Raw genomic sequence first — 72,089 nt, 5'->3', positions numbered from 1 at the left:
TGTACATGAGGAAATGAGATCATACAATTTATAGTCTTTTGTGTCTGGCTTCTTTCATTTAGCATAATGTTTTTTTTTTTTAAAAGATTTTATTTATTTATTTGAGAGAGAGAGAATGAGAGAGAGCAAGCACATGAGAGGGGGGAGGGTCAGAGGGAGAAGCAGACTCCCCGCCGAGCAGGGAGCCCGATGCAGGACTTGATCCAGGGACTCCAGGATCATGACCTGAGCTGAAGGCAGTCGCTTAACCAACTGAACCACCCAGGCGCCCTAGCATAATGTTTTTACTTTTCATCTATGTTGTAGCATGAATCTGTACTTCATTCCTTTTTATGGCTGAATAATATTTCATGGCATAGATGTACCACAATGTGTTGAATTCATGCATTAGTTGATGGATATTTGACTGTTTTTACTTTTTTGACTAGTATGAATAATGCTGCTGTGAACCATTCATGTACAAGTTAATGTGTAAACATGTGTTGTGTTTTCAAGCCTTTTGGGTATATACCTAGAAGTGGAATTGTTGGGCTAAATGGTAATTTTATGTATAACTTCTTGAGGAACTGCCAGATCAACAGAAAGTTTTAAATCACTATGTCATGACTGCCATCTAGCTGACTGTGTTTGTAAAACAGTCAATTGTAAGAAGCATTCTGATTTTGGACAGGTTAAATTTGGGGGAAAAATGTGGTTTAGGATTGATGTAAAAGGATATAAAAATTTGACTCCTGTTGGGTTTTTTTCTTTTTAAACTTTATTTAAATTCAATTAAACATATAGTGTAGCATTAGTTTCTAATGTAGAGTTCAGTTATTCATCTGTTGCATATAATACCCAGTGCTCATTATATCATGTGCTCTCCTTAATGTCCATCACCCAGTTACCCCATCCCCCAACCCTCCTCTCCTCCTGCAACCCTCAGTTTGTTTCCTATAGTTAAGAGCCTCTTATAGGGGTGCACATGCCTGGGTGGCTCAGTTGGTTAAGCATCTGCCTTCAGCTCAGGTCATGATCTCAGGGGCCTGGGATGGAGCCGCACCTTGGGCTCCCCACTCAGCGGGGAGTTTGCTTCTCCCTCTGTCCCTTCCCCTGCTTGTGTTCTCTCTCTCTTTCAAATAAATGAATAAGGCCTTTAAAAAAGAGATTTCTTATGGTTTGCGTCCCTCTCTGATTTCATCTTTTTTTGTTGATTCCTGTTGCTAATTAAGGAAAAAAGCAATAGTAAATCTTGTGGGCACAAGCATTCTGGTCCACAAAGCAGGAATAATTTCTTACTGTAAATTATGCTGTTGGAATTCCAGTTTACATATCAGAATTAATTGAATCACCATGACCCTAATTGTGGATGCTATCAACTCTGTTCTGGAAATACGATTTTTGGATGCATAAGCAAAGATCCAAATTTCAGATTGTGAGGTCTTCAAGAAATAACACATTCCCTGAGGCCATGTTTGGGTGGCTGTCCAATCAGCCTAGCCTAGACCTCACCTCTCTGTCTAGCTGTGTTCTTTGAACTGTCTTCCACTTTAAGAGGTAAAGAAGGAATGAACAATGAAGCGGAGACATGCATAGATTGCTTTTTCTAAAATTTTAGTGGTGAAGGCAAGTAGAGACATGAGAGGTTTTGTCCCTAAATTGGCTGAGTGACAACAGGTCCAGGAGGAATGGGGACCTGGAGGATTGGTAGAGGATGGATCAGGTAGTCACCAGCATTGGTGAAAGTGGGAGGTCTGCATGGGGCAGAGCAATGTTTTCCTCTGAAGAGACAATGAAGCCTGAGTGGGTGAGCCTGTGATATTTGATTTTGGAGGTACAGCAGTAGAGAATCTGTCTGGACTATTGGGTGCTTCGATAAGAGCATGTTTGAACTGTCCTCCAAAACTGAAATATCCACTGAGGTTGAATAGTGAAGTTGAGGTGGTTGGTTAGACCTTAAGGATAGAAAATATCTTTCATGCACATGTTGCGGTGATGAGTTCTGAAGAGGACCAAGATTCTGGAGTAAGTGTGGCTGGTTGACCCCTAAAGGGCAGTGAGTTGGTCCCAAAGGTATTCAGGAATCAAGATTGGAGCAGAAGAACTTTGGATGCCTGGGAATATCTTTGTAATGTAGGTGCCTCAGGTGATTATATTCTAGAAAAAATTTCTTAGATGTGGTACAACAGTGTGTGTTTGGAGGCAGGACTATTGCCCTAATTAGCATGGCTGCATAACAAAGCATCCTGACAGTTGCTGGTTTAATATCGAGTTTGCTCACAAATCTGCAATGTGTGCAGCTTGTGCCTGCTCTGTGTGATGTTGCCTGGGGCAGCTTGAAGGCTGGGGCTGAAATCCTCAGAAGGTTCTTTACTTACATGTCCATCAGTTGATACTAGGAAGACTCAAATAGGTGAGGGCATCCATATCTGGGGCTCCTTGGGCAGCTCTACTTTATAGGTCCTCTACACGAAATCTCTACAGCATTGGCAGTTTTAGGGTAGCAACTTCTTATATGTCAGCTCCCAAGGCAAGCGTCTCAAGAGCTTCTTTTGGTTTCAGAGCCTAGAGAATTTCCTCAGCTACCATTACTCCATGACTGCAAATCCTGAGGCCAAAGGCAGATTGTTTTGCATAATAATTTAATTTTATGTGGAAGTATGGGGAGGTAGTACGTGGGGAAGGAGGTAATGCTAGCTCAAGTGCCCTTGATTAGTAGGAACTGTGGTCATTCTTGATGTGGTTTTGGAAAATAGGTGAGGTTCAATGGGGTAGAGTCTGGAGCTGATGACCAAGAAAGAATTCTTGAGATGTCTTTGATGCAAAATGGTGGTTTATTAAAGCACAGGGACAGGACCTTTGGGCAGAAAGAGCTGCTGCCCCCGGGGCTTGTGAGGGGTGGCTGATTATATATAATGGGGTTGGGGGAGGTAAGGGAAAAGGGAGGTTTCAAAAGAACTTTCATATGCCAAAGAGCACCTACAAGATATGGGAGGCCTTGCCATTGTCAAGTTAAGGCTGCTTTTCCCTCTAGCAAGGCATTAACATTCAGATAGTTGGGAGATTCCTGGAAGAATGTCACACCTGTCTCACACAGATCCCACCCAGGAGTTGGAGGTTGTGGAGTGTCAGCTTCTGCTTTGTCCTCAGCTTGCCTACTGTTTCCTCATCAATTCAGAATACCACAATTTAAAGAATTTTAAAATGTCTCCAGCACGTATAACTTCCAATAAGTGGATGGGGAGGAGTCAGGAAAAAATATTTAGTGATATTATAGTGATAATTTAATACTGTTACCACATGACAATTTGTTTTTCTATTGTATCCTGTAATGAAAAAGGGATGATGAAACTGGTTTCTATCCTAGTGAAACTCCCTATATAAGTCCGTCTCCTACTATAGGGACAATACACTGGGCTTGGAGTCAAATAGATTTGGGTTCAAATGTTGGATGAACAGTGAGCAACCCTTTGACCTTGGACAGGTTGGATCTTTGAACCTGAAGTCCCTCACTAAAAATAATTTTCAAAAGGAATAAAATACTTAAGAGATAATATGGGACTTACACAAATTTGGTCTCTTGAAGATTAACAAATAGTATTTTTCCTACTTAAGAGTGCCGTATTTTGTTAGCTCACATCTATTTAGTGCTTAGAATTTTAGGGCTAAAAGGAATCTTAACAGTTTATTAATTAGGACTCAAAGTTTGGCAAGCATGGAAACCTCAGGTGGGAATGCAAGTTGCTTGAGACTTGAGCTCAGGGTCTTCCCTAATTTCCTAGCTGCAGTTTCTACTCTATGGATAGAGAGATTATCCTAGGAACTAAATATAAGGAAAATCAACATTGAAGTGAACTGAAAGAATTTTTGAGTCTTCTTAGTGCTGGTGAATGCAGTGGCACTTCAATGAGTTTCTTTCTTAGAAGATCCTCCTAACCTGACGGAGACAAAGGTATAAACTAAATCAAATCTTGTTGCAGTTGGGCTGTGCTAGCAGCTGAAATAAAAGCTTGAGACTACCAAAGGAGGGAGGTATTAATTTTGCCTATAGACAAAAGGGAAAGCTTGACTAAATCCATTATATGCATACTGAAAGTGCTCTACTATTCCAGCCATTCCTTTGGAGTCACCATTCATCAGGTCAACAAATGTTGAAGGAACAAATCTTTACCAGATACTTGTTTAATTTGGTCAGAGGAAAAGAAGGCAAATAATGTGCCGAACAGTTAACAAACAAGGGGGCTGGTGGTGAGATAAGAGGAATAATTACCACAATAGGTGATAATTTCCTCATTAGCATGTTAGCTCCAGTGGGCAGAGATTTTCATCTGTTTTGTTCATTGTGTCCCGAGGGCTCAGAACAGTTCTTGACACATGGTAAGGTCTGAATAAGTAGTTGTTGAATGAATATCCTCAAAAGAGATAGAAACAAATAAGAAAGTTACTGGCATTTGCAGAAGTCTAAACCAGGCAATCACCAAATGGTATAAAAAGGCAACCCCTCCTTATTCTCTGTGGAGGTGAGAAATCAGAAGCCAAATTTCTTCAATGATTCCGAGCTGCATGTCTTTACGGACAGCCTGACTCACGTACCTAGCTTAACATGCCATCTCCATTGTTTCTTTCTCTTAGTCTCTAGTTGATTGATTTTTTTCATGAGTAAAATCCTTTTTTAAAAAAACATTTAATTCCAGTATAGTTAACATTACAATGTTCGTTTCAGGTGCACAACATAGTGCCTCAACAATTCTATACATGACACAGTGCTCATCATGGTAAGTGTGTCCTTAATCCCCATCACCTAATTCACCCATCTCCCACCCACCTCCTCCCTAGTAGCCACCGGTTTGTTTTCTGTAGTGATGAGTCTGTTTCTTGGTTTGTCTCTTTTTGTTTCCTTTGTTCATTTGTTTTGCTTCTTAAATTCCACATAGGAATAAAATCATGTGGTATTTTTCTTTCTCTGACTTATTTTGCTTAGCACTATACTCTCTACTTGATCCATGTCATTGTAAATGTCAGGATTTCATTCTATTTATGGCTGAATAATTTTCCAGTGTGTGTGTATGTGTGTGTGTATGTGTATACACCACACCTTCTTTATCCATTCATCTATTGATGAACACGGGCTGCCTCCATAATTTGGATACTGTAAATAATGCTGCAATAAACATAGCGGTGCATATATCCTTTCAAATGAGTGTTTTTGTATTTTGGGGGTAAATACCTAGTAGTCTGACTAATGGATCATAGGGTAGTTCTATTTTTAATTTTTTGAGGAAACTCCATACTGTTTTCCACGGTGGATGCACCAGTTTGCATTCCCACCAACAGTGCCTGAGGGTTCCTTTTACTCCACATCCTTGCCAAATTGTTGTTTCTTGTGTTTTTTATTTTAGCCATTCTGACAGGTGTGAAGGGATCTCTCATTGTACTTTTGATTTGCATTTCCTTGATGATGAGTGATGTTTAGCATCTTTTCATGTATCTTTTGGCCATCTATAGGTCTTCTTTCTTTCTTTCTTTCTTTTTTTTTAAAAGATTTTATTTATTTGACAGAGAGAGAGCACAAGCAGGGGGAGCAGCAGGCAGAGGGAGAGGGAGAGGCAGGCTCCCAGCAGAGCAGGGAGTCCAATGCCGGGCTCAATCCCAGGACCCTGGGATCATGACCTGAGCTGAAGGCAGATGCTTGACCAACTGAACCACCCAGGTGCCCCCATGTGGTTATTTTCTTTGGAGAAATGTCTGTTCATGTGTTCTGCCTATTTTTTAATGGGATTATTTGATTTTTTGGTATTGAGTTATATAAGTTCTTTATATATTTTGGATACTAGCCCTTTATCAGATATGTTATTTGCAACTATCTTCTCCCATTTAGTAGGTTGCCTTTTAGTTTTGTTGATTGTTTCTGGCAGTGTGCAGAAGTTTTTTATTTTGATGTAGTCCCAATAGTTTATTTTTGCTTCTATTTCCCTTTCCTCAGGAGACCTATGTGTTGCTACGGCCAATGTCAGAAAAATTACTCATTGTGCTCTCTTCTAGATTTAAAAAAAAAAAATTATTTAAATTCAATTTAGTTAACATATACTGTAATATTAGTTTCAGGGTTAGAATTTAGTGATTCATCCATTGCATATGTAACACCCAGTGCTCATTATATCAAGTGCCCTCCTTAATGCCTGTCACCCAATTACCCCATCTTCCCACCCACCTTCCCTCCAGCAACCCTCAGTTTGTTCCCTATGGTTAAGAGTCTCTTAATGGTTTGCCTCCCTCTCTGTTTTTGTCTTATTTCATTTTTCCTTTCCTTTCCCTATGTTCATCTCTTTTGTCTCTGAAATTCCACATATGAATGAAATCATATGGCATGTCTTTCTCTGATTAATTTCACTTAGCATAATACCCTCCAGTTCCATCACATCATTGCAAATGGCAAGATTTCATTCTTTTTGATGGCCGAGTAATATTCCATTATATGTATACGTGTGTGTGTATATATACACACACACACACACACCATATCTTCTTTATCCATTCATCAGCCTATGGACATCTAGGCCCTTTACATATTTTGGCTGTTGTGGACATTGCTGCTATAAATATTGGGGTGCATGTGCCCCTTCAAATCACTATTTTTGTATCCTTTGGATAAATACCTAAGTGCAAATGCTGGGTTGTAGGATAGTTCTATTTTTAACTTTTTGAGGAACCTCCATACTATTTTCCAGAGTGGCTGCACCAGTTTGCATTCCCACCAACATTGTAGGAGGGTTCCCCTTTCTCCACATCCTCACCAACATCTGTTGTTTCCTGAGTTGTTAATTTTAGCCATTCTGAACCATGTGAGGTGGTATCTCACTGTGGTTTTGATTTGTATTTCCCTGATGACAAGTGATGAGCACTTTTTCATGTGTCTATTAGCTATTTGTGTGTCTTCTTTGGAGAAGTGTCTGTTCATGTCTTCTGCCCATTTCCTGACTAGGATTTTTGTTTTTTGAGTGTTGAGTTTGATAAGTTCTTTATAGATTTTGGACACTAGTCCTTTATCTGATGTGTCATTTGTGAATATCTTCTCCCATTCTGCAAGTTGCTTTTTAGTTTTGTTGATTGTTTCCTTTGCTGTACAAAAGCTTTTTATCCATGGGGCACCTGGGTGGCTCAGTTGTTAAGCGTCTGCCTTTGGCTCAGGTCATGATCCCAGGATCGTGGGATCGAGCCCGGCATCAGGCTCCCTGTTCGGTGGGAGGCCTGCTTCTTCTTCTCCCACTTCCCCTGCTTGTGTTCCCTCTCTTATTGTCTCTCTCTTTCTGTCAAATAAATAAATAAATAAATAAATCTTTGAAAAAGAGAAAAGCTTTTTATCCTGATGAAGTCCCAATAGTTCATTTTTGCTTTTGTTTCCCTTGCCTTTGGAGACGTGCCTAGCAAGAAATTGCTGCAGCCCAGGTCAAAGAGATTGCTGCCTATGTTCTCCTCTAGGATTTTGATGGATTCCTATTTCACATTTAGGTCTTTCATTCCTTTTGAATTTATTTTTGTGCATGGTGTAAGAAAGTGGTCCAATTTCATTCTTCATGTGGCTGTCCAATTTTCCCAACACCATTTGTTTAAGAGATATCTTTCCCATTGCATATTCTTGCCTCTTTTGTTGAAGATTAATTGACCAAATAATCGGGGGTTTGTTTGTGGGCTTTCTATTCTGTTCTATTGATCTATTTTTGTGCCAATACCATACAGTTTTGATTATTACAGCTTTGTATTATAACTGGAAATCTGGAATTATAATACCTCCAGCTTTGTTTTTCAAGATTGTTTTGGCTACTTGGAGTCTTTTATGGTTCCATACAAATTTTAGGATTATTTATTCTAGTTCTGTGAAAAATGCTGTTGGTATTTTGATAGGGATTGTATTAAATCTGTAGATTGCTTTGGGTAGTATAGACATTTTAACAATATTTGTTCTTCCAGTCAATGAGCATGGAATATCTTTCTATTTGTTTGTGTCATGTTCAATTTCTTTCATCAGTGTTTCATAGTTTTCAATGTACAGGTCTTTCACATCCTTGGTTAAGTTTATTCCTAGGTTTTTAAATTATATTTGGTGCAATTATAAGTGGGATTACTTTCTTAATTTCTCTTCCTGTTGCTTCATCACTAGTGTATGGAAATGCAATGGATTTCTGTACATTGGTTTTGCATCCTATGACCTTGCCGAATTCATTTATCAGTTCTAGCAGTTTCTTGGTGGAGTCTATAGGGTTTTCTATATATGGTATCACATCATCTGCAAATAGTGGAAGTTTTACTTCTTCCTTACAAATTTGGGTGTCTTTTCTTTCTTTTTGTTGTCTGACTGCTGTGGCTAGGACTTCCAGTACTATGTTGAATGAAAATGGTGAGTGTGGTCATCCTTGTTCCTGAGGTTGGGGGAAAGCTCTCAGTTTTTCTCCAGTGGTTATGATGTTAGCTGTGGGTTTTTCATATATAGCCTATATTACATTGAGGTATGCTCCCTCTAAACCTACTCTGTTGAGGGTTTTTATCATGAATGGATGTTGTACTTTGTCAAATGCTTTTTCTACATCTATTGAAATGATCATATGTTGTTTATCCTTTTATTGATGTGATGTATCATGTTGATTGATTTGCAAATATTGAATCATGCTTGCATTCCAGGAATAAATCCCACTTCATTGAGGTGAATGAGTTTTTGTTTTTGTTTTTAAAGATTTTATTTATTTATTTGACAGAGAGCAAGAGCGCACAAACAGGGAGAGTAGCAGGGAGAGGGAGAGGGAGAAGGAGGCTCCCCACTGAGCAAAGAGGCTGACTCGGGTCTTGATCCCAGAACCCTGGGATCATGACCTGAGTTGAAGGCAGATGCTTAACCAACTGAGCCAACACCCAGTTGTTGGAATCGGTTTGCTAGTATTTCGTTGAGGATTTTTGCATCTGTGTTCATCAGAGATATCAGCCTCTTGTTCTCTTTTTTGTAGTGTCTTTATCTGGTTTCGGTAATGTGGGCCTTGTAGAATAAATTTGGAAGTTTTCCTCCTTCTTCTCTTTTTTGGAATAGTTTGAGAAGACTAGGTATTACTCTTCTTTAAATGTTTGGTAGTATTCACCTGTGAAGCCAACTGGTCCTGGAATTTTGTTTGTTGGGAGTTTTTTGATTACTGATTCATTGGTCATTGCTGGTAATCAGTGTGTTCAAATTTTCTATTTGTTCCTGATTCAGTTTTGGGAGATTATATGTTTCTAGGAATTTATCCATTTCTTCTAGGTGGTTCAATTTGTTGATATATAGTTTTTCATAGTATTCTTATAATTGTTTATATTTCTGTGGTGTCAGTGTTATTTCTCCCCTTTCATTTCTGATTTTGTTTATTGGAGTCCTTTTTTTTTTTCTTTTTTAATGAGTCACTCTAAAGTTTATCAATTTTGTTGATCTTTTCAAAGAACCAGCTCTTGGTTTCTTTATCTGTTCCATTGTTTTATTTTCTATTTCATTTATTTCTACTCTAATCTTTATTATTGCTGCTGGTTTTGGGCTTGTTTATTGTTCTTTTTCTAGATCCTTTAGGTGTAAAGTTAGGTTGTTTATTTGAGATTTTCCTTGCTTCTTGAGGTAGGCCTGTATTGCTATAAAATTACCTCTTAGAAAAGTTTTTGCTGTATCCCAAAGATTTTAGACTGTTGTGTTTTCATTGTCTCTATGCATTTTTAAAATTTTTCTCCTTGATTTGTTGGTTGACCCATTTCTTGTTTAGTAGCATGTTACTGAATCTCCATAGAGTTGTGTTCTTTCCAGATTTGTTTGTAGTCACTTTCTAGTTTCATAGCTCTGTGGTTAGAAAAAGATGCATGGTATCACTTCAATCTTTCTGAATTTGTTGAGACTTGATTTGTGTTCTAATATGTGATCTATTCTGGAGAATGTTCCATGTGCACTTGAAAAAATTGTGCATTCTGCTGTTTTAGGATGGAATGTTCTGAATATATGTTAGATCCATCTGGTCCAATGTATCATTCAAAGCCACTATTTCCTTGTTGATTTTCAGTTTGGATGATCTACCCATTGATGTAAGTGGGGTGTTAAAGTCCCCTAGATTATAGTATTACAATTGATTACTTCCTTTATGTTTGTTAATAACTGCTTTGTTTTTTGGTGCTCCTATATTGGGTGCATAAATGTTTATAATTGTTATGTGTTCTTGTTGGATAGTTCCCTTTATGATTATGTGGTGTCCTTCTTTGTCTCTTGTTACAGTCTTTGTTTTAAAGTCTATTTTGTCTGATACAGGTATTGCTATCCTGGCTTTCTTTTCACACCCATATGTATGGTAAATGCTTCTTCATCCCTTCACTTTCAATATGCATGTGTCTTTAGGTCTGAAATAAGTCTCTTCTAGGCAGCATATGGATGGGTCTTGTTTTTGTTTTTTTTTTTCCCATCTATTCAGTCACCCTGTGTCTTTTGATGGGAGCTTTTAGTCCATTTACATTCAAAGTAATTATTGATAGGTATATACTTATTGCTATTTAGTTACTTGTTTTATCATTTTGTAGTTCTTCTCTATTTCTTTCTTCTCCTGCTCTCTTCTCTCATGGTTTGCTGGCTTTCTTCAGTGATACACTTGGATTCCCTTCTCTTTATTATTTGCGTATCTTTTACCAGTTTTTTATTTGTGATTATCATTAGGTTTACATATAACATGCATAAATCAGTCTATATTAAGTTGATGGTCACTTATGTTTGAACCCATTCTAAAAGCACTAAATTTTTAGTCCTCTCACATCCATGTTTTAGGTATATGGTGTAATGCTTTAGATCCTTTTATTTTGTGAATCTTTCCATTAATTTTTATAGATATACTTAATTTTTTTGTTATTGTACTTCCTATTTTCTTACTCCATGTTATGGTTTTTCCTTTCCACTCAAAGAGTCCCCTTTAACATTTCTTGTATGGCTGGTTTAGTGGTAATGAATTCCTTTAACTTTTTTTGGTCTGGGAAAGTCTATCTCTTTCTATTCTGAATGATAGCCTTGCTGGATAGAGTATTCTTGGCTGTAGATTTTTCCCGTTCAGCACTTTGTAAATATATCCTGCCACTCCCTCTGGCCTGCAAAGTTTCTTCTGAAAAATCAGCTGTTTGCCTGAGGGGGTTTCCCTTGTATGTAACTGTTTTCTTTTCTCATACATCCCAGACATTTTCAAACTGCTGCTTCTACTCTGTATCTCAGTGGGGCTGTTTGTTATATTGTGTCTTTAAAGGTGAGGACTCAGTTTTCTATCACCTTCAGGCTCTCCCAGAGCCAAGCCTGCTGAATTTTAAAGTTCCAGGTGTTAAGCTCCCCCAACTGTAAGAACTTGTAAAGTTAAGCCCCTCTGGTTTTCAAAGCCAAATGTAATGGACTACCCCCATTCAGGTCCCCCATGCTTAGGGTGCCTGGTGTGGGGTCTGTTCTCTCCCTTCTCTACATCTGTAGTGTGCCTCCCTCCTACAGATAGCCTCATGGGTCAGTTTGTTTCCTGATCGTGTCTCCCTTCCTATACTTTTCAATGTGGCCTCTTCTCTACATTTAGTTGTGGAGAGTCTGTAGTGCCAGACTTTGGGTCATTTCTCATGTGGATACTGTATAGGTGTACCCATGGGATGAGGTGATCTTAGCATCATCCTACTGTTCCATCTTCCAGGAAGTTTGATTGACCAACGAAACCCTAGCATTGGCTCTGTAGATCCCTTATGTTATGTTATAGTTATAGTCCATGTTTCCACCTTCATCTTCCATTTTTTAAAAAGATTTTATTTATTTATTTGACAGAGAGAGAGAAAGAGACAGCGAGAGAGGGAACACAAGCAGGGGGAGTGGGAGAGAGAGAAGCAGGCTTCCCACCGAGCAGGGAGCCCGATGCGGGGCTCGATCCCAGGACCCTGGGATCATGACCTGAGCTGAAGGCAGACGCTTAATGACTGAGCCACCCAGGCACCCACTATGTAATTCTAACAAGCACAACATTGTCAAAACTAAGAAGAAGAAAAGATCTCACTCTAACTCACTGATGGTCCTAAGGTATTCATAGGAAAATGAAATGGTGCACATGGGAACCATGAATCTGCTCAAAGAAACAAAATTTATTTGTACAGCATAATCCTAGGCCTTTGAGGACTCAGTGACTCTGAGGCCTCAGTCCACACCAACCTCAGGTGTCCAAACTCTCTGAATATCAATGTTCTAAAAATAGTTACCTTCTTACATGATCACTTGAAACCATGAACCATTAAAATATCAAGCTCTTAAGTCATCAAGCTTATTGTTTGAAATGCTGACTCAAAAACAACTTTTATAATTTGGTTTCTTGTGTGTTTTTACTACTGGGAAAGAATTCTTATCCAAAGAATAGAAATATATATATTTTTTTATTTTAAAAGCAGTATGTTGGATTCTGATTTAACTCAGGGCATTATGAGTTTGGTCACCATGAGTCTATCTATCTAGATCTGACCACTTCTGGGACACTTGGAGAACTTCACTTGTGGATGGAAAAGCTGAGGTTCAAAGCCCCGCCTGAAATGACTTTAGGAAATAAAATATCCCCATGAGATCATCTGATGGCCAGCCTGTCCACCTGCCTAGTCATCTCCCCTCTATTTTGCTATTCCCTTTAAGCTGGAAAAGACAATAAAGCATATTATAGAAGTGATACAGACTGAGGAAGTAAACACAGCATGCAAATGCTTTTCTTCCTGAAAGTTCACTGGGCAAGAACAGGAAAGACAGAAGATGGTAGCCTACTATGAGGTTATAGTCAAAGGCAGACTTATAGGAAGGACCATGTGAAAAGTGAAATTTGCTCATTATAGGGCAGAGGGGACAATGCAACAAGTACCTTTGGGGAGGGCAGATGAAGAAATAAGGTGACAGTTATAATCCAGTATTCAGGAAAAGGGGCTGATCTCCAAGAAGACAGCCCTCTGTTCTTTTAGAATAGGAAAGAAGGGGTAAGAATGGGTATAGTTATAAGTAAGCTTAGAGAGGAGTAGAAAAGAAATTGGAAGAGCTTGTACTTCAAGGATTCCATTTTCTTTTAAGAAATATGCTAAGAGTGAGAGGGTTGGGAGAAGGCCTTGCAGATATTGCTTTGGTCTGGAATAACCAAGAAAGTAAATGTGAAAAAAGAGGACTAGAGACAAGAGGTCACACAAAGGCTGGAAACTATTTTCTACTTGGCAGCCAGGATCAGAAGTGAAGTAATAAGAAGGATCAGATGACTAGTTAATACAGAATAGTTTGCAGCAAAGATAGAAGGATGAAAAGCCAAGGAAAATAAGACATTTGGTGAAAGTCATTAATATTATGGAATTTAGGTTTGGATCTGAGAAGGGAAATATGTAAATCATAAACATATTTGCAGAGAAGGAAAATATGGAGGGGCAAAAAAAAGTAGACAAATTTAAAAACTAGCAATATTGGGGGTGATAAAGTAATGAAAGTGTATAAAAATGGAAGATGGGGTGCTTGTAGTCCCAAGTTGACAAACTTGAAAAAGGCATTTTAAAGGAGACTGCCTATAAATGAAAGAAGTTATGCTATTTATCCAATAAAATGTTTAAGATCTAAAAATAATTCACATTATTTGTCTAGGGGAGTAAAAACATAAACACTCCATGAAAGAATCACAATGTTTATTACTGAGAGCAGTAGTTTAAGGAAACCTTGTGATTTTCTATCAGTCTTCCTCAATCTATTCTCTAGGTTTTCCTTAAATCTCATTTACAAATAAATCTCTCCCTCTCTGTTTTTGTTTTTGTTTTTGTTTTTGTTTTTGTTTTTGGTATCAGGGTAATGTAGGCCTCATAGAATGAATTTGGAAGTTTTCCTTCCTCTTCTATTTTTTGGAATAGTTTGAGAAGAAGAGGTATTAACTCTTGTTTAAATGTTTGGTGGAATTTACCTGTGAAGTCATCTGGTCCTGGAATTTTCTTTGTTGGGAGTTTTTTGATTACTGATACATTGTCATTGCTGGTAATCAATCTGTTCAAATTTTCTATTTTTTCCTGATTCAATTTTGGGAGGTTATATGTTTCTAGGAATTTATCCATTTCTTCTAGGTTATATAATTTGTTGGTATATAATTTTTCATAGTATTCTTTTGTAATTGTTTATATTTCTGTGGTGCCAGTTATTTCTCCTTTTAAATTTCTGATTTTGTTTATTGGAATACTTTTTTTTTCTTTTTTTTTGAATGAGGCTGCCTAAAGTTTTATCAATTTTGTTGATCTTTTCAAAGAACCGGCTCCTGGTGTCATTGATTTGTGCTATTGTTTTTTCAGTTTCTATTTCACTTATTTCTGCTCTAATCTTTATTAAATATGAGACCTGAAACCATAAAAATCCTAGAAGACAGCATAGGCAATAACTTCTTTGGTATTGGGCATAGCAACATTTTTCTAGATATGTCTCCTAAGGCAAGGGGAACAAAAGCAAAAATAAACTATTGGCACTACATCAAAATAAAAAGCTTCTGTACAGCAAAGGAAACAACCAACAAAACTAAAGGACAACCTAGTGAATGGGAGAAGATATTTGCGAATGGCATATCTGATAAAGGGTTAGTATCTAAAATATATAAAGAACTGCTACAACTCAACACCAAATCATCATCATCATCATCCAATTTAAAAGTGGGCAGAAGACATGAACAGACATTTCTCCAAAGAAGACATTCAGATGACCAACAGACATAAGAAAGGATGCTCAACATCACTTCTTATCAGGAAAATGCAGATCAAAAGTACAATGAGGTATCACCTCACACCTGTCAGAATGGCTAAAATCAACAACACACACACACACACACACATACAAAGTGAGGATGTGAAGAAAAAGGAGCCCTCATATATCATTGGTGGGAATGTAAACTGGTGCAGCCACCATGAAAAACAGTATGGAAGTTCCTCAAAAAATCACAAATAGAATTACCATATGATCCACTAATTCCACTACTGGGTATTTACCCACAGAAAATTAAAATGCTAATTTGAAAAGATATATGTACCCCTATGTTTATTGCAGCATTATTTACAATAGCCAATATATGGAAGCACCCGAGGTATCCACTGATAGATGAATGGATAAAGATTATACACAAACACACACACATATACATACAGTGGAATATTACTCAGGCATCAAAAAGAATGAAGTCTTGCCATTTGCAACAATATGGATGGATCTAGAGGGTATAACGCTAAGTGAAATAAGTCAGTCAGAGAAAGGCAAATTCCACTCATATGTGGAACTAAAGTAACAAAGCAAATGAACAAAGAAAAAAAAAAGAGACAAACCAAGAAATGGACTCTTAACTATAGAGAACAAACTGATGGTTACCAGAGGGGAGGTGGGTGGGGGGATGGGTGAAATAGGTAAAATGGGTGAAGGGAATTAAGAGTACAACTTATCATGAACACAGAGTAATGTATAGAATCGTCGAATCACTATATTGTACTATACTATATTGTACACCTGGAAGTAATGTAACACTGTATATTAACTATACTGGAATTTTTTTAAAAAAGATTTAAAAAATTAAAGAAATAAAAGCTATAGTTTTATGTAACATTTTTTAAAAAATGAATTAATGAAGGACAGTTTATTAGGGTGATCCTCAGTCTTTGACTGGTATATACTCTCTCCTTTTCTGTGGTGGAATTTTGATAAGCAAAAAGTCATATTGTAAATCTTGAGTCTGAGTCTCATTTTACACGATTTGGTGTAGCCTTGTTTGTCTGTGAAACAACAAAAACATAGGGGTTGGCTGAGGTGAAGCAAAGGACAGAGACAGTGTGAGCTCAGGGTAGGACTCCCTGATGTCTTACTCTAGGTTTTCCTTAAATCTCATTTGCAGGTCCCTCAGTAATGCCATGCATAAGCTCTACTCCTGAGGTGTATCCTGTTCAAAAAGACTTTGTTTCCCGGAGAGAATTATAAACTTAATTTGTTTAGTTACTCTTCCTGTTTCTTAAATCTTTCTTATACAATTCCTTAAAAATAGATGGCTTATTAGGATGCCTGGGTGACTCAGTCAGTTAAGCATCCAACTCTTGGTTTTGGCTCAGGTCATGATCTCAGGGTCATGAGATGGAGCCCCATGTTGGGGCTTATTTATTGATGCTCTGTCTAGTTCAGTTTTCTATCAGTCTTCCTCAATCTAAATTTTAAGAAGGCTATCCCACCCCTGCTAGGTGCATGTTAAATCATAATTATCCTTGGTCTACAGCAGCAATTCTCAAAATACAGCCTTTCAAAAGATTCTCTCAGTTATTTTATGAGGTCAAAATTGTTTCCATAATTACTAAGAAGTCATCTGACTCTTCACTCTCATTCTCTCTTGAGTGTACAGAGTATGAAAAAATCATTGATATTATTTCAGATTCTACATTACAACCAACCTTTAAGAAACTACCACTTGCCCAGTTTGGTGTAGTGTCAAAAAAGAAAAGCCACAATTATCCAAAGAAGCTACTGAAATACTCCTCTTTTTTCCAACTACACATCTCCATGGGGCTAGATTCTCTTCAGGTACTTATTCAAAACAACATATCACAACAGACTGAAAAAAGAAACAGAGGTGAGACTCCAGCTATCTTCTAAGCCAGAAATGAAAGAGAGCTTCAAAATATGTAAAGAAAAGCTCTCATCACTAATGTTGGGAAGGAAATATTATTTGTCATAAAAATAATTATGTTAAGTAAAGGATTATTTTTAAATGAATCAATGAATAAACAACTTTTAAATTTCTCAGTTCTAATTTCTTATACCCTAAATATTGATAGATATAATTTACATAAACAAAAGCTCTCCGTGGTCCTCAAGGATTTTTTTTTACAGGTGGCCTAATTAAGAAGAGGAGGAGGAAGAGAAGAAATTTAAGAATTGTTGGTCTATAGAATTTGGTTTTTGTTTTTGTTTTTAATGAAGATCCTATAATGGACAGGACAGGCAAAAAGAGAAAGATTAGTGGTTGCATAGGGTTGGTGGTGATGGAGGCATGGAGGGATGGGGGAGAAGTGGTGGTTAAAGGTGGTGCCTAAAGGGCTTTTCTTTTTGAGGTGATGAAAATATTCTAAAATTGACTATAGTGATGGTTGTATACAACTCTATGAATACACTAAAAACTATGGAATTGTATAATTTGAATGGGTGAATTTTATGGTATATAAATTATTTTTCAATAATGCTCTTATGAAGAAAAATGGAGTTGTAGTACTGGAGATTATGTGAAAATACAGCTTCTTGTCATGGTCCTGTGGCCATAATACTCCTTCCCCACGCCACTCCCCAGAAATTGTAAAAACACTTGGCATCTTTAGCCTGGAGGGCAGAAAGAATATATCCTGTGGCATCCCCATGAGACTGAATGAAGATCTCAAGGGAACATCTATGCTCCTCAGGGAGACTTAGGACAAGTAATATCAGGACTTGGGTATGCAGTGGTAAACCACCTGGCCAATACACCTGCGGAAGGACCCTCCTTCTCTGCCTCTAATCACACCCCACACCACCAAGGATTCCTGGAAATGATACTTAATAGTCATAACCCCTAGACAGATTCATAAATATATAGGTATGTATGTCTGGATTATAAACTACAAAGTCAGGGAAGTTTCTGGAGAAAATAACCCAGCTTACATAATAAAGAGAACTTCTTGTCGTATATCCTAAAAGATAAAAATCACAAGGTTTCCTTAGACTACTGCTCTCAGTAATAAACATTGTGATTCTTTCATGGAGTGTTTATGTTTTTACTCCCCTGGACAAATAATGTGAATTATTTTTAGATCTTAAACATTTTATTGGATAAATAGCATAACTTCTTTCATTTATAGGCAGTCTCCTTTAAAATGCCTTTTTCAAGTTTGTCAACTTGGGACTACAAGCTCTGCCCTCTATCAAGCCTCCCTCTACCCCATACCCCCCATATCACAAAATGCAGTTTTATCACAAGGACCAGGATTTCTACTTACAGTTGTGCATGTTGTGACAGGCAATAGACTGAAGGTAGAAAGAATATGGAAGGCTGGAAGAATATGGAAGGGTGGAAGCTAATGTAGTCTCAAATAGTTGGGTGAGTTGAGGTAGTACATTAGAGGATGCTTGTCACATCGTAATCATAGATTTATGGAGATTTATATGAATTTATATATATTTATATATGTAAAATTATAACAACTTTCTGGCATATGGCAATTTACTAAGTCATTGTTAGGTATTAAGGAGAGGGAGACAGAGGGGGGCTCCATCTACTCTAAATTGCTCTCAGCCTTCCTTCCACTCCTTCCTGCTTGTCCTGATATTTCACTGCTGTTGGGGACATTACCTCCTTTCTACAAGGACAGACCAGGTCTCCAAATGAGGCAGGGCCTCTGTTGCAGCTGTCAGGCTAACTCTACTCTAAACTATAGGCTGAGAAGAAAAAGGGTCTGAGGAAGGAAACAACAGTTGGCAGGAAGGACGAGGGGAGGGGAGAAAAGCCTGCAGCTGTGTCTTTGAGCCAAACTGTCAGGACGCAAATGAAAATCAGAGTAATAAAAATTCAGGGCCAATCCGGATCTTATTTCCAAATATCTGCCTCACCCACGACTTGGAGGTGGACTGGTATGTGGCTCTACAAAACAGGGAGCTTTTGTATTTGTTTATCTCTCTTTAGAAAATAATTATAAATTCTTATTATTATTTGACTTCCAGTCTTATTCCCTATATCCCTTAATTGTAAATTGTTTTGGCTCATTTCTTTTTCACAGATGATATCAAACACAATACCCGAAAGAGACATTTTGTTCCAGATGTATTTGTTGAATTAATGATGGGTGAGAACAGTTGGAATCACCCTTCAGGTTTCCCAAAGCTGTCCTTTTGATCCCCAGGCAAATCCTTCCTTCCTCTGTGTTCCCAAGCTCTTCTCATCTCCATTACAGTATCATTCCATCATAAATAATATTTATTATTCAGTTGTGTTGATGTCTAATACCTGGATTGTACCCTAGACCGAAAGAATTTTAAAAATCTGAATTTAAGGGGTGCCTGGGTGGCTCAGTTGTTAAGCGTCTGCCTTCGGCTTAGGTCATGATCCCAGGGTCCTGGAATCGAGTCCCACATCGGGCTCCCTGCTCTGTGGGAAGCCTGCTTCTCCCTCTCCCACTCCCCCTGCTTGTGTTCCTACTCTCGCTATGTCTCTCTCTGTCAAATAAATAAATAAATCTTAAAAAAAAATAAAAAATAAAAAAATAAAATAAATAAATAAAAAATAAAATAAATCAACCCTGGATTTGTCCCCTTCCAAGTATAGGCCAGGGCCAGTCATCATCTCTCAGATTTACCCTATAGTATATGTATACTCTTGACCTAAATAAACACATCCTGGCTCAATCCAGAAAGTATTAGTTATAATAAAGTTTTTTAAAATGTTGATATAGGGGTGCCTGGGTGGCTCAGTCGTTAAGTGTCTGCCTTTGGCTCAGGTCATGATCCCAGGGTCCTGGGATTGAGCCCCCCATCGGGCTCCCCGCTCTGCGGGGCGCCTGCTTCTCCCTCTCCCACTTCCCCTGCTTGTGTTCCCTCTCTCGCTGTGTCTCTCTCTGTCAAATAAAATAAAATAAAATAAAATAAAATAAAATAAAATAAAATGTTGATATAGTTGGTATATAGGTCTACTAAATCAATGCTTTTTTAGCCATTCCAGTTTATGGATTACTTTTCTAACATAACAAAACTATATGGATGCTTTTCAGGTATACATCATAGTAACTATTCTCTCAGTAATCATTGCTGAGAATATATATGAAAAAATGACTTCAGAATCACTTTAAAAATAAGTTCCCATTTATTGATCACAAAGGTACACAATTTTTTTTCGGAGATTCTTCAGTCTACAAACAATACTACAAGAGCATTAACTCTGCAAGTCCATGGCTCAGAGACTAGAAAACACTGAGCTGGATTCCCAACTTACATCTGAGCCCCTGGACACTGGACCACATTATGGCTTTCATGGGTCCTGAGCACTTTTGCCTTCGTGGATCCTTCCCTCTACACAAAATGTTAGGATGTATATTTTATAATTGTATTGGTATACAGAAAAATATATTATTATATGTTAAAATATTTTCTTTGACCTAAAAGTTCATTTCTTTTCCTTCTGATTTTAAAAGAAATGGAAACATTTCCATCATGGGTCCTCAGCACTTTCCCTAATAGAGAAGCCAGCGATGCCCAGGTATAAGCACCTCCAGTGTCGTGTATATAGCAAGCACTCGTTAATCATTCAATTGTTTGTTAGTCAATAATTCAAATGATAGTCCTACTTTTCTCCTATCTTCAATCCATGGTCTAAAAGGACTTCTTTTTCAGTATTTGAAATGCAGGTTTGAGCAAAGCGTTATCATTCATCCCCCACCCTGCCAGTTGTCTCCCACAATTCCTAAGTGTACTGATGGCTTCCAAACCATAACTCAATGGGATGAAAAACCAGGATGGAAAATTCAAGAAGAGAATTGCTAACTTCCAGATAGAGTATTATATGCTCACTTGCTGTCCTTTGAGACCAATTAGTACTGTACTCCTTGGTCTCACATGCATCCTGTCTAAATTCATAGAGGAACTATTGACACAGCCCATCCATAGATGCATTTTTGCCTTTAAGAAAAGTAGCTCTAGAGGTAGTGGGAAGGAGAGCTGGAATGTGAACTGCTGAGAAGTAGGAGACCAGTGAGGAGCAGGAGATGATGATTTAGCTGTGGAGCTGCCCAAACATTGCCAGGGCAGGCTCTGCAAGACGTGGTACAAGCCTGATCAGGGGGTGAGATGAGGGGCGATCAACCTGGGATGGTTCCCGAGCACCAGTTAGCCATGTAGAGCCACCTATAGCCATTCAGCTTCAAATTCACCCAAAGCCCGCTCTGTGAAATGAATGTGGTCCCTTTAAGTACATTTCCTTTGCCAGCTGGCACAAGATTCAGGTTTGTTGGTAGAGGGCACAAGAGGAAAGGTTTTTGCTTCTCGGTTCTGGTGAAGTGTGTGTGTGTGTCTCTTTCCAGCACCTGCTCCTGTGTCCCGCACAGCTTCCCCATGGCTGGTGGCCAGCAGCCAGCAGCTCCCCCACTCACCCCACTCAGAAAATTTGGCAGCAGAATGCCTCCAGTGAGACACCCCCCTGTGAACAGCTCTCCTTGGCCCCGTACAGGGCTGATTTCTGGCAAGTTCCACCATCACTGCACCATGGTGACTTCTCTGCCATCCAGGGAACTGGCTATGCCCCCTCCAACAACGTCTGGGTCTCATGCTGAAAGCGCTGGGGCCTTCCTTGTGCACTCTGCCTCAGCCCTGGGGACAGTGGCTGCTTCTGATATCTGCTACCCTGGATTCATAGCAATTCTTTCTTCTCCCAAGCCTATCTCTCAGTACATCTATCCCCTTTCATAGTTAATAGCTTTTGTATTAAACTTTTCCATCATTGTATGGTTTCTCTTTCCTGACTAGATTAATACACTTTGTTCCTAAATTCATAAGGATTGTGATATTATTAACAAATAGGAAAAGAAGAAGAGGAAGAGGTTTGGAAGGAAAATATTTTGCTCTGTTTTGTACATGTTAAAGTAAGTCTCTTGACAAACATTCAGGACATAGTGAAGAACAGGGTATTACATTATTTGCTGCTTTCAAAAATAAGTATGTCCTAAGATACCTGAGATGTCTATTGGGATGTAGCACTAACTTAGGGCTCAGACACCATACCACAGATGGTTCTCACAAGCAACTACAATATTTGTATAGGGCAGTGATTAAGAAAACAGTTTTGCAGTTAGATTAATCTGGGTTTAAATCTCAGTTTTGGGGGCGCCTGGGTGGCTCAGTTGGTTAAGCATCTGCCTTGGGCTCAGGTCATGATCCTTGAGTCCCAGGATAGAGCCCTGCATTGCATTGGGCTCCCTGCTCAGCTCCCCCCTCTCATGCTCTCTCACTCTCTCTCTCTCTCAAATAAGTAAAATCTTAAAAAAATAAATAAATCTCAGTTTTGCTTTTTATTAGCAGTGACTGAACAATGATGAGCCTCTTCTGCAAAATGTGGCTAGTAATATTTAGCTATTTAAATTTTAAGGATTAAATTAGATGACATGTATTTAGCATAGTTTTGGGCACATGATAATATTTTAGTAAATGGTAGGAGTGATTATTCTTCTGATATGTTCTGAATCAGCTTTATTTTTCTACATTCCATTTACCTACACCTCCACACCTGACATACCTTACATTTATGTCCTTATTTTACAATTCACCTCTCTAGAAAGTAAACTCCAAGAAAGTGGGGAATTTGTTCTAACCATAGTTGCTTCCTAAACCAAAGTAGGACAAATGTAGGTACTCAGCAAGTATTAGTTGTGTCAATAAAATGATGTAAACCTGAGCAAGGCCAAAATCAGTTGCCCTGAAAGAGCAAGAGGGAAGTGAATTTGCAACAGAGCCAATATTTGAAAAGTAGGAGGAAGACGAGCAAAGATATTGTAAGGGAAGAAAAAACATTTCTCTACCCTCTTAGTTTTTTAATGTGATCTGTGAATTAAACTGATAAAGAACAAATTAACAGAAGGCATACAAATTCTGCCTGATGTTATTTTTACATGTATACATAAAAAATTAGTGAAGACCAAAAGAGGCATTTAGACCTGGGCCCTCATATTCCATTTTAACAAAGGGTTATAAATTGTGTAGATCTAACTATGTGGGGAGAACTAATGGAAGATAAAGGTGACTTAATATAGTTTTGTTTATTCAGACTTTACCTCCAGTGGTAAAGGCTATTGTTCCCTTCTTGGTATGAGAGGGAGACACCTTCATAAGGGGATATTTATGCCCTGTTTTGAGGCAGGTAGAGGGAAGGTAAAGAGCTCTCTGGCTTCTGCTGTTTCTCAATTGTCTTCAGCTCAAAATAATCCTTATGCCAACATAGCATTTTCTGATCCCCCTCAACATTAAGAAGGACAAATCAGAGGCAAGAAGAGAATCAGGGGAGGGTAGAGCAAGAAGGCAATGAAATAACATGAGAGAACAACCAGGGGGCTGTAGTGTGAGTAGAGGCAGTACATCTCTGGAGTGCTGAAAGCCTGATTAGTAAAATCACTATGTAATTCTTTTTTTTTTTTAGATTTATTTATTTATTTGACAGATAGATACAGCCACAAGCTTTCTTCTACTGGTTTTGGTTTTTGCTTACTGTTCTTTTTGTATCTCCTTTAGCTGTAAGGTTAGGTTGTTTGAGATTTTTCTTGCTTCCTGACATAGGCCTGTATTACTATACATTTTTCTCTTAGAACAGCTTTTGCTGCATCCCAAAGGTTTTGGACCATTGTGCTTTCATTTTCATTGTATCCATGTATTTTTTAATTTCCTCTTTAATTTGTTGGTTGACCCATTCCTTGTTTAGTAGCATGTTATTGAACTTCCATGTATTTGCATTCTTTCCAGATTTTTTCTTGTAGTCGATTTCTAGTTTCATAGCACTGTGGTCAGGAAAAGATGCTTGGTATGACTTTGATCTTTTTGAATTTGTTGAGACTTGATTTGTGGCCTAATATGTGATCTATATTGGAGAATGTTCCATGAGCCCTTGAAAAAATTGTGCATTCTGCTGTTTTAGGATGGGATGTTCTGAATGTATGTTAGATCTATCTGGTCCAATGTGTCATTCAAAACCACTGTTTCCTTGTTGATTTTCTGTTTGGGTGATCTACTCATTGATGTAAATGGGGTGTTAAAGTCCCCTACTCTTATTGTATTATTATTGATAATTTCCTTTATGTTTGTTATTAGCTACTTTATTTTTGTGCACCCATGATGGGTGCATGAATTTTTACTAATTTTACTACTTCTTGTTAGATCATTCTCTTTATGATTATGTTGCCTCCTTTTTTGTCTCTTGTTACAATGTTTGTTTTAAAATCTATTATGTCTGATATAAGTATTGCTATCCTGGCTTTCTTTTCACTTCCATTTGCATGATAAATGCTCTCTCATTCTTTCCCTTTCAATCTGCAAGTATCTTTAGGTCTGAAATGAGTCTCTTGTAGGCAGCATATAGATGGCTCTTGCTTTTTTATTCAGTCAGTCACCCTATGTCTTTTGATTAGAGCACTTAGTCCATTTCATGCAAGATAGTTATCTATAGGTATGTACTTAGTGATCTTTTGTTACTTATTTTATGGTTGCTTTTGTAGCTCTCTGTTCCTTTCTTCACTTGCTCTCTTCTCTCATAGTTTGCTGGCTTTCTTTAGTGATATACTTAGGTTCCTTTCTCTTTGCATTTGCGAATCTATTACTGGTTTTAGATTTGTGGTTACCATTAGGTGTGTATATAACATTTTCTGCATATAGCAGCCTATATTAAGCTGATGGTCACTTAAGTTTGAACCTATTCTTCTCTCGGCTCCATATTTTAGGTATATGGTGTCATACTTCAGACTGTTTTATTTTGTGATTCCCTTGACTGATTTTTATACTTAATTTTGCTGCTTTGTGCTTCCTGCTTTTCTTATTCCTGTTTATGGTCTTTCCTTTCCACCCAGAGTCCCCTTTAACATTTCTTGTAAGTCTAGTTTAGTGGTGATGAATTCCTTTAACTTTTGTTTGTCTGAGAAACCCTTTATCTCTTTTTCTATTTTGAAAAACCACATCCTTGGTTACAGGTATTTTTTGTTTTGTTTTGTTTGAAAACTTTGAATATAACATGCCACTCTAGCTGGCCTACAAAGTTTCTGCTGAAAAATCAGCTTATAGCTTTATGAGATTTCCCTTGTATGTAAATTTTTTTTTTCTCTTGATGCTTTTAAATTTCTCTCTTTATCAATATTTTTGCCATTTTATTTACTATGTGTCATGGTGTGGACCTTCTTGGGTTGATTTTGTTGGATGCTCTCTGTGCCTCCTGGATCTGGATTTCTGTTTCCTTTCCTAGATTAGGAAAGTTTTTAGCTATTATTCTTTCAAATAAATTTTCTGACCTCTTTTCCTTCTCTTCTGGAATCTCTATAATGTGAATGTTACTATGCTTTAAGGTGGCGCTGAGTTCCCTAAGTCTATGTTCATTTATTATTATTATTATTTTCTCTCTATCCTGTTCATTTTGATTGTTTTCCATAGTCTTTCCTCTAGGTCATGGATCCCTTCTTATTGCTCTAGTCCACTATTTATTCCCTCTCATGTATTTTTAATTTGTTATTGAGTTCTTCATCTCTGATTGGTTCTTTTTTTTATATTTTCTATCTTTGTTGAGGGTCTCACTGAGGCCCTTCACTCTTTTCTCAAGTCCTGTCAGTATCTTTATGATGATTACTTTAAATTCTCTACCCAGGCATATATTTATCTCCATTTCGTTTAGGTGTCTTGCTGAATTTTTGTCCTGTTCTTTCATTTAGGACCCATTTTTCTGTCTCCTCATTTTATCTAACTCTCTATGTCTATTTCTATGTGTTAGGAAAGTCAGCTACATCCCCTGTTCTTGAAAGTGGCCTTAAGAAGAAGAGGTCCTATAGTGCCCTGCAGTGCAATGTCTCCTGTTCACCAGAACCTGGTGCTTCATGGGTGTCTCCTATGTGTGTTGTGTGTACCCTACTATTGTGGCTGAGCTGCTTTTGCCTTCAGTCCAGTCATCTACAGTGGCTCTCTGCCTGTTGTGGGCAGGATTTGGTCCCTGTGTTGTTAGTGGGTCATTCTGGGGCCACTTTGGGTCTGAATTGAGTCAGACCAGACATTTTTCAGAGATGCAGTACTGCCAAACTGCAGGGCACTTTCCCTGTGTTGTGCCCTGAGAAGCTTTTGTTGGTGGGTGGGGCCTGTAGTCAGATCAGATGTCTGCCCCCAGCCCACTGCTGGTGTGTGTGGTTATTTCCCCATTTCCCTAGGGTAGGAGTCACTTTGAAGTGGTGCTAGTCTCTGTTGGGACTGCTTGCACACTGCCAGGCTTATGGTACAGAGTTGGGTGGGCTCCAGCCAAATGCATATTGGAGGAGGGCTAGTCCATAAGAGAACGCTAGGGCTAGGTGCATGGTGCCAGCAGGGTCCATGCTTGTCCTTCCTGGACCAAGGTAGGCTGGGTTGGATGGAGTGTATTTGAAGAAAAGTGCATAGGAGCAGAGTGAGTGGTGTTAGCAAGTTAGGTAGTGAGTCTTGGCACTGTGCTGGTTCCTGCAGGTGTTTGTGTGTTTAGGCTGGAGGGTAGGGGAGGGAAATGGTGCCTGCCAGCTTTATTGTTCCTGGAGTAGTTTCCCAACAATCCCTGCCATCACATGCTCTGAGATTAGTAAACAGAGCTCCCTCCTGTAAACCTCAGGCACTTTTCAAACTGCTGCTTCTATGCTAGATCTCTGTGGGACTGTTTGTTGTGCTGTCTCTTTAAAGGTAGGGATTCTGCCCTCTTGACGCTCCTAGAGCCAAGCCCACTGATTTTTGAAGTTCCAGGTTTTAAGCCCCTCTGATTGTAAGAACTTGCAAAATTTGGTCCCTCTTATTTTCAAAGTCAAATATTATGGTGGTTTGTCTTCTCTTTGTGGGTTCTCCATGCTTGGGATGTCTGTTCCTTTCCCCATTCTCTGCCTATGCATCCCTCCTTCCACAGACCATTCTGTGGGTCTGTTTAGCTCCTAACCATATTTCTGCCCTTCCTACCCTCTTTGATGTGGACTCTTCTCTACATTTAGCTGTGGAGAGTCTGTTCTGCTAGACTTCAGGTCATTTTCTGGGTTATTTACACTGATGTAGGTGTTATCTAGTTGTATCCATGGGACAAGGTGAGCTTAGGATTCTCCTACTCTGCCATCTTCCCTGAAAGTCCTTAGTTAATTCTTGATAGAAAATTGTAGTTGCTGGAAAATTTGTGTTGGGTTATAGTGAAAACTATCTTTGGGTCCCATTCTGTCATGTGTTCAAGAAGACATAAAATAGCATATTAGATCTTTTTTTTATTAGCTTGATGAAGTTATAGGCTCTCTGTCCCTTTAGTTTTTCTGACCACCAATGCATGAAAGATCCATTTGACACAAAAACAATATTTCAGAGGTATGATTTGGTGGCCCTTGGAGAAGACCTCAATCAACCAGAAACAAAAACCAATGGCTGGTCATAGAACAATTTAGAGATCAATTTCATGTGCCATTCCCAGTGAATTCCTCATTGTCTAGTCCAGTGATATAATTTTAGTTCTAGTCTTATTCCCTATATTGGTGCTATTGATCTATCTCATGACTATGAAACAATTTCCTGCATTGCTTCTAGTTCACCAACCTTTGTGAATCTTCTATAGCTGTTTACCTATACTTTTTTTCCTTAAGATTTTATTTGTTTGACAGAGAGAGAGAGAGAGCACAAGCAGGGGGAGTGACAGGCAGAGGGAGAGGGAGAAGCAGGCTCCCCGCTGAGCAGGGAGCCCAATGTGGGGCTTGATTCCAGGACCCTGGGATCATAACCTGAGCTGAAGGCAGACGTTTAACCAACTGAGTCACCCAGGTGCCCCTACCTATAATTTTGTAGTGTATTTGCTTAAATCATTCTCTTGTTACTCCTAAAATGTTGGCACTTGCAAGGCCTGGCCTTTAATTCCTACCTCTTCTGCTTTTTCAGGATGATTGATTCCATTCTCCAAATACTCCTACAACTTTCAAAATATACCATTTTGGGGTGAACATTATTATTTGTGGGAACTGTGTTTATCTTTTAATATATTTTACCTCATTTAATTCTTAGAACAATCTTAAAATTTGTATTCTTGTTTGGCATGAGGATCAAAAAAGTTGTGTATCTTTTCAAATCACAGGTTGAAAGTTCTGGAACTAGATCACAGATCTGACTGCAAGACCATTGTTTTAAACTTAACAAATGCTGCCCAATATACTGTCAATCCCAATGTCTGACTTGAACCTGAGACCAGGTTTTCATGTCTTTGGAGCATTTGAGAGGCATCTATAAAATTTACTTATTTATAGATGTCTCTGTCCTTCCTTTTTCTTACTGAATAAAAATCTTAGGAAAGCTGAATGCTGTCTCTATGTACTTCTACTCTTTCTTTCATCAGAGTACTCTTTGTTCAGGTCCATGAAATCATCCTCATTAACAGGTCTAATGATTAATTTTCTGTTCCATAACTGCTTAATACAATGATTCTGATCCATCCCCCTCCTTGTTGCCTATTCCCATTGGCTTCCAGGCCACAATACTCTTGTGATTGTCCTTTCCCCTTCTACACCTTCTCAGTCTGTTTTTGCCTGCCTCTGCTATGCCTGACTCTCCAGAGTTGGCATCCTTAAGGCCCTGCCTTTAATTATCTTCCCTTGTGTACTTCCAGGGTTATCAGCTCCAAACTTCTGACTTCAATTCCTACCTTTATTCATGGTTCAATAACCTATGTAATAATAATAATGTATAACATTTATGGAGCAATTCCTACTATATGCCAGGCACTTTGCTCACTGATATATCTGCTTTGTCTCATTTAGTCCACACCAAGTATTCATTTGATTATTACTATCCTCATTTTCATATGAGGAAGTTTATGCTCATAAAGTCTCCAAATCTTGTCCAGTCTCACAGAATTAGTAATGGCAGAGCTTTGACTGAACCCATTGTCTATTTGACTCTAAAGCTGATGTTATAATGACTGTGTTTTATTGTCTTTTAAATCTCTCCTAAGTTTGAGATTTGGTACATTCATCCAACTGCATAACAGATGTAGCTCAGGCATTTCTATCTTAATAGATATTATGCTAAACTCAATATTTGGTGCCCCTCCTTCCAACCCCTTCCCTACTCTCCAAATGTCTCTATTTTAATATCTCCTCCTCTGATAGTCTTTATTTCTTATCATGGTTTCTCCTTCTGCCCATTCCCCAAGACTGCAATGTTTTGGACTTGCGCTATCCCTCATGTCCATGTCCCTCATCCTCCTCTGCAGGGTACTGCAGAGGTGCCTCTGCACCCCCAGTGCTGCTGACCTTCTCCCCTGCTGCTGGGTTCCCACTGGGGTTGGTTCTTTTCACAGCCAGCAAGGTTAGCCTTGGAAGCAGTCAATCTGATCATTCCATTCCACTTAAAAACCTCTCATAGCCCTTGTCTCCTCCACTGTCCTTTCTATTTTCCTTCCATACTCTCGCTCTGTAGTTGGCCTTGCCTATCAGAGATATCATGAACCTATGTGAAGAATTATATTTTAAGATAAACATAGATACTGTTATGTTGAAGAAAACAAAATGGGTTTCAGAACTTTTACTACATTTAAGTGGCTGATCACTTATTGTTCTCAATGGGAAACTAAATGTACAACTATTGTCATGTGAGACTGCTCCGTTTTTTGACATGAAAAATGGCATTCTTCTTTCTAACTGCATGCCAATTAGGTTATTTTCATGTAAAAGTTCTTGTTTTAATTAATATTCCTAGCCAGAGCTGTTCTCTGGCTGTGGATCTTGCACCTAGGGGACATTAATTTTACACAATAAACTTGAGTAATGTATGAGTGACAGAGTGGAGATGCATACATGGGGATGGGAGATGGGGATACAGACAGCAGGGTCTTTTTGAAACAGTAATGGGATGAATTCTGTGTTCTTAATAGCTCAATTAAAATAATAAAAAAAAATGTGTCCAGTCCTTTGTTAGCTTCCAATAAAAAAATGCAAGTGAAGCCTGGAAAAAAGATTATACTTAATAATATACTATATTTTTAATGTTGTACAACCTGGACTTTTTGTGTCCTGAAATAAAAATGACTATCCTCTTGTAGAGATCAGTCTCCCAGATAGGAGGCCATGTGGGGTGGCAGAGAATGGAATCGGGGTTTAGATCGATTTGGGATGTATTCCTGGATAACTGTGTGATCATGAGCAAGTCCCATCTTATCTCTGATTCTCAATTATGTTTAAAGGGGGGAGAGATCCTATTTGCAATGTGAATGTGAGGGTTCTTGGGAGTAAAGATCAATAAAGGTTAATTTCTCCTACAGTAGAATGCCCTAAATAGCTCACATCCATTTAGTTTTAACAATTAGAGCTCTAAGACTAGAAGGGACTAGGAAGTTTATGTAGTTCAGCCCCATTTTTTTTTTTTTACAATAGTGGAAACCCAAGAAGATGATGTGAATTGCCAAGAGACAAATCATAAACTATTTCTGTATCTGGGAGTAGACATCAATATTCTAGTCTCCTAACCTTGCATTAATGGGTCTACCAAGAGCTCACAGCTTGGTACCAGACTCCTGCCTCAACTCAGTTACATGAGGCTTGGACATCAGCTCTAAGAGAAGTAGGAGACACTTCTATTAAATGAAGTGTAAGAACGTACAATAAGAATGTGATGTAGTTTTCCTACGCACCACAAGGAAAGCTTCATCAAATCTGTTACAGTGAAAAGAGACCATTCTAGTCTTCTCATTTATTCCACCCCAACTTACCATTTCTTAATTCAATAAATATTTATGCAGTAGCAAGTCTGCCAGGTAGTATCTGAGTTGATCTGAAAAGTCAGAGTTTACAATTAAAGGATGAGGGAAAAATAAAATGTGGAAGAGGGTAGTCAAACAAGTAAGTGTTTTTATCCTGAAAAGAAATGCAAACAAATACAGAAGCACCTTCTCTTACATAATAGCAAACTGGGCAACCTCTTAATAGCAAGGATGAGGTTCCTTTTCTCCAATCTGAGAAATAAAGAAGCCAGGCAGTTGTTTTTTTGTGTTTTGTTGTTGCTTTAAAATTTAGAGTCCCTTTTCTCTTACTGTCTGGCTCACAGATGTAGCTTTAATATTTTTCTCCCTTTACCATCCCTTCCCATCATCCACTCCCTTCATCTCAGCCTCTTGTCCAAGGTAGAATCTTCCTGGTAGCAGCAGATGCTTTCAGAAAGGTAACATCCAGTCTGCATTCACATGCCAGACATGCAGGCATGGAGGGGGCCAGGGAATGACTTGGGAGAGGTGGAGGGAAGGTTGAGGACAGCTGAGCACTGCCTGCAGCACCCTTGGTGCACCTCTGTACCCCTCTCTCCTCCAGATCTCACAGCACTCTGGGATGAACTGAAGAAACTCAGAAAGTTCACATGCCCCCTGCCCACCTCCCATCAGGACACAATGGGATGCTAGACTGTGCTTTGGGACCTTTTTGAATGGAACTGAATGAAGAGAATCCAGGAGGTACCATGGGGATTATTTTTCCTCCCCTCATGGCTCCCAAGCTTGCCCTACCTTTTGCTTGCTCCAACACCTCAAGCAGATATTTCTTCCTAAAAGTGAAATGAATGAAGATCCACGGGAAAGTGTGATTTACATGGGTAAATGCATTCTTCAAACTTTATTGTAACCACAATAATACAAATTATAAAAAGAAAAGAATGTCCCCAGAGTCACACCATGTTAGCCAGATAATTGTCTTTTTGTAAAAAGTGCAATTTCTACTCTATTCATCTCCTTTGCCTAATTTGAGATATTTTAAGTTATTAATCAATGGTTCTTAACCCTGGCTCATCTGAATTACTAAGGGATTTTATAAAAAGATGTTGATAACCATGCTCCACCTTGACCTACAGAATCGGAATCTCTATTTGTAAAAATGATCCTCAGGTCAACATTCTGATTTTGAAGACAACAGAAGTTTCTGCATCTTTTAAAAAAATTAATTTTGTTAAAGTAAAATTCACATAACATAAAATTCACCATTTAAAGTGTACAATTCAGTGCCATTTAGTACATTCACAATGTTGTGTGACTCGTGTATTTTTGCAAAGCATTTTGAATGACATCTGCTGATATATAAACTAGAAAGTTACATTTCTAATAGATACAATTAAAGGCTAACAAAGTTGTTTTTTTTTTTTAAGAAAGTCAGAGACCGAGAGCTTGTGCATGAGTGGGGAGAGGGAGAGAGAGAGAATCCCTAGCAGGCTCCCCCTTGAGTGTGGAGCCTGACATGGGGCTTGATTTCATGACCCTGAGATCATGACCTGAGCCAAAATCAAGAGGCACTTAACTGACAACACCACCCAGGTGCCCCAGTTATTTTTTTCAAACTATGTTTCAAACTAGTTTTTTCAAACTTCTCTTACGATTTTGGTTATTTCCACCCCTAGTCTAGTGATGTAGAATTGTAGAGACATCTGGGGATAGCTTAAGTGTCCTCCTGTTCATCTCTCTAGGTCTAGAAGAGTGGGCAAGGCTTCATTATAGAAGAAACTTCCTTTCTGCAATATACAATACGAATATCAAGGTAAGTCCAATAACAACAATAGCTGATGTGTTTTGAACTTTTATTGTTTCAACTTTTCTGCCAGTTCTCTAACCCTCTCAGCATTTCTAAACCTCCCAACAAAACTGCAAAGGTCACACCTTTTTTCTGTTTGGCAGTTGAAAGAATGAAGGGTCAGAGGGGATTTGCTCAAGGTCATGTAGCTTGAAGGTGATGTCGCTGGGATTCTGTATTTGATCTGTATGATTACATTACGCTGATTGTCTCTCCCAAAGCATAGCATGAGAGCTTGTGAAAGCAACATTAGGTGAAGAAGCTGGTTCAAAAATTAATTAAAAGCCAAGGGTTCTGAGATTTGAAACTAAGGTCTATAACCAGTGAAGCCAAATGGAGGAAGAAGAAACGGGGTAGAAGGCTAGCCAGAAGGTAGGGGCTGTGCTTAAATTGTTGCTTGTTCACCTCGTAGACTCCTCTCTTTGACAGGAAGGTTTTGCTGGAAGCAAGCTTTAATATGTACCTGTGTGCTCAATGGGAAGAGGCCAAATCAGGCTTTCATCATCACTAGGTGACAGGCATCAAGAGTAAGGTCAAGCTAAAGAGACTTACCCAATGTGTTAGGAGGCCAGTGGTAGCAGTGCCAGTGGGAAAGTCTTTAAAGCATTCCTTCATGCACTAGTTAGTTTCTGGATGCTCCAAAGCCATCTGGCTCCCAATCATTCCATCAGCAAGTATTTATTGTATGCCTTCTATGTGCCAGGTGTGGTGCTCAGCTCTGGACGGTGTCAAAAGCAGTGGAGAGCTGCGAAAAGGTAGAGGGAGAAATGATAATTTTTAGGGAAATGGCTACTCTGTGGGAGGAAAAGAGCAATTTGCTATATGCCACTTCTGTGGAGACTGAGCAGGTGGAAGAACCTTGATGTCTGTAGGGGGTGCATCAGAAAGGCACCTGCTGATTCACCTTGTCTGCATGTGTCTGGGCACTGCACGGGAGGATAATTGCATTGACAGTTTTGAATGGTGTTTGCCAAGTTGGAGCATGTGTTAGAATGGAAGGTTGGAGGCTAATTGGTTGAATCGTCCATGAAGATGGAGAGTCTCTTTCATGATCAGGTACTTTGCTCCAAACTTGGGTAGTTGTGGGTGAGTGGAGGTGCAGGGATACACCTTAGTTTGAATATGGTAGGCAGCACATCTGAGAGGCCATGATAATTACAGAGGAATTTAGGATTGAGAATGGTGTTGCTGCCTGGGCTTCTTCTTGTCTTGGAGATAGACATCAAGGGTAGGGTCAAGCTAAAGAGATTCACCAAGTGTATTAATTTCCTAGGGCTAATAAGATACATTACTACAAACTGGATGCCTTAAAATAGCAGAAATTTATTCTCTCATAGTTCTGGAGGCCAGAAATCTGACATCAGGGTGTTGGCAGGACCGAACTCCCTCCAAGTCTCTAGGGGAGACTCCTTCCTTGCCTCTTCCATCTTCTGGTGGCTTTGGGTGTTCCTTGGTTTGTAGCTGTATAACTGCCATCTCAGCCTCTGTTTTCGCATGGCCTTATCCTGTTGCTCCCTGCGAGTCTTTTATAAGAATGCTTGTCATTGGATTTAAGGCTCACCTGGATGATCCAGGATGATCTTGTGTTGAGATCTTTAACTTATATCTGCAAAGACCCTTTTCCCAAATAAGGTTACATTCATAGGTTCTGGGATTTCGGCAGACATTTTGGGTGCTGCCATTCAACCCACTACACCAAGTCCTTTGCATACTATGTTCAGAAATACCAATGGACAGAGATTACTTCAACGGTAAGCCTGTATCTGAGGCTATTATTTGCTCGCACTGGTTATCCCCTCCCAGCCTTCCTTACCTCTGTGTTTCCACCAAATATTGTGGATTATGGCCAGATGCCCGGGGAAGATGCATTTTTGTGTCTGTGCTGGGGCCTGATGGCTGAGATATGCTCAGTCTGAAGCATTCCTGAGGGTAGGGGTCTGGGCTTGGAGTCCAACTTCCAAGCCACAGTGTTTGCCTGAATACTTAGCAGTAGGTGGAAATAAGTCACTTAGAAAAGGTGGCCCAAAATGTCCTCAGTAAACAGCATCTACAGTTGTAATTTCTAGATCTGCTACAATTGGTCTGGATAGCCTCAGTGTAGCTTTTATCAGGTGTTAGTTTCTTATTAGTCCTGTTTCCAGGCCATAAAAGCAGCTTCGATTGCTAATAATTGTTGTTTTCAGCATTCTGGGCTACAGATGCTGTAGTGAATGCCATTTGTACCTGCATCCTTCTGGGAAACACTGGTCTCCACTATGGTGTTAAAGATCTTGCTTTGAAGTATTAGGTTGGGTCCTTTCATGGTGGCCAAAATTGGAGGAAGAGTGTAATGAGCCTTCAGCTGTTGCAAAGCTATGCTCATGGCTGGAATCCAGCAAACTCTTTCCCATTTGGTGGTCATTATTTAGAATAGTAATAGCTGAATGTGGTGGGAGAATTGAGCATATCTGAGAAGTCCTCAGGGACTACTGGATGACTCTCTTCTGGGGAACTTCAACTAAGAAATGTGAACTCTGGTTCAGCTTCATCCTGGAGACATGCTCAGAATATTTTACTAAATGGGGAAACCAAATATAAGACAAAGGTGATAGAGTGATATGATAACTCTGTTGCAACAACAGGGCTGTAGTATGATGTTCTTCCTTCTTTGCTCTGTTTTTCTCCATACTACTTATTTACCCTTACCTATGTATTGCACTTAGGTATCTTGTTGATTTTTCCTGTTCCTCTGTACCATGAATGTAAGCTCCATGTTCCCAAATACAGTAGGTGCTCCATATACATTGTTAGTTTAATGAAGAAATTCAACTATGATTTTGTGCCCTGATGACCTAAATATGCATAACTTCCACAAGAAGGAAAAGGGGTAAATCTGGTTTCTAGCCACAAGGCCAACCTTCAGCATCTAAAAACCCTATATACCTCTGTCTGTTTAAGAACAAGGAAGCCAGTGGCCTGGGGTGCAATGCAGTAGGAGAGGCATTGGGAGAAGGGTGGATGTTTTTGTCAAGCTGCAAGACTTGCTGTTTGACTCTGTTTGGGAGGGGGCCTTTTATTCCAGGGCTGCTAATACCTAATCTAATAAATAAACATCTTGACCAGATAGGACTTAGCCTGGTAAGGCACAGGGGAATTCTGTTTGGGCAGGACCTTTGTTTCCTTAATGCCTATTGTGTTCAGGAAACTGGGATAGGTAATCTTGCATTCACTATTTTATTTTACACTTTAAAATTATACATTCCTTTTCCATAAAAATATCCAGTTTATCTATTTTTTCTATTCCTATACTTCCCTAGCCTACAAACCAAGCCTGTAATCCTTTAGCCCCTGTTAGTCTTTTGATATATTAACTAACTTCTGACTTTACTACTTTCCCTTCCAACTTAAAACATTCAAGCTTTGCTTGTCAGGTTAGACTGAATTATGCTGCAGTTACAAATGACCCCCAAATTTCAGACACTTGTAACCAGAAAACTACATGTGGATAACAGGTAGGCTGTGGTCCCTCTCCACCCTTCGTTCTGGGTTGGTGGAGTTGCCTGCCTCTGGAACACTGCCAGGTTCCTGGCAGAGGGAGGGAGAGGATGTGGTGAACCATAACAGTGGCTCCTAAGTTTCTGTCACTTCTCACATTTCATTGGCAATAGCCAGTCACATGGCTAAACCTTATGTCAATGGGCTAGAAATGATATAACCCTCCCCCACAGAGGGGCACTGAATATTTGTGAACAGTAACAGCGTTTACCGAAAGGGCTGTCCCCACCAACGCACATAGGGTGCACATTCCCATGCCTGCTTATCTGTGTTCTACACATGTGCTGCTCAACCCAGATCCTGGATCCATTCCCCTCCATGCCTTGACCCCAAATCTTGGATTGCCCTATGTGATTGTGGTTGGAGAATATGCCCTCCCTTATTGCCCCAGTCACATTCATGTTTATGGTGTCCTCCCATGCTGGACCTCCATGTTGCCCAACCATTTTTTTTCCCCTCTCATCAACTTTTGTTGACATTTGGCTGTTATTTCAAAGTTCACCATCACCACATCCCAAACCTTTTAGTACCATAGACAACATGCCTTCCTTCTATTTCTTAGAGAAAACAGAGGCCTGTAAGTACAAATTCTTCTAAAAATTATAATCCCCCCCATTTCTTTTCTTTTCCATAGTGCTTATTTATCATCATTGATATACTTAGTTTGTCTTGTTTATTTTCTCTCTACTTCTCTTTCCTTTTTCTTTAGGCTTACCTATAACACACCACCATTCTTTCTCCCTCTCCTGTCCTAAAAGTAAGAATAATCTTTTTTCTTTAAATGCATGCATTCTGCCCATTTCATGTGGCTGCCCTGCTCCATTTACTTTTGCTCTCTTAAAATGGAATCTTTTTCTCTTCATTGGCTTTTTCCACTTGTTCTATGTACCATTGACTTTTAAACAACCTGGGCCCTAGGTGCTCCACTGACTGCCCCACACAGTGGAAAATCTGGTATAACTTTTGACTCCCCCAAAACTTACCTACTAATAGATTACTGTTGACTTTCTCAATAGCACAAATAGCCAATTAACACATATTTTGTATGTTGTATGTGTCATATACTGTATTCTCACAATAAAGTAGCTCGAGAAAATAAAATGTTAAGGAAACCATAAGGAAGAGAAAATACATTTACAGTACTGTATTATAAAAAAAATCTGTGTATAAGTGGGTCCACATAGTTCAAACCAGTGTTGTTCAAGGGCCAACTGTACTTCCTCTAGCTGATTTTAGGGACACACTGAGACCTATCATGTCTTACTGCCATTTCTTGGAAGGGTTCTCTCTACCTGGTTGGCTTGCTGAGCAACTTCTGGGGCAGGCATGGAAGTTCTCAAGTCATCACACTGGGTTTGAGGCCATTGGCTCAGCCATTTGATAACTGTTTGGTGTTGGGTATGTTAATTTATATTCTCGAGCCACTTCTTTAACTGTCAAAAGAAGAATAATTATTCTCCATGGTTTGTGTACAGAATAGAAAAACACTTATGTGAAATACATTGCAGCTAGGAGGTATCCAATAAATGACTGTTAATATTATTATCTTAAATATCAGTCTCTTCTCACATGTCATCTGCTGTGCAAGGTCAACTCTGAATAGTATTTTCTATGTTCAATACACTCTACTCTTCTTTAAATCAGTTATTCTGATTCTAAATTAGTGGAACTTCCCAGTAAGTTTTTTTTTAATCTTTCAGAGAGACTCTCATTTTTTTCAGCTTTACCAGTGTTTTCTTATTCCTTTTTATATACCAGTCTTCTTCTATTGGGGACTATATAAATGTTTTGTTGAAAGAGTAGATAGTTCCCAGTTTTATAAAATCTGTGGTTCTACAAAACACATATGCACACAACCCATGTTAATATTCCCTTTTCTGTTGTCCTGAGGCTAAGTAACATATCTTAGAGTGACAAATAAAATAGTATCACGATAGACGAGTTTTTCTGGAATTTGGAATTTTCAGAATTTTCCATATTACTGTTTAACCTACAGATTTAAACGTAGGTATCAGGGGGATCCTATGAAATTAGAAGGAAAGTAGAGGATATAGAAGTAAAGATCAGAAGTCCTATTTCAAATTGCATTTCAACACCTGATTTAAAAAAAATCATAAAAAATAGGTCAAACAGCAGAGAAATAGAATCATAGGCTGCTAAGAAGGCCCGTGGCTAACATTTATGGGACAGGGCAAGAGATCAAATGGAGGCTCCAGCTACATTTTTGTCTCCCTCTGACTCCATCCTGTACCTTGAGAGCTCACCCGTGGTGTCATCCTAAATTCCTCCCTAAGTGGGCAAGATCATATCCAGTGGAAAACTCAATGGCTCTGGTTACTGGGATCTAAAGGAGGAACTATTGCTGATAACTCATCTGGTGTTTAGGGAAGTGCTCGCCACATGGCCTGCTCCAGAAGCATTTTCTATTTTGGAGGGTGAGATGGGATGGGCTGGTAAACTAGTTGAACCTCTAATTCAGTGTTACCTAATGTGTGCATCATGGGCTCCTGGGTAGCTTTGGAGGTAGGATAGGGGTCGGCAAATCTGAATGGTTTTATAGCATTTTCTAAAGACAATAAACATGTCAAACTCATCAACAAACACTTTTCCAAAGGTATATTAGGTTGAATAAAATGCAACCTTATTTTAAGGTGTTTTAATATCAATGAAGCTTTTTTATTATTATGTACATTTTTTCAATCAATGAATACCAAAGGACAGCTACCATTATATGCTTGTCTTATTACTATATATTTTTTCAATTCTAGAAAATGGATCAATCTACAAAATACCCAAAAACAAGCTCATTGAGAAAAACCAATTTAGTAGTTCTTTAGAAGAATTTTAAAAACTTTAATTAATGCCCTCAGGGCTGAACAAGTGCATTCCTGTGTTGTCGGTTACACTTTTGGAATGGGGAACTAGCCTAAAGGTTTTACTTGACAGAGGAGGGTTTTATTTGATTCCTCAGTGACTCAGTTCAAAAAAAGTTAAATGCTCCCAGGTTCCTTTTAGAGTTAGGTTTCAATACAGGGGTGGATAAGATGTGGGAAAACAGGCCAACATAACTGGGTTCTCATTTGTGTCCAATAATTAAGAGAGGCTATGAATCATTTTCTACTCTAGTTAAATCCACAGCATCCTCCATTACGTCCTAGATCGATGTACTGCATAGGGTTCTGATAGGAAGCAGATGTCACACTCCAACTGACAGTAATTACAGAAGTGTGGGCAGGATACAGGAAAAGCAAGATGGTTTAGTACCCTAGGGGTAGGCCTAAAGGGGAGAAGGAACAGTTGCTGGAATCTGAGGAGAAGGTGGTTATGGAGGCAGTGGCAGAAGCTGTGGGCTTTAGGAGAGCAATTTTGTAGTGAAGGAGTCAGGGGAAGGACTACCCTGAGACTTCTCCCTTCTGCCCTCTGTGTCTCCCTCCATGAGAAGAGGAGGATAAGGGAGCAGGACACAAAGTGAAGTGGGAAAGGATGGAGCGTCTCTGGATGTACAGGTAGAAGATACTCAGAACAACCAACAACACTAGATAACATACCAAGTATCTGTCTTCCACTACAGACAGGGTGGTAAAGGAAATGTGCTCTGGGTTTTATACAGTTCTTGATGATTTAATCCAGACTGTTTGGCTAAATCCTTCTCTGATTCTTAGTTTTATATTTGTAAAATGTGAATAGAAGACCTCCTTTCCCAGATTGTTCTCAGGTTTCAGACCTATTATGTAGATTAGGATACAGCAACATCATAATTTGCTCAAGACTTTAGGGCAATAAGGAACCTTAGAACTTAGTCATCTACCATCGTTGCTCTTGCCTGTCAATTACTAAGTGGTTCACCATGTGCTCTGTGTGGAATTTATATTCTTGGCAGTCGTAAACTAGTCGGGAGTGTATCATGGGGGGATAGCGAACCTGTGTACTCTGTGAGCATTGACTGTAGTCTGATCTCAGTATGGCTTACACATTTTACTATTTATCAGTTTATTTTGGTGCTGATGTGACTAATAAAATACAAATTTACTTAAGAGTGGTATGAAGTCTTGATATCTTGTTGGTTTTGTTTTTGTTTTATTTTGTTTTTAATCATGGTGCTATGTTTTCTCTATCAAAGGAATACTAAAAACATACTATTTTGTGGGGTCAGGTCAAGAGAAACTTTTCCGTGATTCTAAAAGGAATCTTGTACTTAAAATGTTTAGGAACCACTAATATATTTTGACTTTGTGTATCAACTTGGTTTATGTTTTGTCAAGAAATTTTAGGCCTTAGGCATTGGTTTCTGAGACCATCCCATTTATAATTGCACCCAAAATAATAAGATACCTAGGAATAAACTAACCAAAGAGGTGAAACACCTCTTCTCTGAAAACTGTAAAGCACTGATGAAAGAAATCAAAGATGCACACAAAAAAATGGAAAGATATTCCATGCTCAGTATTTGGAAGAACAAATGTTAAAATGTCTATACTACGCAGAGCAATCTACACATTTAATGCAATCCTTATCAAACTACCAATAGCATTTTTCACAGAACTAAAATAACCTTAAAATTTATATGGAACCACAAAAGACCCTGAATAGCAAAAACAATTTTGAAAAAGAAAAGCAAAGTTGAAGGCATCATAATTCTGGACTTCAAGTTACATTTCAAGGCTGTAGTAGTCAAAACGGTATGGTACTGGCACAAAAAATAGACACATAGATCAACAGAACAGAATAGAAAGCCCAGAAACAAACCCCCAATTATTTGATCAATTAATCTTCAACAAAGCAAGAAAGAATATTCAATGGGAAAAGTACAGTCTTTTCAACAAATGGTGTTGGGAAAACTGGGCAGCAGCATACAAAAGAAAGAAACTGGACCACTTTCTTACACTATACACAAAAATAAAATCAAAATGGATTAAAGACCTAAATGAGAGATGTGAAACCATAAAAATCCTAGAAGAGAACACCAGCACTAATTTCTTTGACATAGGCCATAGCAACTTCTTTCAAGATAGGTCTCCTGAGGAAAGGGAAGCAAAAGCAAAAATAAACTATTGGGACTGCATCAAAATGAAAAGCTTCTGCACAGTAAAGGAAGCAATCAACCAAAGGCAACCTACAGAATGGGAGAAGATATTTGCAAATGATATATCCATTAAAGGGGTTAGTATCCAAAATATATAAAGAACTTATACAACTCAACACCCAAAAACAAAATAATCCAATTAAAAATGGGCAAAAGACATGAACAGACATTTCTCCAAAGAAGACATCCAGATGGCCAACAGACACATGAAAAGATGTTTGCCACTTACCATCAGGGAAATGCAAATCAAAACTACAATGAGATACCATCTCACACCTGTCAGAATGGCCAAAATCAACAACACAATAAGCGTCAGGTGTTGGCAAGGATATGGAGAAAAAGGAACACTCACGTCTATTGGTGGGAATGCAAACGGGTGCAGCCACTGTGGATAAGAGTATGGAGGTTCATCAAAAAGTTAAAAACAGAACTACCTTATGATCTAGCAATCACACTACTGAGTATTCACCCAAAGAATACAATAATTCAAAGGGTTACATACACTCCTATGTTTATAGCAGCATTATTTATAATAGGCAAGATATGGAAGCAACCTTAGTGTCCATAGACTGATGAATGGATAAGAAAGATGTGGTACACATATAATGGAATACTATTCAGCCATAAAAAAGAATGACATCTTGCTGTTTGCAATGACATGGACGGAGTTAGAGTATTATGCTAAGTGAGAGGGAAAGACAAATACCATGTGATTTTACTCATATGTGGAATTTAAGAAACAAGGGAAAAAAATAAGTTGGAGAGACAAAGCAAGAAAGATTCTTAATTACAGAGCACAATTTGATGGTAACAGAGCAGAGGTGGGCAGCAGAATGGGGTAAGTAGATGGTAGGGATTAAGAAGCACAGGGTGATGTATGGAAGTGTTGACTTACTATATTGTACACCTGAAATAACACTGTATGTTAACTAACTGGAATTAAAATAAAAATGTATATTAAAAAAAAAAGAAAAAATTGGTTTCTGAGGACAACTCTTTCCCTGTATTGCATAACAAATTTGAGGGCAGTACTGGTACCAGTTCAATGAAGCCTTTAAAATGGACAGTTTTCCCTTTCAAACTCTCAGTGCAGATAATAAAAAGGAGAAAGGTCTAATTTTAGGGTAATGCTCTAATATAGGAGTGGGGAGGAAATCTGGAAAAGAAAATATATTTAATCTTGAATGTAAATCATTCATATTTAGCAAAAATAAGAGAGGCTATGTCAGCTCCTTGCTCCTCTGTCAGTGTCTCTGGTATGACCCAGTTCTTCTTGTCAAGCTAGTCCACAGACAGAATATGATCAGAAGAGCATGTCCTGTGGATCCAGGCAAACCCGATTTCACATCCTGGATCTACAAGTATCAGGTGAGTGAATTTGGATAATTCTAACTGGCCTAATGTAGAAATATTCAGATTGGAAAGTTATTTTGAGTTTCAAAAAGACTGATATTGTGGGGATGAAAAAAATTTCCTTCTTGGGTGCTATGGCTCTAAAGAATGCTCATCACTTTAGTGCTTAGAATTTCAGGGCTGGAATGACCCTGGTAATCTCTCATTTCCTTTCAAAGATGGAAACAAGAGAGGTGATAGGACATACCTATGTTCATAGAAGTAGTTAGTGGTAAAATTCAGACTGGAACTCCATCCTTTCCTGAAAGTGACATTTGTCAATGACAAAATATGACGAGGAATTGAATTGAATTGAATTGAATAGAGTTTTGAGAATCTACCCAGTGGTATCCATTGAGCTGATAATGAGACTCAAAAGGTGAAGTCAACACAACCAGGAAGGTGACAATCTAGTTGAAGGAGAATATAACCACATCACAAGTTTAATGATGATCCAACACAAAATACAAATACACTGAGCTGTATATCCAGAGGATGGATAAATTTAATTATGTCTGAGGTAGAAGACATAGTGAAATCTACCTCGTAATTAATAAAAAGATATCCTTCCAGCTCTTCCCATCTGCCCCCTTATTTATTAATCGAACAGATACTTCTTTGTAGATCTACATCTAAGTATCAGATGCTCTCTTAGTAGTTACGGAGAAAAGTACAGGTTTCCCTGTTAACTCAAAGTAGTGTTCCTACGAAACATTTCATAGGCCGAAAGCACCAAAAATGAAGAAGCAGTTACCATGAATTTACTTGGAGAATTTGAGTTTTTTCAGACCCCAAAAATAACCTCTCTTAGGCCTTTCTGATACCTTAGGACACATCCTGCTAATGAATGCACAAAATCAACAGAGATCAAGCACAGATGCTCACAGGCACTGTTCAAAGCTATGGCACCTTGATGCTCAGTGTAGTTCTGGGGAAGGAACGCGGAGTGCCCTTCCTGCTGCTCCATCCAAGGTGCCTCTGTAATGGCTGGCTGCGAATTAATACTGAACGCTATTTTCGTTTCTCGCCTTTCCCCCTAAAAGCAAAAATCCTCGTTGGATTTCTTTCAGGTAGCAAAAACGCGTACTAATGTGGGTCTTTTGTAAAAGCAAAGTGGCATAACATGAACTTTAGAAAAGCAGGGGATACCTGTACTTAAAAACTTTGCAATTAAGGAGATGAGGGAGATCTGCTGCATTTGGTGAGGATTTCCCAAAAAAACAAACCAAGTGCAGAAGACCCCCTAATCGGTCAGAACAGCAGCTAAGGTAACCCTAGGTGTCAGTGGGGCACCTGGCTACACCTCTGAGGCTTTCCTTCAGCAGGCACACTAACACTTTAAGGAGCCGGGAGGGAGCAGCTCCTCCTTGCTCCCCGCTCCTCCTCCGCCCAGCCAAGGTCTGCATTGTGGGCCACGCCCCTGCGCGCTGGTTGGTCCTCACAGACATGATGAAATTTCCCTCGATCATTACAGGAGCTAGGCCGGTGTAAAGTCAGAGGAGGCCCGCCGCCCCGCCCGCAGTCTGCAGCCCCTACCTGGCATCTCTCCTCCGTTCCATCCATCTAAGCCCCGGTAAGCCAGGCTCTGCTGCCCAGCGCAGCGCCCTCCCAGCGTGCCCCGGGGCCGCCCCCCCGGGGGAGGGGGGAGAGAGAGAGAGAGAGAAAGAGAGAGAGGGAGGGAGGGAGGGAGGAAGAAGGAGGAGGAGGAGGAGGAGGTGGCGCTGCAGTCTCGCCCCACACCGGTGGGCAGAAGCGGCTGCAGGCGGCCAGCCGGCTCTGCGGCTCCTGCCGGTAAAGGGGGCGGGGCCGATTGTTGCGCACCTGGGAGCAAGCTGGAAGGAGAGACCTAGGGTCTAGGTCTTCGGTCGGAGGGATCAAGTGAAAGACCGAGGCGAGGCTGGGCTGCGGCCCACTTGGCCCTTGTAAATTTTACAATTTTTTATTATATTGCGTGGAAGCCTGTGGAAATTTTCGCAGTCCGGCGGCCCTACGGTGGACCGGCCAGAGGGTGCACGTGGCTGGGGTGCAGTCGGAGTTTCGGGGTGCAGTAGGAGTTTCGGGCCGCACAGTTGCTTGGTCCCGATCTCCCGCCTGTCGGTCAAAGCCTAAGAGTCTGTACTTAGCCCCTCACCTCTGGCTCCCCCCACCTTTTGGCTCCCCTTTCCTCCCCCTGCCCCCCTCCCCCCAGACTGCGAGACTCAACAAGTGACTTGAACAAACCCCGCCTATAAGAGATCTGTTCAGGGCGACAGGCGAAGCGGTATGGAAAAAAGCAAAAGAACTAACATTTCTTTCTCAGTGGATAACTATTCTGTAGGGCTGGTTTCAGATTAATGTTACTATTTTGAATAAAAGGTCAGTTTTCTGCTGGGCCCTTGGTCTATATTATTTCTTCATGGGCCATTGTCCTGGGTGCCTTGACTAACAATTTAAAAAGCACTCATAACTTTTTTTTCATTGACCGCATTGCTATAAGATTAATTAAAAGTAACTTAGGCCTTGAACCTGTCCAGGAGTTGGTTGCTGATACGTTAATGTAAAAATAAAACAATATGGTGAAGTTTTTAGTTGGTAAGCAGCCATCGAAATCAAATGCAGGGAAGCAGCACTGTCCAATTCAGTCCACCTGTAACTATTGAGAACTTGAAACGCTGACTAGTCCGAATTAAGGTGTGGTGTGAGTGTAAAACACCAGATGTTGACGATTTAATAGAGAAAGGCAATGTAAAGTATTTTGTCAATAATTTTTTAAACTGATTTGTTGAAATACTTTTTTTGGTACATTGTGTTAAAATATATTTAAAGTTATCTGTCCTTTTTCTCTTTACTTTTTTAATGGGGCTACTAATATTTTTTAAAATTCCACATTTAGCTTACATTTCTGCTGGACAGCACTGTTCTAGAAGTTTATGAGGAAATACAGAAAATTACAGGGAGCAGGTAATAGCAGTAGGAGAAAGCATTGCAAATAGGACCTTTGCAAGTAAGCCTGATTCCAACAAAAATAGGTAACAGTTTTTAGTTTGCTTTTTCCTGCTGGAGAAGTTAAGTGTGCTTCACTAATATGTGTTCCCCTTCTTTCCCCTCTATTTTAGTGCTTAGGGTGTGTTCCTTATAGCAGGCCTAATAATGGGATTCACTAATCGGCATTAGGAAGACTTAGGTAAATGATTAACTAATGATCTCTTGTGATTTTCAGAGCACTTTCTCAGCCCATTTTTAACTGGTATAGAGGAACCATACATGGCTTATTAGTAGCAATCTCACTTCAATCTAAGTGTATTTCCCCGCTATATCTCAAATATCTCATTAGAGGCTATTTGGCCAAGTGCATGGAAGGGACTGCATAGGACATGTGCTACTTCAATTCCAAGTTGTTTGAGTCACTATTATTTTTTGTTAGTTTGATGTGGTCTCATTAAAAGGCTAAACAAAGCTTTGGTTCATTTAGATACAAACTCCCTCAGAGAATTGCCCAAAGTGATTGGTGTAACTTGAATATATATATTTTCTTGATGATTTTTGTCCCAAATTAGGCATTTGCTGCAAATTTGCATTTAAAAATAACCCAAATAAGTGTCTGAGTTTGAGATATTTTGGTAAAATAACTGTTTTGAGCTGGCAGCATCCAAATAAAACAGCTCTTTATTTCACAGTTGAGAATATGAAATTGCAAGGTAACATTCATAGGAATTGTTTGTTTCTTGGCCTATAGGGATGGCCAGATTGTTTTTCAGAGATGTTGTTGCCATTTATTTCCCACCCACTTTGCTTTCTTATGAACCAAGGCAACTTAGAGACAAAAATATTTTAGAACATTTTTGTCATTTAGGACATTTGGATGGTGAACATTATGTATTTCTGTCAATGTAAAATGTTTTTTTATTATACAGCCAAGATATCTGATATCAGATAACATGCCTTTCTTTTTTCTCTTTAGAATTTCTTTCATCACGTTTGAATAAATCACTTAAAGGTACGTGAGAAGTTGTGAAATGCTTATAATAGCTGTGTATCTTAACATAGCACCTGAGCAGTATGTATGATCTTTTTTACCCGCTAGTCTCAATGTGTAGTTACTACAGGTAAAGACAGGACGTTTAATTGTCAAAGAGACCTGAGTGGGGACTGTAGTAGTAATATGGGGAGTCTCTTGGATTTTTGAGGGCTTCTGAGGTCCTGAGATGAAGAAAGAGGGACAGGGATCTCTCACTAGGTTGGAGCCAGCCTGCATCTGTTATCTGCCTCTTGGAAGTAAACCTCGAATGTGACCTGACTCCCCCCAGCTCTAGCTGGCCAAATCCCAAGGTGGGAGAGATGCCAGCTTTGACAGGGTGCCAAATTGCTACCGCTGGCTAGATGGAAAGGTCATGCATCTTTTCTGAATACTTGTACGTGAATTAAATCATTCTCAACTCCTGTGTGCCTGCCAACCTAATGGAAAATTGCTGTGGACAAGATAGTTTAAATGTCAGTCTTTGAAGTGGTTTATAGCAGTTTTTGGAATCAAGATTTAATACAGACTTGGATTGGGTATTAAATATTTAACAGGCCTACTCTTTTCTCCATAGAAAACTCATAGCTCCATTGCACCATGTGCGGGATTTGGGCCCTCTTTGGTAGTGATGACTGCCTTTCAGTGCAGTGTCTGAGTGCTATGAAGATTGCACACAGGGGTCCAGATGCATTTCGTTTTGAGAATGTCAATGGATACACCAACTGCTGCTTTGGATTTCATCGGTTGGCAGTGGTTGACCAGCTGTTTGGAATGCAGCCAATTCGAGTAAAGAAATATCCTTATTTGTGGCTCTGTTACAACGGTGAAATCTACAACCACAAGAAGGTAAATAAAACAAAACCAGAAGGTATCTGGATGTGATTAAACCTCAGAGCTAGTTGGTTAGAATTTTTATATATTTTGTATAAAGTTTTTTACTTCTCAGACTGTTTCCATGTTCATTATCTCATTTGCTCCAGTTATAAAGATGATGCACTGATGCACAAAGAGGTCAAATGAGCTGGTCACAAAACAAAAAAAAAAGAAAAAACGAGGATTACAATTCTTTAACTCTCAGCATTTTTTTTTCCTATTATGAATTTGAATATTAATTAGAGCCTGTGTTTGGTGCTGGGGATACAGTAGTAAGTATGAGAGGTAGATCTGCGCTCTAATGGAGCTTATTGCATTAAAAATCAAAGACCAAAAAAAAATCCTTATACATATGATAAGTATTCTGAAAAAATGGTTGATACGGGAGATCCAGTGTCGGTAAGTGTGGTCAGAGAAGGCCTCTGGAGGAACTGACACTTGAACCGAGACCTAATGGACTGTGATAACTAGCGGGGCTGGGAAGAACTTTTCATGCAGAGGGAATAGCATGTATAGAAGCCTGAGGCAGGAAGCAGCCCTGGGATTGTCAGATGTGAACAAGGGGTAAGATGGGCAAGGTGGGGCTGGGAGGGTGGGCAGAACCCGATCAAGCAGGACTTAGGAGTTGGTAAGATGGTGTTGGAATATCATTCTAAGAGCCATGAGACTGGAGGATTTTAGGGCAGGTATAGAGTTTAATAGTTTGGAGGTCATCATACTTGTAGCTTTTATATAATGCTGCCCTTATGATATGCACTGCGTCTGCATACTGAACAGAACCACAAGACAGAAGGATGGCCAAGTGCAACGGAGTGTAAGAAGTGATTTTCTAGCAGCATTAAATTTGGAACAGCTTTCTAATCTAGGGAAGGCTTACTCAGGGTGAGAGTGGTGAGACGGTGGAAATTCTGACCCCAGGAAGCCACATTGGCTAAGAGCCTTCCAATCTGGAATTATTTGGCCAGTGTTTCATACATTTTTTTAATCTAAAATTTCCAAGTAATTTTTTGTTTGCCACCTTCCTCCCCAGCTTTTAATTTTGAAAATTTCAAACATACTAAAAAAACACAAAACAATGAGAACCTAGATTGTATAACTGTTAATGTTTTGCCATATTTGCTTTGTTTTTCTCTTTCTGTATATACACCTAGGCATTCAATTTTTTGGTGGAATCATTTCAGTATACTACAGATATTGTGACACTTTACTCCTAAATATATAAGCAGTTATCTCTTAAAAATTAGGGCATCCCTCTACCTAACACCAATACTGTTAAACGATGGCTTTTCCACTGTTGTCTGCTTTTAGGAATACTCTTAATAACAGGCTTCTCATTTGAGAAGTTTTTGTAGATATTCAGCAGATTCCTTTCATATATTTTTTAAGGGCATATTATACACAGGCATCATTTTTCTAGGTGCTTGGAGATGAAATGATGAACAGGAAAAATAAGAATGGATTTCACACTAGTGAGAGTACAGGTAGCGAACAGTTAAGACTTTTTTCTTACTAAGCCAAGTTAGTACCATATACACGCGAATGCTGGGTTGGATTATGGCAATATTAACAACTTCCACCTTAAATAACATAGGAAATACCTTGTTTTACTTGAACAACATTGCTGCTTTTATGTATTTTATTTAAAAGTTAGAAAATGGTAACTATTTCAGAAGTATTTTTATTCTAAATTAGTCATATATGTTGTATTTTCAAAAGCATAGATGTCCCATTGCTTCTACCAATCATCTAAGCTTATGCAGCGTGGGCAGCCAGAAATGTACCGAGAGAGGAGGATGGCCATTTTAGGTTTATATAAAGGCCGCTGCAACATAAACTCCAAAGCCCCTCCTTTTTTCTTTTTTTAAACTAATAAAAGACAGCTGCAGGTTTGCTGGGCATGGAGGAAGAATAAATGAAGGAGGGGAGGAATCTGAGGCAAGGCTGGGGCAGAGAGGAGTCTCTCTGCAGGGAGCATCAGGGGCTTCCAACCAGCGAGTCAGAGGGCAGTGTGATTTCTGGATGGGGGCAAGAGACAGGGGCTTTTCTCTCAGTGCAGCTTTTACCCGTGTGGTTTCAGGAGAGTGGAAAGTGGTACATGGGACTCATTAACCAATAACTTACCTGCAGGGTTTAGCTAAGGAGCAGTGCTGACTTGGTGGCAGTGGAGGATAGATTGGGGAAGCTGTTGCTCACTGAAATCACTGAATGCTTTGGGGTATATTCATCCTTCAGATGCCTCAACCCAGAAGGGTCAGCAGAAGACTGCTTCCAAACCCCACCTGCTAGTGCCAGGATCTCCCCTGATGGTCTCTCAGAGTAGGGAGAGGAGAACAGGAAATGGCTCTGTAGTCACTGGAGGCAGCCAACCGCCATGTTGGGGGGAAGTTCTGTGAGGGCTTATAGACAGAAGTTTCACAGATCATAGAGTGTGATTGTGAAGCATGTTTATAGGTCATACATATACAAATATAGATTTACTTTTTGAATTTTAGAAACATGTTTTAAATATTTAAACGTATCCAGGATTTCCACCTCATTTTGTTAATGTGAACCTCTTCTCTCTCCATGATCAGCTAAAAATATGAGTAAGTTCACAGAAAGAGCAACTCCAAGGACTTCTCACCCTCACAGTTTGCAGTGTGATGGAGAGCCACAGAGTCGGGGTGTCATGTGATCTAACCCTCTGCCTCTGCACTCGGTGTGGTCATGACCATCACTTTGCTGTGCCTTTGGGGCATGTGGGCTACTAACGCTCCCCTGTCATTTTGTGTCTCAGTGAGAAGTAGCTTTAATGCCACTGGAGTGGTAGGAGGACTGAATATTGCAGTCCTCCCCTGGGGGCCAGTAGCTTTGTTTAGACCATGTGTCTTTATCATTGTGATAGAGTCATTCATTTTGGGGGAACAGTACCAACTATGTTTGTCCTTTTTTTTTTTTTTTTTTAAGATTTTATTTATTTACTTGACAGAGAGGGAGGTAGAGAGAGCACAAGCAGGGGGGAGCAGCCAAGGGAGAGGGAGCCCCCAACATGGGGCTCCATCCCAGGACCTGGGATCATGACCTGAGCTGAAGGCAGACACTTAACTGACTGAGCCACCCAGGTGCCCCTGTATTTGTCCTTTTGCTTTCCATTTTCATAGGCCGGTCTTTGAGACTGAACTGGAACAACCTTAGCTGATACTATATTCCCAAGTTAAAATATTACAGCGTGGAAGCACATTTTTAGTGTCATGGCAACTGGGGGCAACCTATTGGCTTCACTTACATACAGATGTAAATATATATGTATTATAGACATAGCACATATATAAAGTACATTTCTGTCTACACATGACTGGATACGTTGCGTTTATGAGAATGCAACTAAAATTTTCACGGGTTTAGCTTTATGTTATAAAGAATTTGCAGAATTGTGACTTCAAACAAGTTATATTTTGATAATGCCATGATTCTTCTAAAAAATCACTGAACTGCATGCTTATAGAATGTAGAAATATTGAACCAACTTTGCAATGAAAAACTATTAATGAGTGAACACAGATTCTAACATGTTTATTTTGCTCTTGTTTTTAAAAGATGCAACAACATTTTGAATTTGAATACCAGACCAAAGTGGATGGTGAGATAATCCTTCATCTATACGACAAAGGAGGAATTGAGCAAACAGTTTGTATGTTGGATGGGGTATTTGCATTTATTTTACTGGATACTGCCAATAAGAAAGTGTTCCTGGGCAGAGATACTTACGGAGTCAGGCCTTTGTTTAAAGCCATGACAGAAGATGGATTTTTGGCCGTGTGTTCAGAAGCTAAAGGTAATGATAGAATTTTTCTTTAGGTTTTCATTATTGCTCTGGTTTTGTGTTGTCCTCTAGATCATATTTGCAAATCCCATGGTGGGCAATCCAAAAGTTTTCAAGTGACTGTTTCTCAGTGCTTTTAGAATAATGTCTCTAAAACTAATCTGTTCATGGGATTTCCTGGTTAAAACTTTTTAATTACTCCTCATCCCCCATAGGGGTTGTATGGCTCTGTTGAGGTCTGCTACCTTAGTGATCCATTTATGATGGGATCTGGGTCCAATCTGGTCTTTGAATTCAGTATGACAGATTACCAGGCTGACAAACTCAAATTGTAAATCATAATGAGCATTTAGATAGGCTGTTCCTATTTACAGTGTAACACTGATTTTGAATCAAAGATCATGGTGGCGTCAGGTTGGTTACTCTCTGTGAAAACCTATTGAGGAGATTTCGATTATACTATTAACACACAGTATATAATAACTAGTTAAGGGGTAGATGCCTGACTTCTTAATGTTCGACTTTAAAGTACCTCATAGTGGATCATTTTGCTTGTCAAAGGTCCAGGAACCATGGCTGTTTTCTTAAAATACCTCAGTCAAAGAAATGACTGCCAGGATATAGTAAAATGAGTAATTTCAAGTCCATCTCCTTGCTTAATGTATCATTTCTTTTTATATTTAATTTATTATAGAAAATAGATTTTCTTGATCTGAAATTTCAGCTAGGGAGAAGAAATTGAACATTGGAGATTTTCCTATTGCTTTGAACTAGAAATCAGTGTAGTCTTGCTATACATCTCTGTACCACTGTGACCTCTCTAGTAAGTAGATAATAGCATTGGGGTTAATTTTCCCTGTTTTGCTGATATAATGGACATGTGTTTATATTAAAAAGGGAAAATAAACAGGAATTTAGAGGATGGTAAGTTAATTGTGAAAGTTAGTGTGAATTGTATCTTGAGTTAAATTATCTTTTCCAATTTGTAGGTCTTGTTAACCTGAAGCACTCCACGACTCCTTTTTTAAAAGTGGAGCCATTTCTCCCGGGACACTATGAAGTTTTGGATTTAAAGCCAAATGGCAAAGTGGCCTCCGTGGAAATGGTTAAATATCATCACTGTAGAGATGAGCCTCTGCATGCCCTCTACGACAATGTGGAGAAACTCTTCCCAGGTACTAGAGCAAACGCCCACCCACCTATTCCTGACCCTTCTCCCCCAAAGGAAAAAAGAAATGATACTTTTCATGTCACTGGAATGGTTCAGGTCTGAAGAGCTATTTCCTGTTTAATTGGGAGGTGGCGCATTGGGATTTGGCAAAGTCCACGGTTGAGCACATATCATGATAGATAGAGATGATTGTGTACCTCGTTTCAGTAAATAATTCAGCCCAAGGTTTTCTGGAACTGTTTACTTTATGTGTTTATAGGTTTTGAGATAGAAACTGTGAAGAACAACCTCCGGATCCTTTTTGATAATGCCATTAAGAAACGCTTGATGACAGACAGAAGGATTGGCTGCCTTTTATCAGGTGAAGGCTGTTAAAAAGCCTGATTATATTTAATGCATATTTCAGCAAATGATTTGTAGCTATCCCTGAGGTTTTGACTATAAAATATTTACGATTTAATCTTTCTCTCCATTAGAGAATGAAAATGTTTTCTGTAAGCTGTATTCAATATTCAGTAATATAGCAATGTCTGGTTACATTGTAATTGGGATGAATGAGTTAATAAACATTCTTTAGAATAGTGTCTAGTGATTTTTTTTTTTTTTTAGCCAATTCATATACTGCAACCATTATCTTGGTTTATCTATGCTAGATTTTTTCTTTGATTAAAGTTGATTTTCACTTTATAAAACTTGGGGATTTTAAATGGTAAAACTAATCTTGGAGCTCAACAGGATTGTAAATCCTACCTGTTCCTCTCTATATAAGGCGCATAACCAGTATACTTCTGGTCTTGCTCACAGGGGGCTTAGATTCCAGTTTGGTTGCTGCCACCCTGTTAAAGCAGCTAAAAGAGGCCCGTGTTCAGTACCCTCTCCAGACGTTTGCAATTGGCATGGAAGACAGTACTGATTTACTAGCTGCTAGAAAGGTAAGACACTATCTCAGTCCATTATGTAATTAAGACAGACGTATTAGAATAAAAATCAAGCCAATAATTAATGATTCTATGCGTATGTTCCTGTATTGACACAAGTAATTATTTAAAATTAAATATATTAAAATGGAATGAAATGCCTGTTGAGTATCAACTGTGTTGTACGCTATCCTCTGGATACTTCTACCAAGGTCCGTGCAGTCCTCATAAAAACCCTAGGATAATAATTCTTTTTGAATGTAAGGACATGGTATAGTGGTTATGACTGCATGCTTGGAGCCTGACTGCTGTTTTCAAATCCTACCTCCACCATGTAATTCTTCATTTATGTAATGGGAGTAACAGTAATAGTAGTAATAGTAATGGGATAGTTTTGTGGTGAAAATGATATAATTCATATAAAGTGCATAGGCTAGGGCGCCTGGGTGGCTCAGTCGTTAAACATCTGCCTTCGGCTCGGGTCACGATCCCAGAGTCCTGGGATCGAGCCCCGCATCGGGCTCCCTGCTCCGCGGGAAGCCTGCTTCTCCCTCTCCCACTCCCCCTGCTCGTGTCCCTGCTCTCGCTCTCTCTCTCTCTCTGTCAAATAAATAAATAAAATCTTAAAAAAAAAAAAATAAAGTGCATAGGCTAGAACACAGCAAGTAGTAAGTACCTTGTAAACGTTAGCTGTTATTTTTTACAAAGCACCGTGTGTTAGGATTATGGGCAGAGGGGACGTTGTACATATATATTCAGTGTTCAGGAGACCTTGTTCCTACTCTGGAAGAACTTAGTAGAAGGAAGGAGAAAAAGCTAGAGTGCAGTTTCAAAGCAAGCTGATCAATGCTGAAAGAATCCAAAATAGCCAAAGAATAAAGGGGGGGAGCCGACATTTCCTTTAGGAATAATATTCTGAATGTCACGTAAAGCATTACTGGGGGGCCAATAGGGGACTAAGGTTAGAGTGGGGCCCTGTTGGACTAGAGAGAAAGGAGGTGGGTAACTTAGGGGTGTAGGGGGCACACTAACTGGGAGCCTCTGGACAGTCAGGTTGAAGTCTTGGAGTAGGAAGAGCTGTTGGGCTGTCTACCTCTTAGTTGAGTCCTGGCAGAGACTGGGGGAGGCCAGGAAACCTGACTGGGGGGCTGTGTGTGTGGTGACCTGGAGAATCACTTCCTCTTATTCTGCCCGGTTTGTTTTTCACTGTTGTTAACTACTGTCATGTTTCCTTCTCAAAGGCAGTTCTTTTCTTTAAATCACAAGTATGTGGATGTTTCTTAAATAATCAGGTGGCAAATCACATTGGGAGTGAACACCATGAAGTCCTCTTTAATTCTGAGGAAGGCATTCAGGTCCTGGATGAAGTCATATTTTCCTTGGAAACTTACGATATTACAACAGTTCGTGCTTCAGTAGGTAAGGTATTTTAGGATATCAGAAATATTTTTAATACTAAAAAAGTATAAGGGTTAAAAGATTATTTCAAACAACAGTTTCAAAAACAACACTTAGGAATAAATGCAAATAAGATTCCTAGGTCAGCAGTATTTTAAGACAAGACCATTTAAGAATTCCCCCAACCTATTTTGGAGGGAGAGGAATAAATACATAAGCTTCCACATTTATGGTATCATTACAGACGATCCTATACTTACCAGGGTTCCACTTAAATAATTTCCAACTTTACGATGGTGTGAAAGCAATATGCTTTCAGTAGAAACCGTACTTTGACTTTGGAATTTGGATCTTTTCCCGGGCTAGTGCCATGTGGAGGATACTCTCTCCTGAGGCTAGGTGGTGGTAGTGAGCCACAGCTCCCAGGCAGCCGGGGGATCACAAGGTTCAACAACCGAAACACTTAACAACCGCTCCGTACCCACACACCCATCCTGGTTTTCATTCTTAGGATAGTATCAACAAATTACATGAAATATTCAATATGCTATTACAGAGTAGGCTTTGTGTTAGGTGATTCTGCCCAACCGTAGGCTAATGTAAGAGTTCTGAGCCTACCTAAGGTAGGCGAGGCTAAGCTATGACATTCAGTAGGTTAGGTGAATTAAATGCATTTTTTATGTTTTCAACTTAAGTGGGTTTATCAGGACGTAAGTCAAGGGAGATCTGTATTTCCATTTCTCCAAAGAGCAGATGCATATTTTTTGCACTTCTCCCTGCCCCACCAATTACTCTGCATATAGTTTCTTGGGCTATATAAGGAAATAGATCTGTGTTGTAACAATTTCTGTAAGGAATACTCATTTTACGTGTATTTTGGTAACTATTCCATTATAGGACTTATCAGTCAGTAACTGTTAGTGCCCAGCAAGCAATACTAGTTTTGTCCTGTGGATATATACCGAAATCAGAAGTACACTCCAAATCAGACTGAAACAGTGTTGTTGAGCCTCTAACATGCTACTGGCTTAGATAGGCCTCTCTCTTAAGAGACTCAGAGTCTGATAAGCCTCCATTGCAAAGTTTAGAGCATGAGAATATTATCACAGGGCTGATATTGCCCTCGAGGGAACAGAAATTGGTTCTTGGAGGGTAACAAAATCTTAGGTATTACAGTGGTCAGTGGTCCTCCAAAGGGCCACAGTATATCCACAGATACATAGTATATCTGGCACTAATATTTCATGGAGAGGGCAATTAGGAAAAAGTGTCTAAAAAGTTTCCCTAGGTTGGCGATCGTGAAAAAAATGGTAAAGAACCAATACTGGTTTACAGGGATGGGCAGCCACAACCAATGGATATCTTTTAATAATTTACATAGTATTCTTAACCATATGTGAAATTTGGTGGATGGGGAGTGTTAGGAAAAAAAAATCTAAACTACCCAAACTCCCCACACCTATTATTTTTGTAGAATGATACTGGTATGAAGGTTAGGAATTTTTTTTTTTTTAAGATATTTGTCATTGTTCAGTTTAACAGAGTTTTAAGGTGGACATTCTTGGTCTAAAAGCACTACAATTTTAAAATCTTTGTAAAAAATTCTGGCATGATTTTGGGCTATTCCATTGCAACAGTACAACTTGCTAGATTAGGTACATTAAAATGGCTTAGAGATAAAGGGTCATTATTTTGGAAACTACTTTATTAATACAGAGTTCAATCTAAGTAAAACTCAGTAGCTTCCAAAAACCAAACAAAGGGTAGAGAGTTATGTTGACATGAACCATTTCTGTCTCTTCCAAGGTATGTACTTAGTTTCCAAGTACATTCGGAAGAACACAGATAGCGTGGTGATCTTCTCCGGAGAAGGCTCAGATGAGCTGACGCAGGGTTACATATATTTTCACAAGGTAAGCATTCTGAAATGGAGGGGCATCGGTGCTAGGCTGGGAAAAGTGAACTATTTGACTACTTGCTGTCCTCTCTTGTCACTATAGCCCTAACGCTTGAGTGTCTTGTGATGTAGATGAGGAAACCAGATCGTGTCTGCTCTGTTTTCCTTTTGGGGGAGAAAGAAGTCTTCCTGGTGTCAGATAATCTGCATTCTTCAGAGCCAGTTGAGCATGAGAATCGCTCTTCTGATATTTCTTACTACCCTGTGGCAGCATGGTTATTGCCCACGGTGTCCATTTTATTGCCTGACGCTAACCATTGGGTGTGAAGGGAGGCCTGGTGTAGCACGCAGGGACTCCCTTGGGTAGCTTTTTGTCTTACCCGCCCTTAGAGCGGGAATGTGGGAAAGACTGAGAGATAAAAACCGTTCTGTGTGCCCAAAGCAAAGCTGTTGGTATATTTGTAACTTCACCCGTTTGTTTGTAAAACAGGCTCCTTCTCCTGAAAAAGCTGAGGAGGAGAGTGAGAGGCTTCTGAAGGAACTCTACCTGTTCGACGTGCTGCGGGCAGATCGCACCACTGCTGCCCACGGGTAACCCATTAGTTTCAGAAGCAATCGTAAAGATAGCCTCAAAAGTCATAAAGCTCAACGGCGGCTTATTTCTGTCGGCTTGTTATTTGTTGCAAAATATGACTTCTTAGAGAAAACAAAGCTCGTCTCCTTCCAAGTGCTGCTGTGGCCCTGATGAGGGGACTGTCGGTTCAGACTGACTTTCTGTCTTTAAACACAGCGCCACTCTGCTGCCATCAGGATGGAGAGAGAAGGCAGATGCAGCTCTTTTTAAGACTTCTTAAGAGACGTAAAGATTATACAGCCCCACGAACCAAGTGTTGAGTGCCTGCCATCCCTGTTGGAGCCTGTGGTGACCATGGGTGGGCACGGGGCCATGAAGATCAAGAGTTTGATTGGATTCTCTGAGGCCACTTCTGGATGCCTGAAGTTGTCACTTTAGCTAGTCATGTTGGAGGATTCAAGACTCTTAGTGTGCATGATAGACAACCGACATCAAATGTTTTAGTTGCTTCTACCAAATCAAACTTAGATTGGGAAATAATAGAAGATGGTGTGGGGAATGAACTGAATCCATGGTTATTATCCTATCCATTTGTCTTAACCAGAGTCACCAGGATTCAGGAAACATTGATGCGGCCTTTGATGAAACACTGTGGATCAGTGGTTTATATTGAATGTTGTATGTAAATTAGTCATTTAGTAGTCAACAATTTTGAATTCTTACGGTTTTTAATAAGACTTGAGAGATGGGCTCACCTGGAAAAGACTTTGAGGCAGAAAGGTATAGGAAAAGTACATTCTCAGTGATCAGGTCACTCATGATTCTTGCCTTTTTCTGCTTTTTGAGATGTGCATTTATTTGTTTGTAGAAGGGAAAGTAAAATTATTGGCAGGTTGTCTCACTCCCTAGATAATAAACATCCTGTTTTGAATGAGGATTTTTGCGTTCATGCAATAGTGTAGGATAATCAGGAGGACTGCAAAGATGACTTTATCATCTTAACATTACTTAGAGGCTGGCTGAATTGCTAAGAAACTCTCAAGGAGAATCTAAATGGACAGGCACTAAATATCCATTTTGATTTAGATTTTCTTTTCCCCTTTAAGCCTTGAATTGAGAGTCCCCTTCCTGGATCATCGATTTTCTTCCTATTACTTGTCTCTGCCCCCAGATATGAGAATTCCCAAGGTAGGTGAATCAATTCAAGATAAAAAACTGTCAATTGATATTGAATATATTTGGAACTTTTACTGACGTTCCTTTGTTTTCACGTCAGAATGGGATAGAAAAACATCTCCTGAGAGAGACCTTTGAGGACTCCAACCTGATACCTAAAGACATTCTCTGGCGGCCAAAAGAAGCCTTCAGTGATGGAATAACCTCGGTTAAGAATTCCTGGTTTAGGATTTTACAGGAATATATTGAACATCAGGTATAATGTCATTAAAAATATCTTCTGGAATAGGACAATGTGTACATAGAGTTGTAATCGCTGTTCATTTTGTGTTTAGTTTAAATGTTTTGTGTGTTGGAGAAATTCTCGGTAAACAGTACGTTTGTAAGAATTTCTTAAGATTTAAATAGCATGAAGGATTATGTAGTAGCATCTAGAATGGAGAGGGCAAGGGAGGAGATTTACCCATCATCACTGACCTTCATTTGCCACATTATTGCGTACCTGCTGGGCGCCAGACATTATTAGGCATAAAAGAATAGAACACTCAGAGCCACCATCTAGTAGAGGTATTCACAAAAATGTTCCTTAAAAGTCACTGCAACTGTGTATATTTATGGTATTTTAGCATTTTCTATGTGAAGGGTGATTCAAAGGATCGCTTGGACAGTTTAGAGTCATGCCTTTCCATATCTTTGGCTGTTATCGTGAAACCACATTAAATGCAAGGGTTTCTAGGCCATTTAAAAAACCATTTTGCTTTTATGCTCTTCCAGGTTGATGACGCAATGATGGCAGTGGCGGCCCAAAAATTTCCCTTCAACACTCCTAAAACTAAAGAGGGCTATTACTACCGTCAAATCTTCGAACGCCACTACCCGGGCCGGGCCGACTGGCTGACCCATTACTGGATGCCGAGGTGGATCAACGCCACTGACCCTTCAGCCCGCACTCTGGCCCATTACAAGGCCGCTGCCAAAGCCTAGGGCTGTCTGCGCAAGTCAGTGCAAGGAAACATTCCTCTTGCAGAGAGCAGGGCCTGGGGGGCAGGAGGGGAGCGGTGAGCGTCAGCCACTCAGGCTCACTGGGCCTGAGAAAAAATAAAAGTCTTAAATCGGAACCATTGCTGTGGTCGCTTCTGCTCACACAGCCCCTTCATTAGAGGTAACTGGAAACTGGAGCGGCTTTCACTGTTCTCCCATAAGGTAGAGAGTGAGCCCAGGAAAGGGGGAAGCAGGGTGACGTTTTCAGGCAGTCACAGGTGCTGTCAGGCTGCTTTAGAAGCCTTGGGCCTTGTGCCAACGTGGCTCCCTGCCCGTCCTGGCCTCCTCTTCGTGTGGCCGCCTCCCAGCTTCCCTCTCGGTGCTTTCTGTATTCCCAGTAGCTGGCCAGGCCGCCTCCACCGTGCCGAGGCCCTCGCAGACGGCCAGGACAGCTCTATTTTACTAAATAGCAATTCTTACTTTCTTTTTGTCTGTGGAGCCAACACCTCTGCTGGAACTGTTGTTCTAGGTCAGAGGTCAGCAAGCTCTCAAGGGACAGTAGTAGTGCAGGCTTTGCAGCCCTCTGTTGGAACTGTTAGACTCTCTGGAGTGTAAAGCCATAGATAATATGCAAAGAAGCAGGGATGGCTATGTTCCAGTCAAAGTTGATCAAAGGCAGTGGGCTGGATTCGGCCTGTGGGCCCTAGTTTGTAGAGCCCTATTGTAGGGAAGCAACTCCAACCAAGCACTTCTGATCAAAGGAAAATGCATTCTAAGTGAGAAAAGAGACAGTATAACAAGGAAACATTCAGTGAATAAGTAGAAGATTCTCATTTGAATGCTCATTTGTTGTTTAGGGACAGCATTTTGAAATACATTATAAAGATGGATTCCGTTTAGTAGGAACTTTTGAAGAGGAAGGTGCTGGCGTGCAGGTCAACGTAAGAATGCTTGATGGGGGACGCCTAGGTGGCTCAGTTGGTTAAGTGTCTGCCTTCAGCTCAGTTCATGATTCCGGGGTCCTGGGATCGAGCCCCGCATTGGGCTCCTGGCTCAGTGGGGAGCCTGCTTCTCCCTCTGCCTGCCACTCCTGCTTGTGCATGCGTGCTCTGCCTCTCAAATAAAATCTTAAAAAAAAAAATGCTTGATGGGAAGAGCTAGTAGGCCTGGAGTTGAGCTGGCAAGTTGGAAGATGGGGACTGTCTGAGGTGAGAGGCCCTCACTTAATAATCTTAAAATGTCTCTAGAAAGCTGAGGAAATGTCCTGAGTTAATATTGGATGACTCAATGATAATCCTGTATTTGTAGGTGCTCCAAGCGCTCAAACCTAGCGTGATTTGGCTCCCGGCAAGCCTATCCATGGTAAAGCCGCACCCCACCAAGCTAAGGGACGCCAGGAGTGCATGGGAAACAAGGTAATAGCCGGCAGCCTACACGGCAGGATTCAGGGATGCCACAAACCACGAACTGCTAGGTCTTGAGCGTAGGAGTTTGGCCCTAGATTTTTTACTTTCGTGACCGAGCGCTGACATATACAGATACCACCTGAAAGCAGAGGCACTCCGTTCAGCCAGCTTCGTAGGCGTGACTTCAGCCCTGCAGGTTAACCCTAACTAAGCAACTCTCTGGATGTCAAACCACACACAAGCTCTACTGAAGGTTCTTGGCACGTGGTATAAAGTTAGCCTCTTCTTTTGCAACTAAGAAACGGGAGCCCCTGGGGCATATGCACGGGACTCAACGATTAGGTACCGGCCAAGCCTGTTTGCCTGGCCCGCCCTGGTATTGGTGACGCCGTGCTAAGGAGACCTGTAGTTTCTAGTCCGCACAGCACCGCTAGCAACAGATAATCCAGTCCCCAGAAACTAAAAGATTTTTAGCTCCTACCATCCTGCCGTTTCAGCCTCATGCCAGTACCCTAGTGGATGGTGTACCCCTTCACAGGTTTGTTTCACCTTGCCTTCATACATAACAAAAACGGTACTCTGGAGTTTGGGACATGATAAATTCCACAGAAGAAGAGAAACCACCTAACTGCTACCACTGCTTCAGTTTGAACATTTTCTTGCAGAGCTCTTGCTACAAAGGCACAGTTGTACATACGCAAGTACGTAGTCGTGGTTACAGAGGCTTCAAGGTTTCTTCAGCCCTTCACAAGGAAATGATAAAAGGGAACTCACCCTGAGCCTACCAGTGGCACACTGTTGCAGGAATATCTTGTTGAGGCCGTGGAGGTAGAGCGTGCTCCTTAATTCCTCTTGTCTTGGGGTTGCCGTAGTCTGGTCTGGCGTCTGAGATAACAGATCCTTGGCTTGGGTCCCCACGAGAGGGAAAAGCTGGCCACAGAAAGGTGGTTCCGTATGATTCTACCTGTACATTGGATCAGTCACTAACACGAAGCACACAGCTACCAACTGTTCTAAGTTCCTTGTGTTAACTCAGTGAGTTTACCCACACTCTGAGGAAGTATGGCAGATACGGTTTTCTAAAAACGGCCACAGCGGTATCTCTGGTCCCACAGACTCTTCCAGACCCTAGCTGCTACTCTGAGGAGGCAGTCTATTTCCCTTCTTGAGCCTGGGCAGGATTTCAAGATGGCCTTGACTAGCTGAATCCAGTAGAAGTGACGCTGTGACTTCTGATGCTGGGTCACAAAAGGTAATTTAGCTTATGCTTTCTGCCTCTCAGTGCATGTTGTAAGGAAGCCTGGGCCACAGGACAGGCCTCGTGTAAGAGTTAAGGCTGACAGCTCCCACCAAGGTCTCCGTCAACAGCCAACATCAATCACCAGGTGTGTGAATAAACTTCTAGATGATTCCAGCACCTACTCTTGAGTCTTTAGCTGAGGCCCCAGTCATGGGATAAGCCATCCCTGCATGCTATGTCCAATTCCAGATTCATTTTCCTTGAGTGTAATAAATGGATGTGTGACACCATCCCCTTTTATGTGGTTTCTTACACAGGTTCAGTAACTGGAACAGATAAGCCCCAGTGTCCCTATTTTATACAGGTTAAATCAATCGCTCAGTCATTCAGCTAATTGCTAAGTAGTGGAGCTCCAAGTCACTTGACAGATTGGCTCCAGAGCCTTTGTGGTGTTCTCTGCTGACTATCCCTTCCCCTGTCAGCATGAAACTACAGCCAGGGTCTCTGCTGTGAATTAGACTGAGGGAAAGGACCCCCTCTCAGCTTGAGAGCAAGGTTACCTGCCAGGAGACCACAGGGATGCTAAGCATTTTCTAAAATGGGATAGAGTAGATGATGAGAAGTTTCCAAATTTTCAGTGCATTACCACAAGTGAAGTTATTTCTTGCCTGAACTGTATGTTCATCCGGGTCTCTGGAGCTCTGCTCATCACTGAAGGGGCTATAATCACTCTGGGACCCAGGCTGAAGGAAGCATAATCCTGACACATGCTTCCATGACCAGCAAGGCAGAGGATGGAGCAAGTGGTGAATCATGTACCGAAACTCAGAATTTCCACCCTGAAGTGACATACTACTTTTTCTTACATGTTCTGTGCCGAAGCAAGTCATGCGGCAGGTACATGTACCAGAAAGGAGAGCAGTACCAATGACTCCTCAAATCCACCCTTCAGTCACCGAATACTCAGCTCCCTTTCTTTTCTACATCCACATATACTCATCCCCTTTTCAAGAGTGACAACCCCCCACATTCCACTTTGTCATGGCCATAAGCCCAGAGCTTAAGATTCTGAGTGTTGTACCCATATGGGAGTCTGTTTCAGGTGGCACCTTTTCGTGAACTGAGAAGAGAAGTTATCTGTTCCCCACCTGTTCAATATATAATAGGGCAGGAGTAGAATAACAACAAAACACATACGCTTTTCAAAAACGATAGAATGGGAGCCATACAGCAAACCCTAAGTGGTAGCAAATCTGACACCCTGCTCTCCAGATATTTTGAGGGCCCTCACCTTGGGTCTCCAGCAAAAAATTGCCCCTCAACCATCAGGCAGGGGTGAAAGAGCTGAGAAAATCAATGCCTGAGCATAAGGTGAGAAATGGGGAGCACTCTGAACGGGAAGGCTAATTGCCAGCAATAAAACTAATTTGACTCATGCCATCATAATTATGGTTACCCAGCATATTGATCACCCTTCCCGAGTCTGACCCATCCTGCTCTAAAAGCTACAATCTTCCCAAGAGCTCCATAAGGTATGTACTATTGAGCTCATCCACATTTTATGGACGAGTAAAGTGATACTCAGGTATTCTGTCATATATCCAAGTTCACATAACTAGTAAGTCATCCAAATGGGATATTTGACCCCAGGTCCCAGGGTTGTATTTAACCCCTACTCTGTGTTACCTTTCAAAAGATTATTGAATTATTTGCATGGAAAAATATAATTCCCGAAATTTTCTCTACTTCTGTATTTTTAATGGGATTGTATATCCCATTTTATGGGTAGTTCATAAGTTATTTAACACATCTAATTTAAGCATGAGAATTTTTTTAATTTTAAAAGTGTTTAATGAACACACATAAGCACACATCACTTGTGTAATTGAGATCTTCTGTGATTGAGAGCTAATATGACTTAGATCTTATGTGAACTCTTACCTGATTTCAACCCTAGCTAGCCAGTAAAAGGATGCCAAGGAATTAGTTCATAGTCCTTTGTGCAACTTGGAGAATTTTTAATGATGCTAGAAAAAAAAAAAAACTATACTCTAATTGTTGGTATATTTTAGAGAAAAAACTATACTCAAATTGTTGGTATATTTTAGAAACTGGTGGTTGCGGTAGAAAATACTTGATTTCTGAGGACTAATATAATACATAAAACCACAAGGTGGCAGCCACGACACACTGATTTTTCTCTCCAGGCCATTTTTAATGCATTTCTCCAACTTAGTGGTGGGGACAAATTATTTTATGCCAAGTTGGAGAGATAACATGCTGATTTCATAGAATAAATCCCAGCATGGAAGCTCAACAGTTTGTTATAATTAGTGAGCAGTTTTAACTTGTTAACAGCATATGACTGTTGTATAGGTCAGTATGAACTTATAAAAATATATATATAACTTATAAAAATATATATATAAATAAAAATATATAACCTTTCATGTTCCTCCTTTGATCCACCTTGTAAAAAGTATGTCCTTAAAAGGAAAGATCTTTTGTACTCTCAAAGGTAAGAAGGAATGTGGACAACCCCAAATCTGTTTTTATTTGCCTCTTGAATATAATCAATCTACCTGGGAACTGTCATTTTCATAACTGCCTACTGCAGCTAGCCCTGACTCTCTCAGTGTATTCTAAGCCAGACAAAAGACAACACCTTGTACTGACCACTTTATGTACTGACAACTGTCAGCTAACACTGATCTAAGACCAAGCCAGTTGTCTAAGATAATCCTGAGAGGTACCCACTGCTGTTGTCATCCCCATATTACGGACCAAAAAAATGGAATGTACAGGCACAGCCTAGACCTTGAAAGAGCGGTCAACTCGTGGCCAATGGAATTATCTGTTGATTAGAATGAATACCACAGAAAAGAGTTCTCGATTAGCAAGGCGACAGAAACTTGGTGAGCCCTCACATAATGACCACTAGGCTGTGCAACGAGTGTCTTCGCGAGTTCTTACAAACAGGAGTAGTAACTTCTGTTCTCTAACTTTATGCTTTGAGGTTGAGCTCACCAATAGAGGTTTTAGTGAGAATGTTAGAAATTCTGGAGCAGGGGTTTTGAAAGTGGAAAGTTAGGGAAGAATCCTGGATTTCTGTTTGTCTGTTTCAGGGAGTGAGAAGAAAACAGTTGAAACGAATGATTCAGGGCGCCTGGGGGGCTCAGTTGGTTAAGCGTCTGACTCTTGATTTTGGCTTAGTCGTGATCTCAGGGTTGTGAGATGGAGCCCCTTGTCAGGCTCCTTGCTCAGCATGGAGTCTGCTTGAGATTCTCTCTCTCCCTCAGCCCCTCCCCCAGCTCATGCATGCTTGTGTGCTCGCTCTTGCTTGCTTTTTTTTTTTTTTTTAAGATTTTATTGAGAAAGAAAGAAAAGAATAATTCATGACTGGATAAAATGGCAGGGTTTCTGAGGCTATGCATCAACTGATCAGATGAAATTTTATGAACTACTGGTTTGGGATCTTTGCTAAAACACGCCAAACACAACATTATCTCAATCCTATTACGTTATCACTAAATGAAGCCACATTCTGTTTTATTTGGCACTGAGGTGGTCAGGGTTGTGTGTCTCTCAAATGACCACAAGGTGGAGCAAGACAATATTCAGCCAAATAATGTTCCACAAGATTTTAGGGAGGAATTTTTTGGTCCGTTTTAACTCTGAATGAGTTCTATGTTCGTGTGTGTGTACACATTTGTGGTTTAGCACTTTTTTGTGGTAATAGATTAAAACCACCCCCCCCCCCCACATAACAACCTTGAAAACATCTTGGTCATAAGGTACCATGTGGTATGTCCTACACCATCACCAAAATTACACAGCTGAGAGGGAAAGTTGCTAAGAAAGTAGAACCTCCAAGCTTTCATCACAAAGAATTTTTTTCTTTGTAACTGTATAAAGTGACGGATGTTAACTAACCTTATCATGGTAATGACTCTCAATATATGTATGTCACGTCATTATGCTATACATGGCTAAACTTATACAAAATTGTATGTCAGTTATAGCTCAATACAAGTGAAAAAAATAGCTCAGAGGAGCTGGGCAGGTGTTAACGGTGAAGCCAGCCTGGGCTGGGACCCTGGATTGCTGTGAAGGACCAGGCCGTTATAGGGCACTGCTGTTCCTTATATCCAACCTTTCCATGCAATGGGCAATACTGCTGTTCTGTAAGAGAATCCAGAAATCTTGATTTTTAAATATTAGTTTTTAAATCTCTTGATTTTGGCAGTTTTGATCTTAGACGGTGACATAGAAGGCTCCTGAACTCACCTCCCACTGAGTCTACAGCTACACAAGGAAAAATTCCCTCTGAAAGAAATCCAGCTGAATGACTCCTACATGTCAGTCAAACAAGGAAAAAAACCACGCACACTGAAATGGGTAGGGAAGCCTGCCCCACGCTATCATCGTAAGCCCCACCCAGCACAGTGACATATAATTGGGGGGAAACTCACAACTCAGTTTCTTCCTGAGAAGTAGAGCCTGTGGGCCCAACATCTAGCTCCTCAACTTTGAAGACTTCCACCTAAGGGATGGGCCCCCGAAACACCAAGCTCTGAAAGTCAGTGAGGCTTGTGTCCATGAGACCCACAAGATTACACCAAATGAAGAAGCAGTTTATAAATGGCTCATTAAGACTCATCAAGGCTATCTCCACAGTGCTTAGCACAAAAAAAAGCAGACATAACACTTGTCTCTCCGTCTTTTTCTAAAGGATATATTTGCGTATCTTAAAAAAGCTGCAGCCTGAGGGTCAGGCTCCTAATTTAGCACATACCAAGAGGGTTTGCAATAGGGAAGGCCATCTCCATGTTCTCCCTCTGCTCTGCTCCAGACGGCCAGGGTCTCCTTGGAAAGAGCTTGTGCACATGTATGGTGCCCTGGCTTTTGCCTGTTACCCAGATGATGCACCCTTTGATTGCCTGGCTCTGGGGGCCAGGGTGGCTTACATGCAGAGATTCAGTGGAACTGTAACAAACAAACAAACATCTTGACCCAGCTACCCACCCTCCCTTGATGCAGAGGCAGTAGACAGAAACTCATTTCCCATCCTTCCCCTGAAGGAGGTATATTTGTATATTTTAAAGGCTGCTGCCTGAGGGCCTAACTTTTAATCAGCCTACATCTAGGCACTGACTGAGATCCTCCCCTTTTTAGCACTCCCTCAACTGCTGGGAGCCACTAAGAACAAAGAAGGCTGTGTGGACAATCATAAAGTTTTGAGAGAACAACCAAGAGCTCAATCTGGGCTGGTAGATAAGATTCATTGCCTACATAAGAACCTCTGTCAAGACTGGGAGACAGAGATGTTCTAGCTAATGCATAGGAATCAACACAGAGAGCTAAGAAAAATGAAGAAATGGAGAAATATGATCCCAACAAAAGAACAAGATAAAACTCCAGAAACAGACCTTAACTAATACGTAGTTCAAAATAATGGTCATAAAGATATTCACTGAGGTGAGGAGAATGACGCATGAAGAAAGTGAGAATTTTCTATCTCAACAAAGAGAGAAAAATATAAGTACCAAACAGAAATCACAGAGCTGAGGAATACAATAAGTGAAGTGGAAAATTTAATAGAGGGGTCCAATAATAGACTAGATGAAATGGAAGAAAGGATTAGCAAACTGGAAGACAGGGCAGTAGAATTTATAAAAATCAGAGGAGAAAAAGAAAACAAAAAGGATGAAAAGGAATGGAAATAGCTTGGGACACCATCAAGTGGACCAATATTCACATTATAGGGGTCCCAAAAGGAGAAGAGAGAGAGAGAGAGAAAGGGGCAGAAAGCTTATTCAAAGAAATAGTGTCTGAAAACTCTTCCAACTTGGGGAAAGAAACAGACATCCAGATCCAGGAAGCTCTAAGAGTTTCAAATAAGATGAACTGAAAAGACCCACATCAAAACACATTATAATTAAATTGTCAGTAGTTAAAAACAAGGAGATGACATCAGGAAGATGGAAGGTTAAGAGGTTCCAATGATTGTCTTACCTTATACACACACACACACACACACACACTAAATAAGTACACCAAAGAAGATAGTTCAGGGAAAGCTCTCGACTCCAAAGTAGCAGCAAAACCCTGCAGAGATTTAAAAAAAATAGTAATAATAAAGAGTGGCTGTATAGAAAAGTACGGGAAGCCTATTACTTGTGTCACAGTCAAGAACAGGTTGACACCAGGAAGAATCCTTTCAGAAGAATTTTACCCCACTGGACAGAGGAAAGCAGGAGAACCCCAGCAAGCCTCATCACTGTGCTACAAAGGTCTCTCAGAGTCTTCACCAATGCTGATCCCAGCTGACAGAGCTGCCTCAGAATCCACCCTCCCCTGCACTGTGTTTACTCCCAAAGGCTGGAGCTGCCCCTGCTGTGAGACCTGCCCTCTGGAGCCCAAGTTGCTGCTGTGCCCCAGTCCCGGGAGTGGGAAGCCACAGCACCTTGTCATATAGAGCACCAGAACTGCTATTGCCTTGCATCCCACTCCAACCACAGGCTGTGGCTTTGTCCCATCTTAGCAGAGCAGCCTCTGCTGTTCTGAGGCCCACACCCTGGGTCCCAGGTCATTCTTTGACCTACATTATTGGGGCCATCCTGTCTTTGCCCTGAGCCCAGCCCCCCAGGTCCCAGGTCATGGCTCTGAACCCTCATTTCTGGAAATGGGCTGCTGCAGCTGTGAACCCCATCCCCTCAACCCCCCCCAAATCCCAAGGTGCAACTCAACTGACATTGCAGTTGCTGCTGCTTCCCTGAGACCCGTACCCTGTCCCAGTTCACAGCTCTCTGAACCCTCCTTGTTGGACTGGACTGCTGCCTCCCTGAGCCTCACCCCCTGGGTCCCAGGTCATGGCCCTGACCCATAATTTCCCGGGGTGCTTCTGTTGCCCTGAACCCCACCCCACAGGCCCCAGGTTCTGGCTTTGAACTCTCATTGCCAGAGGGAGTGCTGCCCCTGCTCTGAGCTCAGCTCCCCAGGTCCCAATATGTGGCTTCAGTAAATAACCACCAGGGTTCTGCTGCTGCTATCTTTTGACTGCCCTTGGGGCCAGAGTTGGGACTTCGACCCACTATCTCCAGGCTGTGCTGCTACTGCACCCTACCCTCTGGGTCCCAGCCACTGCTGCACCTTGTCATCCCAGGACCGATGCTGCTGCTGAATTCCATCCTCCTTTGGCCAGAGTCACTTCGGTGAGCCCCTGAGCCCCCAAGTCCTGGTTTCACGGGAGACCTACACATGCCCACCCCTTAGCTACCAGTGCCACAACTGCAGCAAGAGTATCTGTGCTCCGGGACTGGGGTGCTGTGCTAGTTCCACGTTGCCTGATTCCAGGACTCTGGCTCGGATCCTGCTCTGAGCATCAGCATGCCAGGCCAGGTGCTGAGAAGGGTCCCCTTGACAAGAATGTCCTTCCAGGGGCAAGAAAAGAGAACAGAAAGATCCCAGGAGCTTTTGCTTCTGATGATCCCATAGCCCTCCCTGCTACTGACACCTGTAGGACCTCCACAGTATCGGCCACCGAAGATTCCGGTAGTCTGGCCAATGCTATTCTCAGCTGATGGAGCTGCATGAAGACTACGCCACTATACCTTCTCAGGAACCAAAGATACTGCATCCCACCCAGCCAATACCCTCACAGCCACTTCCAGGTGGAAGTCTTTTCCCACCAAGGATAGTATGAAAAGGCTTCAAGAGGTGACTACACCATCAAATGCACAGGATCAATTCAAAACCATCAGAAAGATTAAAAAAACAAGGAAACAGAATACTACAAAAGGAACACAATTTTCCAGTTACTGACCTAATCTCCCCGAAATGGAGATCTATGAGTTATCTGAAAAAGAATTCAAAATAATTATTTTAAGAAAGTTCAGAGAGATTCATGAGAACATAAGTCAGTGGACTTATTATGAACAAAATGAGATAGAAACAGGAAAGGAATATAAAAAATTCTGGAGCTGAAGAGTACAATGAATGCAATGAAAAAAATGCAGTAGAGAGCTTCAACAGCAGGCACAATTAGGCAGAAAAAATGATCTGTGAGTTTGAAAACAGATCTCTTGATATTACCCAGTTGGAGGAAATTCAAGAAATTAGAAGGAAAAGAGTGAAGAAAGCCTACCTGTATTATGGGAAACCAACAAGTAAAATAATATTCATATTATGGGAATCTTAGGAAGAAGAGGGAGGGAGAAGGGGACAGAACTCTTAAAGAAAAAATAGCTAAATTTCCCAAATATAGAAAGCAATATAGCCATCTAGGTACATGAAGGTCAAAGATCCCCCAAACAGACTAAATACAAAGATATCTTCACCAAGTCACATTATAATTAGGCTCTCAAATATCAAGGACAGAGTTTTTAAGACAGCAAGAGATAAAAGATGGATGAGCAAAAGGGTCCTGATAAGGCAACCCACAGATTTATCAGCAGAAAGCTTATAGACCAGGAAAGAAGGGAAGGATATGTTCAAAATGCTCAAAGAAAAAAAACTTATCCAAGACCCAGCAAAATTGTCATTCAGAAATAAAGGCGAGATAAAGACATTTCCAAAGAAATTGGAATTTCTCACCAATATACCTGCCATACAAAAAAAATGCTACAGGGAGTTAAAGCTGAAATGAAAAGACACTAAACAGCAACATGAAAACATGAAAATATAAAATATAAGATTCACTGGCAAAGGTACATATATAGTCAAATTTAACTCTAATACTGCAATGGTGGTGATAAATCACTTCAAACTCTAACATATAGATTAAGACACAAAAGTGTTGAAATAATTATTGTTACAATATTACATTAATGGATACACAATGTAAAAAGATATTAATTGGTACATCAACATAAATTTTGGGGGCATGAATAATGAGTAGAAAATTTTAATGCAATTGAAGTGAAGTTGTTACTAACTTAAAATAGGAGTTTGTTACTATAAGATTTATTATAAAAGCCTCATGGTAACCACAGAGCAAAAACCTATAAGAGACACAAATGATAAAGAAAAAGAGCCAAAGCACACTAGTACAAATAATCATCAACTCACAAAGAAAAAGAGCAAGATAGGAAGAAAGGAAGAAGGGAACTACAAAACAATCAGAAAGCAATTAACAAAATGGCAATAGTAAGGCCTTACCTATCAAAAATTATTCTAAATATAAATGGCTTGAATTCTCCAGTTAAAAGACACAGTGACTGAATGAATTATACAGTGTCTCTAATAAGAGACTCACTTAAGCTTTATAGACATTCATTGGCTGAAAATGAAAGGAATGAAAAAGATATTCCATGCAAATGGAAACCATAAGAGAGCAAGGGTAACTATACTGATAATATACTTAAACAAGACAGTAAGTCAAAAACTGTAACAGGAGTAAAAAAAAAAAAAAAAGATTATACAAATGATAAAGAGGTCAATTCTAGGCACCCAATACTAAAGCACCAAATTATATAAAACGACTGTTAATAGATCTGAAGGATAAAACAGACAGCAATGCAATAATAACAGGGCACTTCAATACCCTATTTTCAATAGATAGATCATCCAGACAGAAAATCAATAAAGAAATAATGGATTCAAATCACACTTTAGACCAAATATACCTATCAGACGTATACCAGAACATTCCATCCGACAGCAGCAGAAGACGCATTCTTCTCAAGTGCACACAGAATATTTCCGGGCTAGGTTACATAATAGGCCACAAAACAAGTCTTACTAAAATTAAGAGCACTGAAACCATACCAAGTACCTTCTCCTATGACAGTGGCATAAAAGTAGAAGTCAATAATAGGACAAAAGCTGGAAAGTTCACAAATGTGTGAGATTAAACATGTTACTGAAAAACTAATGAATCAAAGAAGAAATCAAAAGGGAAGTCAACGGAAATCTGAAAACAAATGAAAATGGAAGCATAATATATCAAAACCTGTAGGATATTGCAAAAGTACTTCTAAGAGGGAAGTTTATAGTAATGAACATCTATATTAAGAAACAAGAGAGATCTCAAATCAACAACCTTACATCTCATGAAACTAAAAAAGAACAAACTAAGCTCAATGTAAGCAAAATGAAGAAAATAACAAAGATCAGAGCATAAAGAGATGGAGACCAGAAAATGGCAATGAAACTATGAACGGATTTTTTGAAAGACAAAAAAAAAAAAAAAAAGTTAACAAACCTTCAGCTAGATTAACTGAGATGAAAAGATAGAGGACTCAAATAAAATCAGAAATGAAAGACGAAACATTACAACTGATAACACAAAAATACAAAGGATTATGAGACACTATGAATACTTATACATTAACAAACTGG

General features: G+C 40.0%; 1 protein-coding gene across 3 annotated transcripts; it reads left to right on the top strand.

The window, feature by feature from the left end:
- Nucleotides 1–30,822: 30,822 nt before the first annotated feature.
- On the top strand, nucleotides 30,823–59,236 carry ASNS (asparagine synthetase (glutamine-hydrolyzing)). 3 transcript variants are annotated; one of them, XM_035020609.1, is made up of 16 exons: nucleotides 30,823–31,205; nucleotides 32,204–32,274; nucleotides 42,173–42,292; nucleotides 43,791–43,889; nucleotides 46,257–46,292; nucleotides 46,888–47,159; nucleotides 50,763–51,000; nucleotides 51,978–52,163; nucleotides 52,419–52,520; nucleotides 52,964–53,091; nucleotides 54,369–54,495; nucleotides 56,281–56,387; nucleotides 56,862–56,962; nucleotides 58,052–58,133; nucleotides 58,222–58,377; nucleotides 58,896–59,236. In XM_035020609.1, exons 6-16 carry the CDS (start codon nucleotides 46,911–46,913, stop codon nucleotides 59,103–59,105), a joined length of 1,686 nt encoding a protein of 561 aa, XP_034876500.1. In that variant the 5' UTR covers nucleotides 30,823–31,205; nucleotides 32,204–32,274; nucleotides 42,173–42,292; nucleotides 43,791–43,889; nucleotides 46,257–46,292; nucleotides 46,888–46,910; the 3' UTR covers nucleotides 59,106–59,236. The 3 variants fall into 3 exon arrangements, with proteins under 3 accessions (XP_034876500.1, XP_034876501.1, XP_034876502.1); XM_035020610.1 differs by lacking the exons at nucleotides 30,823–31,205; nucleotides 32,204–32,274; nucleotides 42,173–42,292; nucleotides 43,791–43,889 and adding an exon at nucleotides 44,058–44,107; XM_035020611.1 differs by lacking the exons at nucleotides 30,823–31,205; nucleotides 32,204–32,274; nucleotides 42,173–42,292; nucleotides 43,791–43,889 and adding an exon at nucleotides 44,557–44,576.
- The last annotated feature ends 12,853 nt before the right edge of the window (nucleotides 59,237–72,089 follow it).

The sequence above is a fragment of the Mirounga leonina genome, unplaced genomic scaffold, assembly GCF_011800145.1.
Source record: "Mirounga leonina isolate KUSES-001 unplaced genomic scaffold, KU_Mleo_1.0 Mir_174, whole genome shotgun sequence".
NCBI classification, from domain to species: domain Eukaryota; kingdom Metazoa; phylum Chordata; class Mammalia; order Carnivora; family Phocidae; genus Mirounga; species Mirounga leonina.
This window is presented reverse-complemented; position numbering and strand designations above follow the sequence as displayed.

Excerpts from the sequence above, each read along its gene's own strand:
- ASNS (XM_035020609.1), top strand. The coding sequence starts at position 46,911 with ATGTGCGGGATTTGGGCCCTCTTTGGTAGTGATGACTGCCTTTCAGTG. Across the intron at positions 52,521-52,963 it reads GATTGGCTGCCTTTTATCAG|GGGGCTTAGATTCCAGTTTG; the intron begins GTGAAGGCTGTT and ends TCTTGCTCACAG. Across the intron at positions 53,092-54,368 it reads ATTTACTAGCTGCTAGAAAG|GTGGCAAATCACATTGGGAG; the intron begins GTAAGACACTAT and ends TTAAATAATCAG.